General features: G+C 41.5%; 2 pseudogenes; one reads left to right on the top strand and one right to left on the bottom strand.

Annotated features, from left to right (window-relative positions):
* Window positions 1–3,832: 3,832 nt before the first annotated feature.
* On the bottom strand, window positions 3,833–6,738 carry LOC147430484 (uncharacterized; annotated as a pseudogene).
* Window positions 6,739–9,267: 2,529 nt separating this feature from the next.
* Window positions 9,268–10,479, top strand: LOC147430485 (uncharacterized; annotated as a pseudogene).
* The last annotated feature ends 61,610 nt before the right edge of the window (window positions 10,480–72,089 follow it).

Below are 72,089 nucleotides of genomic sequence, written 5' to 3' on the forward strand. Positions count from 1 at the left end.
GGGCGAGCGAGAGAGCACATGCACTGAGGAGGCCACAGCTAGCAGGAGATGGAGGGGGGGCTGCAGCAGGAGCAAGGGGCGGTGGAGGCGCCTGGCATTGGGGCTGGTGGGCAGCTGATTGTTGGCGCACGCCGTGATGCAGGCCAGAGTGGACGCGTACACGGGCGGAAGCAAGGGCCCCTGCACCACCAGGTTGCAATGTTGTCCGCTGGCGGAACACGCCCCTGCAGTGTGTTCCAGTTAGGTCTAATTGCTGAGAGAGTGATATAAGGGGCGTGGGCGAACAAAGCACAAATAAAGGCACTTATAGCCCTGCACTTGCAGGAGGTGAGACCCGTGAAGGGCGAAGGCCACGAGAGCCGCCAGCACCACGTCGCAGCAAGAGGGTCTGTACTTTGAGGCTTGCCATTGATCGAAGGCTGCGAATTGGTTCTGCAGCAGAGTCGTGCACTACGTAGGACGAGGCCAACTGCTGTTCCAGCCGAGTGAGGCTTGCTTCTTTTATACATAGCTCGCGGTCAAAACGGGAGAGACTGCAGCGCAAGAGGGCCTGTACTTCGAGGCTTGCCATTGATCAAAGCGGGACAGACTGCATTTAATGGGACTGGGGCCGGGCCTCCTTATATTATAACAAAGGTTCCTTTGTTCCTCTATGTAACCTCCTCATATGAATTGGAGTATGAGTAGTTTAATTAATCTTCATTTCAAAAGCTATCTCTTCCAGTGCTTTGATTTGAGTTGAAGACCCTATCATTGATTGGCAACTTGAATCGGCTCATGATATTTTTTCGAGCACCTCTTAGAACGTGGCCCAGAGGGTGTTCGCTTCCATCCGGTTTCGGGTATTGCTCCAAAAGCTGTAGCTGCTCCCAACTGACTCTCTATTAACACCTTTACCCCTCCCACTTGAAATTTGTGCCTTGCTACTTCTAAAACTTTTTTGGCCACAATGTTGGAAAATCAAGACTAAGTGGAATCTAAGGAGATGTGCTTCAATAATATCAATCCCTCTCTCTATCACGCAAAAATCTCAATGCATTTGTGGCCTCTCCATGGCTTCGCATAAGGAACAGACACTGCCTCTCTACACTTCTTTTTCTCTTTATACCAACCATTGCCCAACTCTTTTGCTTGCAGCTACGGCATGCGCATCAAAGGGCTAGTATAGAGCTTGTCGGTACTGCTTGCTTGTAGGGAGTGATATAGGCATGGAGCTTGTGAAATGTTGTACACAATGTTTAGGCTTTTTGAAGCTATTTTAAGATGCTGCTTTTGGGTATCCTTTGAGCCATGCGTGAAATAAAAATAGTGCCTACATCAAAAAAGCATTGCCAATAGCAACAACGTAAGGAGACTCAAGCAGAGACGAGCTTGGTAGGAAGAAAGACAAGGTTTGCTGCTAGTTCTCTCTCTCTCTCTCTCTCTCTCTCTCTCTCTCTCTCTCTCCCCATTGGCAAGTTAGTGACAACCTTGTTTACTCTTTTTGCCTCTCTTTCTCTCTTACAAATCTTGTTTGCACTCTCTCTCTCTCTCTCTCTCTATCTCTCTCTCTCTAGTTTGTTGGGTCCTTTCTATCACCACACCTAATCATTAGTTTTTGAAGCATGGTGGGTCACCCATTATTGCAAGAGGTGGTGGCCATGATGAGCTTCATAGACAACAGACAAAGAAAAGCAAGCACGAGCATGAAGGGAATGGGAAGGGAGCCTTGTGGTCTAGATCCAGTTATAGGTACGGTGTTGGGCAGAGTTATGCTGAAGTTCAAGGAAACTTATACATGGAATCCATTATTGTATGTGGGAGCACAGTGGAGGGCTCCTATCAGTGGGGAAGATCAATCCATGTAGGTATCTGCGATTTGCACCACGTAGACATAGGTGAGAGGGAGGAGAGGAAAGCTATGCAAAGGAAATGACGAAGGTGGATGAAAAGAGTGTGTGTGTGTGAGAGAGAGAGAGAGAGAGGGGGGGGGGGGGGGGGATATATTCTAAATGTGTGTGTGTGTGTGTGTGTGTGTGTGAGAGAGAGAGAGAGAGAGAGAGAGAGAGAGAGAGAGAGAGAGAGAGAGAGAGAGAGTGAGAGAGAGAGAGGGGGGGGGGGGGATATATTCTAAATTTGAATTTTTATTGGCACTGTCGTTACGGCAAGGCCTATGGGGAGGAATTTTGCTACCATCACCGTAGGGGCTTTAGCCAATCAAGATTTGTTGTCTAAGAGTGTTCATTTTATGTGGATGACATGCGTGCAATAGCTATTTTTTCTTGGGTGGGCGTGAGAAATTCAAAAGGGACCTACATTCCAAATGTGTTAAAAAGGCTTCTAGCATCATGGTGTGTGCAAAGCAAGGCCACATGCAGAAGCCACAATATTCCCTCTTGTCAGCATATGACAAGTTCTCCGTTCATTGAGCGCCAACATTGACAGGAAGTCTTGTGCCACTGCATTCTGTGCTATAAACTTAAACCTGACATTGTTCGTCACAAGAAGGACGAGATAGCCTGCTCAAGAATTGGACATGTGCTTTTACCTCATTGGATAGCTAGTAGGTTGACTAGGTCCGCATTTAGCCATAGGAGCATTTCTCTTTCCTTTAATGACGAGCGCTCGACTCACCCAATTGGATTTTTCTCTCAATTGCACATCCACCTTAGGTTGCTTTTATACGTCAATAGTAGAGAAAGATGGTGAAGTCCCATATAAGCTGCATCTTGGCGAGCCCCATTCGGCCCTGAGTGAAGAATTTGGACAATGGGCGGGACTACATTTAGCATGTCCTTGAGCATCTTGGCACCTACTGGAAAGTACGTCCACAAGGAAATGAATAGCTCCCGCACGCACAATCCTAACCTTGTTTGGTTTCTTTATTGACAAGGTAAGAGGAAATGCGAGTGCATCCATCTCCACAGTACTGGGTTTCTTTGATCTCAAGAGTGGAAGAAAACCTTGAATAATATCTAGGAAACACAATGAAATGCAGTTTTTTTGCACTCGCAACAGTCATCAAAGCTCAGAAATTGCCCCTTCCTGTTCCTCTTCTTCCTTAGGTCTTAGCCTTTGAACAAGTGTAGATACCGTAGATGGTGGGCATGCAAAAGATTGTGTTGACTCGGGGACGAATATCAAGAGGGCCTGGTTAGCAGATGGGTGGCGATTCTTTGGTGCAAGAAGAGGTCGATATTCTACATGTAAGGTTGTACTCACAACCTATTGGGTTCATGGCCCCATGACAATATCACCCTTCCTCTCTCTCTCTCTCTCTCTCTCTCTCTCTCTCTCTCTCTCTCTCTCTCTCTCTCTCTCTCTCTCTCTCTCTCTCTCTCTCTCTCTCTCTCGTTTCTACTTGCGATCTCCTGCTTGTGTGAAATCGCTACTTGCTATTGGTCTCGGTGCCCATGGTAGTGCGAGAAGAGGACATATGTAGCCTATAAGGATGGTGCGCTGAGAAGGGAAGAGGAAAACACTTTTAATGTAGGCAACCCCAAGTTAACCCTTTAAATATTATATTGGCTGTTCACCATCACACATCGTATGGAAAAGCGAGCAAGACATATATTTGTCTAACATGAGTCCTAAGTAGGCGGCATCACAATTACTCCAAAAGATGCAGTGATGTTTGTCGTAACACAAGCAATATCAGGTGACCTCACCTACCTAGACAAAGAGAAGCATCAAAATGGATGAAATGTCAATCAAGGAGCTCCCTAACGGTTGGCTACAAAAAGGAATCAAAGAACTACACATTGATCAGACACCAGTGCATGATGTGGATGCTATCACTCAAGCTACCAGCACCTTGGGATCAGAGTGAGCACCCTCCAACCATTAGGATCCATTATAAGAAGTATAAAGTGTGCAATTCATGAAAACCAACACAAATCAACCCTGTCAATAGCATAAGAAGATGTAACACGTGGAGACCACCCCTAAATGCCAAAAGGTAAGTCCCAAAGTCGCCTATGTACGCATTGAGATGGGTGTCCATGAGAAGGTTGTTGCATGTAACATCCCAATGAACAAAAGGGGAATAACAATCATGATGAACGTATATCTATTGGGCCGCTCCAAAGCTAATGTTTTACTCTTTGAGACATGGAGAGGACGGTTGTGGTGCATCAAGTCACCTAGGCTACCATTGGACATGTACTCACATACTCAGAGTAACACAGTAGCTTAACAATGTGCTTGTGTCAGATCTTTTCAAGTGTTTCTCAATTCGAATCAAATTCTTTGTTGTCTCTACCTCCCCCATGGTTGGTTACCTTGTTTAGTATCTTTACAAAAACTACCTCGCATTAATTAGCACATGCAATCTTGTCAGTTGTCGCGACGCTTCCATTGCCAAGTATTGGATTGTCATCATCTAGACATCTCACAATGTGAAGGTCTTCAAATTCCACCTTCTAGAAGGTGAAGATCGTCCAAGTGTTTGAGACTGATCAAAAGTCAAACATATGCCTTCTGCCATCTCTCTGAAATTACATCCAATCAGGAATATGAAAGCCACCACAAATCTGTAAGATTCCAAGGCCATCATGATACATTTTGTTGTGGGATTTCTCCTAGTGCCATGGCAAAGCTTAAAATGTCCACAACTAGAGATCCATGTCTCTTGAAAAGCTCCTAAAAAATCATTCGATTGGATGTAATTTTAGAGAGATGTTTTAACTTGCCAATTTGTGGTGGGATGGTGCCTAAAAAGCGGTTGTGGGAGAGGGAGAGAAAAGTATAGTAAGGTTCCCTTAAATTGAAGTCCTCTATGGGTAAGCTACTAGAGAAATTTGGGCCAAGTTCAAACCAATGAGGTAGTTTTCATTTAGCTACAAAAGAAACAGAGTAGGGGAGCCCCAAAGGCCACGAGGCATGGAGCAAGATATCTGATTGTTGTCAAGTAGCACACGCTGAAGAGTGGGGCTTTTTGCAAATGTTGACATGATACCTCCACTGGACCTGTTAGCACTAAGTTACACTTCTTGCAAATCTCCTTCGTCACACAAATTTGTTGGTAGAAAGTCTATTAAAATGTTAGAATACATAATCACCTTTTCTAGCTTAGACACTTTTCCGAAGTTTGGAGGCATGGCTTCACTGAGATTGTTGTTGAAGGCGAATACCTCTGTCAGACTGGTAATGAATACAAGGCAAGAGGGAAAGGGACATGTGAGGTAGTTGTGAGAGATATGGAGGCAAAGGAGGAAGGAGATGTTTGTAGGAATAGGACCTTCAAGCTAATTATGGTAGAAAGCAAGTTGATTCATGCTCTTTAGATTCATAAGGCTCGGATGTAGTTCTCCTCCTAGCAAATTTTGGGATAAGTCCACGTTTGATAGCTTAAAGAGGTTATCGAGTGAGGCAGGGATCGCGCCATGTAGATTGCAGTTGGCAAGCCAGAGGCCCACAAGCTTTGTAAGGTTCTTCAATTTTGATGGGATGTTTGCCATGTTGGAAAGTGGATTGTCGGTAAGAGATAAGGTCTACAAATTATTGAAATTGTTCAAACTAATAGAGAGAGAAGAGCAAAGCACTTTATTGGCACTAAGACAAGGGCTATGGGGATGAACTTTTCATCCACGGTCATAGGGATTTGGCCTATTAAAATTCACCGTGTGAGGGTGTTATTTTTTTATGTAGAGGCTAAGTGTGTATGCTGCTTTTAGATAGGATCTATCATAAATTTTAATGTCTACCTATTCCAAAAATACTTTCTCATATTGAGTAGATCATTTAATATGAGAACCATTCATCCTACGAACAGATCACCAAAGTCTTAAGTACTTCATGACGCAAACCTAACTCTTCGACAAACAAATGAGATGGGTAAAATTTCTTTTGCAATTCAATTTTCATATTGCTCACATTGCTGGCAAGCACAATCAAGTAACGGATTCATTATCTTCAGGGCCAAGGGCGAGCCAAGGGCCACTGCAGTGTCCATAGCAACTCAATTATCTATCTTCCATGATACATGAGTATGCTAGTGACCCAGATTTTAAAGATGTAATTTCAGCCCTTGCCTTATGGAAGAATAAAGAAACATTCACTTTGCAGGATGGTTATCTTCTCCATGGCAATCGGCTATGTGTTACTCACTCTTTTCACGAGAAAGTAAAGTATGAGTCCCATTCTCCTCCCTATCCGGGGCATAGAGGGATTCAACCTAGTCTTTGAGGAGTAGAGATGTATTTCTATTGGACTACCATGAAAGTGTACATACAAGAGTATGTTTCCAAATGTGTGGTATGCCAAAATACCAAGTGTGATAGGGGGAAGCAACCTCAATTACTCCAACCATTGCCAATTCCTAATTCACCATAAGAGAGCATATCCATGGATTTTATCTATGGATTGCCCAAGTCTATCCATGGGAATACGGGAATATGAATGATAGTTGACACGTTTAGCAAACAAGCACATTTTATACTTGTGAAAACGACTATCAAGGCACACCAAATGGCAATCCTCTTCATATCCCAAATTTTTAAACACCATGGCTTGCCAACATCAATAGTGTCGGATAAAGATCCTCAAATGACCAGTAATTTATGGAAGGGTCTCTTTAAGAATCTATGTACACGGCTAGATTTCTCTTCGGCCTATCACCCACAAATGGATGGACAAAATGAAATAGCCAACCTTACGATTCTCGATCTACTCAAGACTTATGTTACAGAAGTAGATCAATGTGCCCAATGGGATAAGTAATTACCTCTTGTAGAGTATGCGTACAATAACACTCTCCATACCACTACAAGGAAGGCTCCTTTTGAAATCATTGAGGGAAGACCTAAAAGTCCCTTGCTACTTAAGGTACATGGGACGATCTTTGTCTCAAGAGGCATAAAAGATTGTCATGCTTAAATGACTAAGGTGCTTGAAGTGTTCAATTCAAACATCTGCTCTCATGATCAAGAGGCATATTGTCATCCTTAAATCACTAAGGTGCTTAAAGTGTTCAATTCAAAGATGATTTCTTAGGGAGCATAAAAGACACATGTCTAGATCCTCCCCACTTTGCCCTCGTATATACTTGAATCCTATTGGATAGGCTTTAAAGGGGTCCAATGAGAATTTAGATGCATTTAAATAAATAATTTAGCTCTTTCTCTCAACGAGGGAAAAGAGGACACTTGTCCAAATGATATAATTAAATAATACGAGAGAGAGAGAGAGAGAGAGAGAGAGAGAGAGAGAGAGAGAGAGGGGGGGGGGGGGGGGGGGGGGGGGGGGGGGGGGGGGGGGGCTGATTTGGGCATCCTTATTCACACACACACTTTGATGGTGTGAAAAAAAGAACTCTATCTCCTTCTCCAAGCTTAAGAAGTTGAGAGCCTACACTAACAACTCTTGGCTATGGAATGGAAATCCAACCAATAGCCAAACTTGGGGACAAGTTAATTCTTTCATCAAGTTGATTAAGGGCATAATTTTGATGCTGAAGCTTTCGATCTTCATTGCATCGATTAGGTCTTAAGGAACACAAATCTCGTACTGTACCGAGTCTCTCATTATGAGAGAATCTATAATACAAAAGCCTTTTGGAGGGGGGTGGAGGGGGACCGGCTCCAAGTAAATATGGTCCTCAACTGTTGTCAACTTCTTTAATTCTCTCTCTTGCAAAGTTTTGTTCATGCCAAGCTAATTAGGTATAATGAATATGTTGCTATCTATCATCGAGTATTCTTTTTATACTCTTGAAGAATTCTCTAAAAAATTATCACTATAGTTACTTAATTTCGTTACTTTCCATGTTACAAGTCCAATTCTGTTTATAGGATACAATAATTCTTGAGAATTTGCTATGGACGTAGACTTTGTTCTTGGGCATCATTGTTAAGAACATTAGGGTGGCGATCGAATGCAATTATTAGGACACTCGTGAAATAAGAGCGATGCTCCTAGAGTCATTTCTTTGAAGTTAATCCACACACACACACACACACACACATATGTATATATAAATATATATAGTAGCTATGGAGTAGCTATGGCTTCTACTGGTTAGCATAGTTAGCATCGCAATTATGTTGATGGTTTAAAAAGTTATTTAATTGCCATTCTACCTAGCTACCTTTTCTTTACTGCAACTAATTTCTTCGTAGGTTTGAGGGCTAATTACCAAATGTGTGAAGAATAATCTATTTTTTAGAATATCTCATAAACATAGTTGTTTTTGTATTGAGTTCATTGTTGAATGCAAGATAGCAAGACATCAATGCCCAAAAATATCAAAACCTTGTTAAAATCAAAGCCTAGCATGTATTAATATGTTTGCATGAATTCTTTACAGTACTATGTTTTTATCTCCACAATCACATTGATGATTAAACAACATGATGTTGCATCTCTATAAGATCTCCGTCTTAGGCAACCGTCACACGATGCATAGTTATTGGTTACTTTTTGAAATAAATGTGCATCATGCATGGTCACACGAGCACCAATTATTTGTCTTATATGGGACTATGCAAGGCATTTTGTAACTATGTCAATTTTGGCATACTTGTTCAATAACGTCTTATGATAACTATGCTCCATGTGACCACATCCTTAATGTTCTCGTGACAAGGCTGTGTGCATTATTTTCAAATTAAATGTGGTGCCCCCTCCATGATTAGAAATATTAGTACTCATTTCTTCAAGAATTGTTTGCGTTAATGTGCCATCATACAAATATAGTGTTTCAAGTTATTCCTCCTACTTTTTATGTGTCGCCTAATGAAAGATGCCACTGTGAGCTATTACTTTGTTTTTGGTCTACCCCAAAGGGGTGAGGCCTTAGTGACACCTCCCCTTTTTGCTAATGAAAAAGGGGAGGTAATTTACAATCCTAACAAAAAATTCCCTTTGTTGAGAAATAAAGTGTTATTGGCTTGATTACACAAGCCCTCTTAAAGAAATCAACGGAGGCTATGAAGTTCCATGATTTCAATCATATAGTATCTCTCACAATGAATACATAGGATTGATGTGATTTCTTTCTCACCCCATGAATAGACAAGATTGATGTGATTTATTAAAGAAGTGGCATTGGCGAGTTGTAAAGATACCCTCTCTCTTCTCTCTCTTCTCTCTCTCTCTCTCACTTGCTCACTAATTGTGTGAGTCATTGGTCATTCCATAATTGCAACTAGCACAAACACTGTAGTAGAGTAATATTGGGCTATGATCTTTTGTTGATGGTGAGCAACTTTACATTTTGAGTGTTCCTTGCCGTAGCCTTATAGGGTGTTGTAGTTGGCTTGCTAGCAGAGGTAGAGCTCGAATTCCACGATGAAGGAGGCATGCTCAAATCTAAGACCATACATGAGCTCGGTGAACTTGAAGACAATGTCATTATGGCTGGTGAAGGCATCATGCTGAGAGAGACGTCCATAGAGAGCCCCATCTCCTGCTCAAAACAGAAGCGCTCGATGATGAGTTGGTGGCCATTGAAGCATGGACAGTCACCACGAAAGGTCTCCAAGAAGAACGCACTAGCTACTACGAGTACAGGAAATGGAAAGACTCCTAGCCTTGGTGGTGTCTTTGATGAGGAGTGTATGCTTGAAATCTTGGGATGATCAAGGATATAGTGTAGAATTAAATAAATAACATGTGATTGTCTCAATGTATGGATTGCCCACATTTAACCAAGCAATTATCTAACTTATCTCTAAATAGACCGTTTGCTTCATGCTCATCTTGGTGTTGTCTAAATAGCTTTGAGAGAGAGAGAGAGAGAGAGAGAGAGAGACTTTTCTAGCTCATCCCTCCTCACATTTGGATTCATGATTTCAATGCGTCTTTCTTAAATATAGAAGGATATCCCCAAAAGAATTTTAAATTTAGATGTATTTGCTATCCAACTGAAGTTGAAGTTAGTACAAAGCACCTAGCCAGCCAGATGGGCCACAGATAGAGTCGTTACACACACACATACACACACACAGAGAGAGAGAGAGAGAGAGAGAGCAACGTGGCCAACACAATCAAGCCATGCATATTAAGATTTGCGAGCGCACTAGCCAGATAGATACAACACTAGTAGGCTCTCGAGCTCATGTAGTTATTAGGAGGGCGAGCGAGAGAGCACATGCACTGAGGAGGCCACAGCTAGCAGGAGATGCATGCAGGGGGGCTGCAGCAGGAGGTCGAAGGGGCGGTGGAGGCGCCTGGCGTCGCCGGTGGGCAGCAGATGGGGACGGCATTGGGGTTGGTGGGCAGATTGATGGCGCACGCCGTGATGCAGGCCAGACTGGGCGTATAACACGGGCGGAAGCAAGGGCCCCTGCACCACCAGGTTGCACTGTTGTCCGCTGGCGGAACACTCCCCTTCAGTGTATTCCAGTTAGGTCTAAGTGCTGAGAGAGTGATATAAGGGGCATGGGCGAACAAAGCACAAATAAAGGCACTTACCCTGCACTTGCAGGAGGTGAGGCCCGTGAAGGGCGAAGGTCACGAGAGCCGCCAGCACCACGCAGCGCGAGAGGGCCTGTACTTTGAGGATTGCCATTGATCTAAGCTGCGAATTGCTTCTGGAGTAGGGTAGTGCACTACGACGTAGCACAAGGCCAAGTGCTGTTCCAGCCGAGTGAGGCTTCCTTCTTTTTTATACATAGCTCGGGGTCAAAGTGGGAGAGATTGCAGCGCAAGAGGGCCTGTACTTTGAGGCTTGCCATTAATCAAAGCGGGACAGACTGCATTTAATGGGACTCGGGCCTGGCCTCCTTATAATATAGCAAGGTCGTCTATAGTAGACGAGGGCACTGCCTTCGATTAAAAATTGTATTTGCTAGTTAGAAATGTTATTAACAACCTATAGTAACAAATAGTTTGAAGAAAAAACACTGAACTTTGACCAATGAAAGTAATTAGAATAAAGAATATTTGTAGTTGTGTACTCTAAGGAAGAATATGTGCTGATTTTTATGTTTTTATCACAAAAGAAAAGCAGTTATGAATCACATAATAAATTGTGATATAGAAAAACAATAAATTGTGACCATGAAAAACAACCAAATTAGATGTAGAGAGTATTGTTGCAAGCTTGTAATTATGGTATGTATAGGGTCATGTTATCAAAAACTTCGTATTACTGTGGGCTTTTTTAATCATCTTTAACTAACTTTCGAGTGCAACTTATTTTCTTGAAATTGGTTCTTGCATGTTGGAACAATAAGAGGATTTGTTTTTTATTGCTGTGTTTTTATTCATTCAAGATAAGGATGAGATAGTGAAGCATGAAATGCAGAAACTTTTTGACAAAATGGAGGCAGATGCTTGCTAATTGGTGACCCTTGTTACCCTCAGCAACGTCATCCTGTGGTATTCGAAGGCGAAGGATGAAAAAGGTATTGCCGCCCATTGGCGAACCGAACATACTCCGTTTTTGTTCTGTATCTCATTGACAATGGAAATTTGGATGCGGTTACCAAGGTTTCGGAAATTTTTGCAGGCCATGCACTTGGTTCCTGATAGAGTTACATACAAGACCGTTATAAATGCATATGCAAAGAGTGGGAATTTGGAAAGGGTATTGGAGCACTTGGAGGAAATGAAGGAGCACTTTCACTGGCCCACAAAGCAGTTCATGCCAGCTTTGCAAACGGCAAGTAAGTACGACGCCGCTGCAATCTTGCTAGAGATTTCATCAGCTTCTTCTTCAAGTGACAATGAGCTAATCAAGTCATTAGATGACAAAGACATGGGCGATTCTGAGTGTAGTTTGTCTGAATGGAGGGCCATTTCATGCATTTGCACAATCTCTTCCTACATGGGACTTTAAAGTCAAAGAGATGCTCGAGCAAGCAAACGTACATTGGCAGCGCCATCTTGTGATGGGGATCTTGAAGCGGGTCAAGAATGTAGATATACTGTGGCCCTTTTTTCATTGGCTTAAGAACAATGTAGGATCCAAGCTTTATGAAGGGTTGCATGTCTATACAAAAGGAGACACAGAAGCGTGTCTGTGTCTCACAAAGCATATATATAAAATCCAGTCCACTGATGACTAGGCGTCACAACTTGCACATAGGACAACTCACAAAATCATATTATTGATATTACTTCACATATACTTACTTAATTAAATCAACTCACACATATTAACGTCTCACCTCAAGCGATCAGCGAGACTGTAAGGCCGCCCAGTCTACCGGCTCTGCTGAAGCATCAAGATCATTCAATACTTCATAGATACCTCTGCGATATCCATCTAACTCCTCTTGACATATCGGGGCTCGATGCATCGCAAGATTCTGCGTTTATACAAAAATCAAAGTAATAAGAATATATGACTCATCGCGTTTTAAGAAACACCATAGTTAAGATTGGATTAGAAACTCACAAACTCATAGCGAAAGGTGTCAAAGCCTCCGCTGTCAAGATGAGATGTCCCCCTGGTCGTTTGTCGTATCTGCGCAGCCTCACGTTGCTGTCTGAACTGTGTGGCCGCTGTCGGCTCATCCTCCCTGATTTGCAGCCACGTCTCGTGTGGGATGTTCGAAGGCTTCGCGGAGCTGGTTCTGAAAGTCTTCGGAGCTACATCTCCTCGATGTGTCATGGTGTCCCGTGCAACACCCTTGATCCACCTCATCGGAACAACGTCAGAACCTGGAGCAGGCTGGTACTCTCTCAGGATGGTCTCCTCTATGTAAGTGACTTTGTCCTTTTCCTGCTGATCCCAAGACATCAGAATGCTTGTCGAAAACTGTAGCCCCGAGAGCTAGCGAATCCGCTGTCTCATCTCAGTCCCGACTCTATCCATGTCAACAGAACTATTTGGCCGTACAGTATAGAGCTTGGAGACACTAGGATCGTGTGCCCCCCAAGGTGTCCGAGGTGTGTCAAGAGGTGTGCCTGGGTAGGACGGGGGTCATGAGCGAGGAGGGGTCGAAGCATCTGTGGACCCTCCTCCACAGCAACCACCACCTCCACCTGACGATTGCCAAGATCGACGAGTGCGCCTGTGCTGCGGAGATGAGGATGTACCTGCCTCTGCCCCACCCCTAGGTGTCGAAACGGCCGTGATGGGAGAAGCAGGCGTCATACCCATAGACGTCGGATCCTCGGGTGTGAAGCCCGAAGGGGTAGTACCCGTGCCTCTAGCTATCCAGTACTGAGAAGCCTCTGCCATCTGAGCAGGCGTCATCCGTGTAACGAAGCCCATGAATGCATCTGCACTCATAGAAGTGGGATCTGGAAACTGGTCTGCCATACTAAAGTCCTGCACAAAGAAAGTAAAATAAAGCATCAGAACACAGTTGTTTAAATTAACTTTAAGCTTAATTTTAAATCAACGTCTTAACACAAACACTTACAGGCCTAGGCCTCGATAAGTGAGGTATCATCGATAAGATCTTGCACCGTTTCATTGTCTATCTCTAATTGCAAACATAACTCTGCCCCAACTCGTTCTGGCAGATTGTCTTCATCCATTGCATCTTCATCTACAAGTGTCAATTCTGGCTCGTCTGCGTCATCCCTCGTATATCTGTCAGCTTCCTCTGCCATACCTTCGTCCATCTCATGTAATGTCACGGCCAAATGGATGTCGTCTGACTGACTTTCCTCCAGGAGATCTTCCCCTTCAAATACTTATTTATTTCTTGGAGCAACCTGAACCACAAACCACCACTGTCGCTCTCGAGGGTCCGGTACAAAGACCACTTGCTCGCAATGTTCGGGGAGAGCAAATGTGTCGCTCGCATTTGTCCAAATCTTTGTAGAATCTATTTGCACAAGTTTGTTTCCATCTCTGCGTACCGTTGCATTGCGACCAGAAGTAATCACCTTGAACCACTTCACATCCAACAAAAACATCTCAAACCGCTTGAAGCTTACTTTCAGGATATCTGACACCAGACCACAGTAATCTAGGTTGCTAGTGCTCTCATTCGTGTCTCTAGCACTAGCCCTACTCTTTTGCATGAAACTAACCATTACCCCACTGTCAAACGTGTTTCTTCTGCTGTCAATTTGTTGTGTTCTGAAATGCTTTCCATGCAACCACAGTGCCATGTATGTATGATACTTCCAGTCACATCCAATAGCCAGCTCTTCCTCTTCTAGAGATATGGGTTCTCCGATCTGTCGAGCTACTCTCACTGTCTTGTCCAACCATGCCATTGTAGGGAATTCAGGTAGAGGAGCGAGATAGTCTGTCAAGGGTAAACCTCTAGTCGTTCGTCTTCGCCTGAAATCCTGTCGCTCCCTATTACGTTTCTCTTTCTCTTCTTCGTCCCTTTCAAGCCATTTTTGCATCGGCGCTGAATTTAGTATACAGAACTTCATGATCTTTTCTCGCATGGCGTCGTTCATTTTCTTCGGCACCCCTTGCCCTTGCAGCTCCTCTCCCACCAGTCTTGCATCCTCCTCATCGCTCCAGAGTCGAGGCATTTCTGGGTCAGAAATGGATAGAAATTCGGTCGTCAATACAACAGACTCTTGCACCAGCCAGCCTTCTGCCATGCTCCCCTCTGGACGCGCTTTTTGGCGAGCAAAACCCTTAAGTGTTTTCATGAACCATTCTAGAAAGAACATCCAATGGCTGTGGACTGTACCTGACACTGCAACCTCATCTACTACATGGACGAGCAAGTGTATTTAGATAGTTAGGAAGCTTGTGGGTAGATACTTCTCAATAATGTAAACTGCCTCAATGGAGTTAGCCTTTGCGACTGCAATAGATTCCTCATGTATCTCCTTGGAAGAGATCCACCGCACTAGCTCTGAAATCTTGTATATGCAGGTCCGCACTTCCTCCATTAAACAACCCTTGATCCCAATTAGAAGAATAAATTGCAAGAACTTATGCCAGTAGTGTGATTTCAGTCCCGACAGTTGATCGTCACAGGTGAATGCTTTCTTGAGACATAGCATATATCCTATTGGCGTCCTGAACTTTGAAATCACCCTTTTAACTTGTCGCTCTTCATTTTTTAGCAATACCTATGGCGCTCTTGGAAGTTTTGTTTGTCCAGCTGCATTGGTGAAAGGCCACAGCTCTGGCATCTTTCCAACTGACTGTAAATCATCTCTTGAAGCTCGATTGTCTTTCATTCCCATGATTGTCTTCCAGAGAAGCTCTCCCACATTCTTGAATATATGCATTGGATCCAGCAAATGGTTAATTAGTAGATCACCCCAGTACGACAACAAATGGAGAATGGACAAACGTTTCATTCCTAGAATAGGTTGCCCCTTATGTTGCTCCCATCGGCGACGCCACTCTTGTACATGCATAGGACGACATTCGATGCGACCAAGCTGACCTTCGCGCAAGTGATGGCCATCTCGAAGATAACGGTGGTGGCCTTGATAAATTGTCTTTCAAAGAGAGGCAGAATAGCGCACATCCAAAGACTGCTCGCAAATTGGACATGCATTGTATCCCGAAGTTGTTAGGCCTGCATATATTAAAGCATGAATCAGGCCAAGGCAAAGTGCTTGTGAATAGCGAGAATTTTGTAAATCAAGAACCATTACCAGAAGCTTCTTTGTATCCTAGCCAATCATGCATAGTCCACATAAGAAGTCCATGGATCCTTGCATGTTGTTTTCCTACTGGTTCAACCGCATCTGCTATGTCGATCCCATGCCATAACTCCTGGAGCTCGTCAACTAGTGGAGCTAGATAAACATCCATGTTTTTGGTCTTGAACTTACCAGGTACAATCAAGATTAATATCAAATGACCCTTCTTGATGGCAAGCCACGGCGGGAGGTTTTAATTGATGAGGCACACATGCGAAGTGCTCCATGACGAGCTTCTCAATCCAAATGGATTGACTCCATCCATTGCCATGCCCAAATGCAAATTGCGTGGTTCACTCTTAAAATGTGGCCAGGTATCTTCAGTGTGCCTCCAGGCCTTTGAATCAGCAAGCATCCTAAATGTTGCGTCAGTGGATCTATTCGTAGAATGCCACCGCATCAACTTTGCAATGGAACCACAACGAAACATGCTTTTTATCTTATGAATAATAGGAAAATTCCGCAACACTTTAGCTGGCACTGTCTCGCCAACTGCATCTTGTTTGTAGCGCATTTCTCCACACTTAGGACACGACAGACAATCTGCGAATTCATTGCGAAAAAGAATGCAATCATTTGGACATGCATGAATCTTGTTGTAGTCCAAGACAACTGAGGTCAATAGTTGCTTTGCGTCTGGCCTGGAGGGGGGAATTTCATTGCCAGCCGGGAGAAGTTGCTCCCGCAACAACCTGTTTAAGCCACATTAAATTAAAAAGCTCTCCAAGCACGTCACCGTTGCAATCGAAAAATCTCTTTTGTAAATTACGTACCTAAACAAAGCAGTGACGCTTGCATCTGACCACCCGTACATTGACTGAAGATTCAAAAACGCCAGACAAGTACGAAGCGTCAATATTTTGGCGCCTTCATAAATTGGTTGACCTGCCAACTTCCTCAACATGTCTTCAGGAGATAGGCATACGGCTTCTGGTGTTGCTTCGTTGGCATTCTTCTCGCTTGTCTGGAAGAAGGCATCCAGCATCTACTCCATGCCGTCCTGTTCTGTCTGTAAGTCCTTTTCTGCTTCCATCCTTGGCTCTATATTGGTCGGACCTTCACGCATAATCCTTTTTCTCTCTCTCTCTCTCAGATATAGGTGCTATGTCACGAAAATCAATGCCCGTTCCGTAGGAGTCGTATCGTAGATTCAGTATGGTTTCTTTAGCAAACTCTCCATACTTGTGCACATGCTCATTACATATCCTACGCTTGTGCAGGATTTGATATTTGTAGAGCGTGCAGGAGCATGCAATCTTTTCCTCCATGTTAGTTGATGACGTTGCCATCTACAATGATTATGAATGTTGTTTTAATATATATACTCCTCACAATGTAAACTACCTCGCATTCTCTAGTCTTGCCCAATCTCCATACACCTCGGTCCAGAGGTGTACGGAGATCAGGACCACCGGGTCAAAATATCCTCTTTATTGGTTAAATCCTATATGGGTAGACACATACGTGCACTCCCAGGTGTATATGGCAATGCATGTACGTAGCGGGAAAAACCCCTTTGCCTCTTTTAGTTCCATAGTTTCTTCAACATCCAACGGCTATCCGTTTGACCTACGGCTTACATACGTGCTCTTGACATTGCTTTAAGACTACCTAATAGACTACGGATGGTTTCGGTAGGCATAGAAGCCATTTTCGAAGTTTGTTTGCGTTTTTTTGTAGAAAAACGCAACCGAATCTGACCTACGGCTTGTGTATTTGGCGTTTTTTTAATCTGTTTGATCTACGGCTTGCCATACGCACTCTTGACATTGCGTAAAGACTACTTAATCTTCTACGGATGGTTTCAGTAGACATAGAAGTCATTTCCGAAGTCCGTTTGCGTTTTTTCGTAGAAAAACGCAACCGGATTTGACCTACGGCTTGTGTATTTGGCGTTTCTTCTATCTGTTTGACCTGCGGCTTTCCATACGTGCTCTTGACATTTCTTTAAGACTACCTAATGGACTACGGATGGTTTCGGTAGGCGTTGAATCAGTTTCCGAAGTCCGTCTGCAGTTTTCCGTAGAAAAACGCAATCGGATTTGACCTACGGCTTGTGTATTTGGCGTTTCTTCTATCCGTTTGACCTACGTCTTGCCATACGTGCTCTTGAAATTTCTTTAAGGCTACCTAATGGACTACGGATGGTTTCGGTAGGCGTAGAATCAGTTTTCGAAGTCCGTCTATGTTTTTCCATAGAAAAACGCAATCGGATTTGACCTACGGCTTGTGTATTTGGCGTTTCTTCTATCCGTTTGACCTACGGCTTGCCATACACGCTCTTGACATTGCTTTAAAACTACCTAATGGACTACGTATGGTTTCAGTAGGCATAGAAGCCATTTCCGAAATCCCTTTGCATTTTTCCATAGAAAAACGCAACCGGATTTGACTTACGACTTGTGTATTTGGCGTTAATTCAAACCCATTGACCTACGGCTTGCCATACATGCTCTTGACATTGCTTTAAGACTACTAAATGAACTACGGATGGTTTCGGTAGGCATAAAAGCCATTACCGAAGTCCGTTTGCGTTTTTCCGTAGAAAAACGCAACCGGATTTGACCTACGGCTTGTGTATTTAGCGTTTCCTCGATCCGTTTGATCTACGGTTTGCCATACGTGCTCTTGACATTGATTTAAGACTACTAAATGAACTACGGATGGTTTCGGTAGGCATAGAAGCCATTTCCGAAGTCCATTTGCGTTTTTCCGTAGGAAAACGAAACCGGATTTGACCTACGGCTTGTGTATTTTGCGTTTCTTCTATCCGTTTGACCTACGGCTTTACATACGCACTCTTGAAATTACTTTAAGACTACTTAATGAACTACGGATGGTTTCGGTAGGCATAGAAGCCATTTTCGAAGTCCGTTTACGTTTTTCCATAGAAAAATGCAACCGGATTTGACCTACGGCTTGTGTATTTGGCGTTTCTTTATCCGTTTGACCTACGGCTTTCTATACGCGCTCTTGACAGTACGTAAAGACTACCTAATCGTCTACGGATGGTTTCAGTAGGCATAGAAGCCATTTTCGAAGTCCGTTTGAGTTTTTTCGTAGAAAAACCCAACCAGATTTGACCTACAGCTTGTGTATTTGACGTTTCTTATGTCCGTTTAACCTACGGCTTTCCATACACGGTCTTTAAATTGCCTTAAGACTACTTAATGGACTACGGATGGTTTCGGTAGGCATAGAATCAGTTTTCGAAGTCCGTCCGTGTTTTTTCGTAGAAAAACGCAACCGGATTTGACTTACGGCTTGTGTATTTGGCGTTTCTTCTATTCGTTTGACCTATGGCTTGCCATATGCGCTCTTGAAATTGCCTATATTGGAGCTATATATGGCTCACTCTACTCAACTTGGTCTCACCTATATATTTGTATCTTGTCCTCAATATGAATCAGTCTTTGGGAGCGTATATGGTGTGTCTCTTGTTTCGTCTCTCTCTCTTTCTCTCTACATCTCAACATGGTATCAGAGCAATAACGATCATGCGCCGATTCAATTCATGGTGACAAAACAGTATGTGTGCGATTTGCATGTAAGATTCAAAAATTGCTACAAATTTTATTTTTGAGCATTGATTCTTGTTAACTGTGGTTGTTTTGTGTTAAGAAGAATATGATTAGTGTTTTGTGTGGCGTTTATTGCTAATCAATCTAATCGTTGATTACGTTTTCTTGTTGATGACACCCTGAACTTCATCTCAATTTTTCTTGCTGTTCTACTCAAAATTTGGAGAAACGGGAAAAGCGCAATGGAGCGTAGCGCAATGATACTTTTCATCCAAAACTTGTTCGTCTCCTCGAGCTCTTCGATTTGAGTTCTAGGTTTGCGTCAATCGGAGTTCACAACAGAAAGTTATGCTATTTTTACTGCAATTGAGCTTAACGCAGCTTTCTTCGTCCTACTTCTTCGCGAAGCGTCCGCGATCGTTTTTCTTATTTTTGCGTTAACTTTTTCGAGAAGATTTAGCTTTTTGCTATTCGTATTGTGGTCGTCAATCTTGCGTCTCACGCCACTCTATTTTGAGGACTCTTTTATTATTAACATCTCCTTTACCCTGCCCTTTTTGGGTGACGTCTCTCACATCTTTGGACGTTCCTTGAGCATCCTTTTTACGTTTATCCTTGACAGAACGCAGTCCTCATATCTCTCTCATTCTCAATTGCGGCCTTCACCATATATGGTGTGCAAATTCTGAAATCTTATCTTATACGTTGTTGGGCGTATTTCTGACACCCCGTTTTTTGTAAATTTGTACATACGGATATGACGCCCGATGTCAAAAGGGTGTGTGGGCTTTCTTTTTGTGGGTTTTTTAGCTTGCTTTAGCAAGCACATGTACATGCACTGCAAGTCGCTAGTCTAGTGACAGTTGTCGGGCTACTGTAAGTGTCCGTGAGTGAGTTTTTTGAAGTGAGCCTTGTATATAACTAAAAATCATGTACAAACTAAAAAAAGTTCAGCCAAATATAAAAAATTTGCAGGTTTTAGCTCGTTCTCTCTCCTTGGTGCTCTTGGATGCAGTTTTTTGCCCCGACTAGCCTTCTCTACATGTAGTCGTGCTGGGACAGCTCTCTGTTCGCGTCAATTTTGCTCATGGGGGCGTATGGAATCAATTTTAGTCATCTTCAGATTTCTCTGCAGTCATTTTTCAAGCTTTCTCTCAAGCTTTAAAGTTCCCCAATTGGAGTTGTGCTCATCAGGTTACGACTAGTTCTCTACAGGGTTATGGCTATGGCAGCATAGTGGCAAATTGTGTGTAGACAGATTCCGAGGGCATGTATCTCTGAATTGTGGAATTGATGTTGAAGTTGTGGGTTTGTGATGTTTGATTGTGAAAGGAGAGGCTCTTGTCTTCATATGCATTGGTCGGCGTGTGCTGTAAATCCGTGCTTTGATAGGGTTTTGCTCCTATGTGACATAGTCTCTTGGGTGGGCGACGGCTAGTAAATTCCCAAGGGTCTACTCCTATTGGACTTGTGGTGTTTCAAAAGGATTTTGCGAAGCTTTTTGTGTCTTGTAGTTCTCTTTCAACGCTCTTGGGTGACATCGCTATAGAGGTGTTCTAGTTTTCTTGTTTCCCAACAGTGTTTTGGAGCCCGCCACCGAGGAATCGCTTCAAGTTACCTTCAGTTTACAGGTTTTGAAGACATGGCATTTAATTTTCCGGAGTTTAGTGGAAAATCAAATGAAAGTTCTAAAGGTTTCATTGAGAGAATGGAGTTTTCTTGCCTTCTTGCTGACAAGCAAGACCCAGCGTTGGTGCTACGAATCTTCTACTTCTGTTTGAAGGGAGATGCCAGGGAATGGTTGGAAGGCTACGAAAAGGAGCTACAATTAGCCCAACCTCCTCAAGTCATGACTTATGAAATGGTAAGGCATGCTTTTCTTACACACTTTCAACAGGTGGAAGACCCACAAAAGGTATGGCAGTCTATTCAAGGCTTAGTACAAGATGAAGGCCAAACCATAGAAGACTTTGTCAAGGCATTCAATGCGTTATGGGCAAAGTCGTGTACATCTTTGGGGGCTGAAATTCCTCCAGCCATGTTGAAGAAGGACAGGTTTCTTGCAAGCTTGAGGAGTAACCTGCGCTTGAAGGTAGAGCTTAAGTAGCCAAGGACCTTTGAGGAGGCAGTTGAAATTGCAAAGAATAAAGAGTGGAAAGCAGAGCGTCTTCATCAACTTGGAATCAATGTGGAGCCAAAGCATGAAGTGAAAGCGGTAGAGCAACTAAGGGTCCTCATCAGGGAGCCAGGTTATGATCAACAAGCTTCTCATGATGTGAATGCCTTTCACAAGGAGATGCAAGAGGTTGTAGGTCTTATGAAGAATCTTAGTGTGCATATGATGGGAGGTGGCAGAGGTCAAAGTTATGGATATGGACGTGGTTATGGAAGTAATGAGGGTTATACAGGTGGTAGAGGAAGAGGCATGGCTGGAAGAGGGGATATGTTTCAATGCTACAATTGTGGTGAATGGGGTCATAAAAGCCCTCAATGTGACAAGCCAAAGAGAATGGGTGGCGACATGTTTCATCTTCCTCCACAAATTCCTTCTCGAGCTCAAGATTATGGTATTGAGATTAAAGGGGAAGCAGGACCAAGTGGATTGACAGCAAAAGAGAAGGGCAAAACAAAAGTGGTAAGCATAATCCTTTTGGAGAAGAAAGAGGATGATTTGGGAGCTATGGTCATGCCTGTAGGTAAGAGGGTTACAAGAGATCATGACATGAGTGATGCAAGTCCCAGCCATAAAAGAGAGAAACAGGTTGAAACAGGTACAGGTAAAGAGAAGAAGAAGAGAAAGCCCATGAAACATTACAATGCATCCGACTTTCCTTTGGGAGAAGGGCAACTAAATTATAGTTTAAGGGCTGATTTGGTGGGTAGAAAGGCTGATGTTACCTTTGGGAAACTCATGGAGATGTGTCCCAAGTTAAAGAGGCAATGGAAGCCCGTAGTCAACCCCATGAAGAAGGAGCTTGCAAGGGGGTCAGTGAGAGTCTTGTCTTTGAATGAGCTACCTGATATATGTCCTACTATGGATGCATGTCATAAGAGGAAGTGCATTGGAGAGGCTTATATTGATTGAGGTGCACAGGTATGTGTTATTACTCAAGCTTGTGTATCAAAGTTGGGACTCAACATGGTGAAGAATTCAGGTTTTCGCATAAAGCTTGCCAACCAATCAAGGGTGAGGTTCTTGGGATTTGTAAAGGACTTGGAGGTGGATGTATTTGATGTTAAAGTGCTGGTCAATTGCCATGTTATGCCCGCGGGTATTGGTGCTTTCCCTCTCATCCTTGGAAGACCATGGTTACAGGCAACCAAAGCTATACAGGATTGGGGACATGGTACCATCACTCTCTACAATAGAAGGGGTGATAAGAAGAGGTTTGACATGGCTAGCAAGCAATATTTGGATGCTGATTTTGATGAGAAAAGTGATGAAGAAGAAGACAATGGGGATGAGGGCAGTGAAGTGGAAGATAGCAGCGATAGTGATCTAGATGTTTCCTCCTTGTTTCTTGAAGAAGAGCATGATGAGAAACAAACATTTCTTGGCCTTATGGATAATGAGGATATCTCTGGTCCTTATGAGCAAATTGACGAGCTGATGCAACCCAAAGTTCAACCTAATGTCAAACAGGAGCTGATACAAGGTATGTTGTCTTCCGACTTGACTAGTCATGAGAAGGGTGAGTACCTACATATGAAACAACAATTTCCCCATTTATTCATCACTTCTTATGAGGAAATTAGAGTCTTTAAGGGAGAGGAAATCCACATTCCAATCAAGGAAGGAGCTCAGCCCGTACGCCAAAAGCTAAGGAGAATGGGACAGGTACAACTTAATGCTTTAAAGGAAGAGGTAGACAAGCTTCTTGAAGCAGGTTTCATATGTCCTGTGAGCACTGCAGAATGGGTGAGTCCTGTTGTTGTCACACCCAAGAAGGATGGAAAGTGTAGGATATGTGTTGATTTTAAGCCTCTAAACGCAGCCATGAAGAGGGATCCATACCCTCTTCCTTTCATAGATGACATACTTGATTCTATTGCAGGGCATGAGAGGAATAGCGTATTTGATGGATTCTCTGGATATTTTCAGCTCACCTTGGCTTTGGAAGATCGAAAGAAGACCACATTTATCACTCCATGGGGATGCTTTTGTTATTGTGTGCTTCCTTTTGGTCTTATGAATGGCTGTGCGTGGTATCAAAAGCGCGTCAACAAGGTGTTCTCTCCCTTTCTTGGCAAGTTTGTGAAGGATCTTATTGATGACTTTTGTGTTTATAGCTCTAGAAAGGATCATTGTGCAAAGCTTGGGATGGCATTGAAGCAATATGATGAAATTGGAGGTCAACAAAACCCAAAGAAATGTCATCTTGCTCAACCAAGAGTGAAGTTTTTGGGGCATATGATCTCAAAGAATGGGATTGAAGCGGATCTTGACAAAGTGAAGGCTTTGGTGCTCCTCCCATCACCTAAAGATACAAAGCAACTTTCTACTTTTATTCAAAAGGTGAAGTATATGGCAAGGTTCATTCCTTTGTCCTCTCAACTTCTTTATCCTCTACAACAAGTAGCAAGGTTGGATCCTCTACAATGGACAAATGAATGTGAAGAGGTTTTTCAAGGTATCAAAGAGGTTCTTGGTTCTCTTCCTACTATGCAAGCTCCTAATTGGGATAAGGAGTTTTATGTGAATCCATCAGTAGGTGAGGATGCTATTGGAGCTATGCTTCTTCAACGAGGTAACAATTCCCACTACATGAAGCCTATCTATTGTGCTAGTGGGGTGAAGCTAGAGGTGGAGAGGCTCTATACTGAGGTGGAGATCATTATGGTGAGTGTGATTTATGCATGTAGAAGGTTTAGGCACTACCTTCTCCCTAAACCATTCACATTCCTCACTAGCTACACTCTTCTACCTCAATTGGTGAATAGCCCTACTTTGTCAAAGAGGCTCATGAAGTGGATTGTGGAGCTACAAGAATTCCAATTCTCTTTTCTTGTTGAGGAGAGTACAAGGGCTACATTTGCTGATTTGCTTACCTATAAGGAAAGCCCTCTTCTTCTTAAGGAGGATGCAATGAAGAAGAAACACACGGAAGCTCCTGACATAGACAATGCCTATCTATTCTTTTTTGATGGCTCTTACAGGAAAGCGCATGGTGAAGCTTCCGGAGGTGTGGTAGTTTATGATCCTCAAGGTGCTTTGGTAACTAAAAGGAGTTTGAAGCTTCCAGCACAAAGCAACAATGAAGCTGAGTATGCTACTTTGGAGAAAGGTCTCAACCTTTGCCTTGAGCTTGGCATCCGTCGTGTGAGGGTAAGAGGTGATGCTCTTTTGGTGGTTAAGCAAGTACTTGGGGTGTGGGAAAGTAAGAATCCAAGGCTGAAAAATATATGTTTTCAAGTGAAGAATCTGCTTAAGCATTTTGAAGCTTGGAGTTTAAGGCATTGGGACAGGTCTCAAAATGAAGAAGCACATGGTGCAACGCAAGTTTCAATTGGGCAATTGTATGTGATAAGGGCTGATTGTCCTCTTTATTTGGGAAGTGAAGCTTTAGAGAAGGAGGAAGAGTTTCTAGAAATAGGTATGCTTCCATCAGAGTTGGATAAGCCAAAAAAGTACGCCTTCCTACGTCGTGCCAAAAGGTATGTGCTACTTGGTGATGCCTTGTATATGAGGGGGGTTGATCTTGTGATGAGAAAAGTGCCTTGAAAAGAGGAAATTTATAAAATTTTAGAGGAGAATCATGAGGGTTCTTGTGGTGGTCACTTTGCTGCAAAGATCACTTTGCATAAAGTCTTGCAGGAGGGTTATGTGTGGCCAAGTGTTCAACGTGATGTTCATCATTGGTGCAAGTCTTGTAAAGAGTGTCAAAGCATGGAAAATAGGGTTCTCAAATCAGAAATTAGAGGCACCATTGTGGCTTATGATATGTTTGAGAAGTGGGGTATTGATGCAATAGGTCCTCTATCTATGACAGCTAGAGGCAAATGTTACATACTTACTGCTGTTGACTATCTATCCAGGTGGGCCGAAGCCAAAGCTGTTAAGCACATCACGAGTAAAGATGTTTCCTTATTTATATATGAAGATATTTGCTGCAAATTTGGCATGCCATTGGAGTTATTTTCTGACAAGGGTCCAGGTTTCAGGGGAGAGTTGGTGGATTATTTATGTGAAAAGCTTCATGTGCATCGCAGGTTTACTACTCCATATTATCCCCAATGCAATGGCATGAATGAAAGGTTTAATGGAGAGCTCATAAGGATGCTTACAAAGATGACAAGAAACAATGTGAAGACTTGGGATTTAGAGCTACCTTGTGCTCTATGGGCTTATAGGACTGCCATCAAATCAGGTACTGGTTTTTCTCCCTTCCATCTAGTTTTTGGCAAAGAGGCTTTACTTCCTATTGAGGTGGAGATACCATCCTTGAAGATGATGCTAAAGCTTGAAGAAGAGCCCAAGGATGCATTCAAGGAAAGACTTTTATATTTGCAATGTGTGCAGTTGGATAGGGTGTTAGCTTTTGAGCATTATGAGCAGGTCTTGAAGAAGAGTCAAGCAAAGGAAAATGAGAAGGTAAAGAACAAGGACATCAAGAAGGGTGACATGGTGCTTCGTTACAATAGTAAGCTTGATAGCACTTTTCAAAAGAAATTTCAAATCAAGTGGCAAGGTCCTTTCTTGGTCTTAAACAGGTTTCCGAATGGCACATATCACCTTGCTTACTTGGATGGTACCCCGCATAAAGCACGTGTGAATGGCTACAGGTTGAAGAAGTATATTGCAAGGTTGATGACTGTGATTGAGGATGAGCCTTATTTTGAAGAATTTTCTGATCATGTGGTTAATGATGAAGATGAGTTGAAGACTCCCTCATGTGGTTTACAGGATCTCTTTTGTGCTGCTGATCATGAATGATCTAGCAGACTGGGGTGTGGCAAACTATGTTGGGCGCATTTCTGACACCCCGTTTTTTGTAAATTTGTACATACGGACATGACGCCCGATGTCAAAAGGGCGTGTGGGATTTATTTTTGTGGGTTTTTTAGCTTACTTTAGCAAGCACATGTACATGCACTGCAAGTTGCTAGTCTAGTGACAGCTGTCGAGCTACTGTAAGTGCCCGTGAGTGAGTTTTTTGAAGTGAGCCTTGTATATAACTAAAACTCATGTACAAACTAAAAAAAGTTCAGCCAAAGATAACATTGTTACTATTCTCTCTAATAAAGATGGTCTTGATTTCGACCAAGCCTACATGCCTTTAATTGAATACTCTCAACGTCAAGAACGTCCTAATGCTAGTCATGATACAACTATGAGTTCACAAGAGGAGACTGAGTCACAACAGATAGAACGGGCTTTTTATGCTCGAAGGCGTCCATTTCAATGAGGAAACCGCACAGGTGACCGTCGCGGTAATATTTTCTCTTGTCTCAAATTTCCTAATAAGCAATGTTCTTACTGCAGCAGAAATGGCCATACTGAAGATGATTGTTGGGCACGTCAATATGATGAAGAACACAATATTACCACAAAACAATCACGTTTATCTAGAGACTCTTCTTCTTCTTCTTGTGAATATTGTGGACGATCTGATTATCCCACTCATATGTGCTATAAGCGTTGATTCGACATAGATCGGAATAGAGAATATGCTACTGAACATCGAAACAACATTGTACCAGAAACAAGCTGCGTCCTATGTTCAGTTGCTCCAGACAGAATACTTCATGTACGCGATGGATCACCTTTTATTCTCAATTCTGGTGCTACAGGAAATATGACATATCAGTCTAAGTGGCTCCATAACTATCATCCACTTCCAGTTCAACGTGTTGTTTATCTTGCAGATGATACTACTTGTCAAGTAAAGGGTATTGGAGACTTATATCTTGGTACCTTATCTTCTTCCACTCGAATTTTGCGAGGAGTATTATATGTACCAGATCTTCAACGTAATCTTCTTTCAGTTGCTAGACTTGTTGATCTTGGTCTGTTTGTTGGATTTGATCATACCAAATTCCGAATTGAGAAAGATGGACAGACTATAGCCATTGCTCCTCGAAATGGTAATTTGTTTGAACTCTCTCTCAACGATGCTGTAGCAAATGTTGTCACTGCTCCAGGTGATCATGATTGCAAAGTATGGCATCACCGTTTTGTTCATGCTGATTTCTCAAAACTCCTTGATCTTCAACGTCGTGATCTTGTTCATGGCATGGATCTTAAAGCCCATCCTCATATGGGAATTTGTGAATTTTGTGCTCTTGGGAAACACAATCGCAAACCCTTTCCTCTTTCAAATACAACTCATTCTCATGACATATTGGATCTTGTTCATACTGATATATGTGGACCTCTACCTTCTTCGAGATCACAATATCGCTACTTCATTACTTTCATTGATGATTTCTCAAGATATACGACTGTATTTCTACTTAGACAAAAATCTGAAGCCTTATCTGTTTTCAAACAATTCCACAAGGCTGCGGAACTTCAAATTGGTCGTCACCTTAAGAAGCTTCGTAGTGACAATGGAGGCGAATATGTTTCTCAAGAGTTTGTGAGTTACTGTGCTGACAGTGGAATTCATCATGAACACACTATTCCATATTCGCCTCAACAGAACGGTGTTGCTGAACGAAAGAATCGCACTATTCTCAATGCTGTAAGATGTATGCTGATTCATTCTGGCTTATCTCGTGTTTTCTGGGTTGAAGCTACTTTGACACCAGTATTTATTCAGAATCATCTTCCTACTACTGCACCCTCTGGTAAGATACCCATCACAGCATGGACAGGTGACATTCCTTCTGTATCTCATTTTCGAACCTTTGGATGTATTGCTTATATTCATGTTCCCAAAGAAACACGAACAAAGCTTGATGCTCCTGGTCTTAGAGTTATTTTTATTGGATATTCTGACACTTCCAAAGGCTACAAATTCTATGACCCTTCCTCCAAGAAAGTAATTGTGAATCATGATGCTACTTTTAATGAACAGCTTATGGGAGGCTCATGGTCCATGGATGATTCTAATGATACTAAATCATTGCTTCAGGCTTTTCCATTTCTTTCAGAAGATGAAACTCTTCCTATAGAGCAACTTTCCTCTTCACAACCATCCATTCCGAATGTTGCCAATGATGATATTGATATTTTTGTTGATCTGCCTATTGATTTTGAACATGGCTCATGTCATGTTTATGATGATGATATTGCTGATAATGCTTTTTCTACTTTCGAAAATCCCATTACTTATGATGAAGCTATCTCTTCATCACAAAAGGATCAATGGCAAGAGGCTATGGAAGCAGAGTACGATTCTGTTATCTCTAAAGGTACATGGATACTAACTGAATTACCTCCTGGTTGTACAACTATTAAATGTAAGTGGGTGTATAAGACAAAAGTAAAAGCAGATGGATCTTTTGACAAGTTCAAGGTGCGTTTAGTTGCAAAAGGTTACTCCCAAGTAGCTGGTGTTGATTATCAAGAGACTTTTTCACCAGTTGTTCGCATTACAAGTGTTCGAGTTTTATTGGCATTTGCTGTTCAATTTGATTTAGAATCTCATCAAATGGATGTGCGAACTGCTTTTCTTAATGGTGAATTGGAAGAGGAAATTTATATAGAACAACCAGAAGGGTTTGTTATTCCAGGTAAAGAAGACCTTGTTGCTGAACTCCATAAGGGACTATATGGTCTCAAACAAGCTTCGCGAGCCTGGTATACAAAATTTGATCTTTTTCTCACCTCTAAAGGATTCATCTCTTGCTCGTCAGACCCCAACTTATACATAAAACTCCAAGGTAGGAGTTTTGTGATTCTTTCTCTTTATGTGTATTATACCATCCTTATTTCCAATGATTTGGGATTTCTTCAGCAAGTGAAAAAGTTATTGTCTTCTGCATTTGATATGGTGGATCTTGGAGAGATTCACTCGTGTCTAGGAATTCAAATCCAACGGAACCGTACAAAAGGTATTTTATTCCTTCGACAGTCAAAGTTTATTGCAGATACTATTCAAAAATTTGGTATGGAATCTGCACATTCAGCCAACACACCTTGTCTTGCGAGATCTACGAAGAACACTTCTGACAATGGCGGTCAACTTGTCACAAACACTACAAGAGGTTGTGTGCTCTTGTGACGCTGTTAGCAACGGAAATACACTAGGTTTTTATAACCCCTGGCGTCGCTAAAACCGTCGCTACGAGCGTCGCTATATGCATCGCTATAGGCGTCGCTATAAGCGTCGCTATATAGCGACGCACATAGCGACGCTCATAGCGACGGTTATAGCGACGTTTACACTGAAAACTATAGCGACGCTAATAGCGACGCTACAGAGCCATAAATAGCGACGCTTATAGCGACGCCCGAGAGAATTTGTTTTTGGTGACAGGACATTGAATGCCCTGCCACCCATCAACCATATTGTACTTGATTCACTTTTTAAAAAAAGTGCAAGGCTAGATAATAGACCCAAAATAGTCACCCACAAGACGCATTGTTTGCAAAATTGACAATTGTACACATCATAGGCAAAATGAATTGATTGGCAAATGTAATAATGACAATTGTACAACATCATAGGCATAAAGAATTGATTGGCAAAAGGAACTGCGGCGACAAATGTAATAATATACATGGTTCAAAAAGACGTATAAAATCCGTCTCATGATACATAAGCTATGAGAAACCCTAAACTAATGCTATCTAGCCACGGCTAAAATGACGTCGTCTAGTCAGACGTCTCATCGCGTCCAAGCGGCGTATCTGTCGGATTCTGCAAAAAAAGACAATAAGACAGCTTTCAGTAAGTATAAACATATAACGACATTTATAAAACAATACAAAAAATAAAAAAGAGTAAACCCTAATACGAACCATGCCGCCGCGAGAACTGAGAATGTCCATCAGGGCGTTTAAGCCCTTCGTGCCTGCGTACTCGCGCTCGTACGGTGTGGGATCACGTCCTGTCATCGACCACTGTCAAAACATACAAAGATTTCATTATGTTAGAATTGAAAAACTCATAAACCCTAAACTATCGAACATAAAGAGCAATGTGAAAACACTTACAAAATCGGCCTCAAATGATGCCCTGCCTCTACCCGCGCTCTGGCTGCATCCTTTTGTTGCTTCCACTTGTCGGGATTCTCGCGCGCTGCTTTGTTCGCATTCTTCCAATCTTCTTTGGCCAGCCAATCTGGCCTGTTCCACCCATTCTTGATTGCTTTTGGCACTTCGAAACGCTTGTGTTTGCAGTATTCGCGCATTCGAATCTTCATCAGGTCTTCATTGAAGCGCTGATCCCGTGTTGGAACGGTAAACTCATCATGAAGTATGCTGATGACTCTGTTTTTTAAATCGCTTGGTACTTCACTCCATTTGTTTAGTATGTAGTGTCCAAACAGCTCAGAGCAAAGACCATGCATGCGCGAGATCACCTTCTTGCCGTCATCATCCATGATGATGCCGCCGCTGATGTCGACGGAGTAAGGCAAGCCCTCTGGCCGGTGACGCGTGAACCTGGGTGTCCCGGCACGGGTCTCTAGCGGCGTGTCGATGGGGGTACGGACGTCAGGTGTCTCCACCGGCGTCTGGGCCCCGAAGCGAGGAGTGTCGAGTGGGGTGTCTCCTGGCGGAGTAGGTAGAGGTGTGTAGCTTCTAGGAACAATCAGCCGTGCAAAACCTGGCGTAGATGGCGATGCTGTGGCAGGTGTGGGGACGGGCAAAGAAGGGGAGGGTAAAGAGCCTCGTCGAACACGAGGCGGTGTGGAGGCATCGGTGGCGGAATCCCCACAACAACCACCACCGCCACCACTAGAGTGCCGGTGTCTAGACGAGTGTGAAGCTCGTCTCGTCGACGCAGAAGCTTCGGAGCGCGCCGAATGCTCTGAAAGAGAGGGAGATGCGGATGGAGTAGGAACGCGCGATGATGCGCCAGAGCGATGACGCTCCACGTACCACTGTCTCTTCTGCGGTGACAAAGAAGAAAGAAACTCCTCATCATTCATACCTGCATTAAACACACGAATATTTAAACTTAATATTGAATGAATAGAGTAGACAATGACGCAAAGACCATTAAATACAATGACGTAATGATGCATATAAATACAATGACGCAATGAATTGAGTGATAGAAGAGGCAAGTCAAAAACTCAGAATTTTCAATCAAAAGATGTGAGCGCGAGTAGAAAAGTGCGTTATACACCATGGAAGGTAGTTAGAGAGACAGAGCTTTTACAACACGGAGCAAAATTGTTCAAATACAATATTTGTGGCTTTAAGAGATCTCTCTCTCATCCTCGCATAACTCAGCATAACTTCCTATATCTATATAGAGCTCTCCGTTTAAACACATATCCTCTGTTTTATTTTGTAGCTCCTCTGCATGCACCCCATATAGAGTAGTAGCATCTTGATGCTCGTCTGGCACCACCGCAGCGGCTTTTGATTGAGCATCTTCTCTGATCTCCTCCATTGATGTCGTTGTGATTGGCACATGGTAGCCTTCATACGTCCTTGCACTACGAGGGGCTACCTCTATGACGTACCACCAGTTTGATGTAGACTTTGTAGGATGAAATATTACCTACCAGAGCCACATAACTTACATGAGAGCTTTCAAGCACATAACTTGTAAACGGGGAATGTTAACTATTTACATACTTACTTTTTCACAATGCTCGGGTAGTACGAAAGTGTCTCTTAGGTCACTCCATTTCTTAGTAGAATCCACCTCAAGAAAACCAGACTCTCCTCTACGCACAGTAGCGTTGCGACCCTCCATGATTATCTTGAACCATTGCATGTCGAACAAGTCGACAAAAAATCCTCTGTAATCGATCCTCAAAATCTCTTGCAGCGTGCCGAAGTAAGTGAGTTCCGCCACCACAGGATCTGCATCAGAGGAACGTCGTCGACTAGACTGTTCAAATTTTGCCATGATTCCACAATCTTGAGTAAAACGCTTTTTGTCGATTTGTTCCACCCTAAAATGTCGACCTTTACACCATGCTGCTGTGTATGACTTATACTACAACGAACAAAGATTATGAGTGGCCGTTGAAACGTTTATAAATAAAGTCACTTGCTAGTCGTACATTGCAAACTTACCTTGGTCGCGCAACCCCGAGAGTACTCCCACTCTTCTTCAGTCACTTCGTCACCGCATTGTTGTGCGCTTTTCAATTGGTTGTGCAACCATCTTAAGCTCATGAAGGTTGGTAGGATCTCCAGAACTGCTGGATAGTGCATCGGTGGTCGTCTCCACTCGATTCGTGCCCTTTGTCGCTCTTGCTTTGCATCCTCATATTGTGAAATCCACTTTTGCATCACTGGATTGTGAAGCATGCAAAATCGGTTGATTTTAGCCTCTAGATCTTCCGTCATCTTCTTCTCAACATCGAGATTGCACATGACAATCCCAGATATGCGCTCATCATCTATGGTTCGCCATAGCGTGTCCTGGGATTTATCAAATCCGTCTAGCCAGTCTCCAATGTACACTAGGGACTCTGATACCAACCAACCTTCTGCCATGCTACCCTCCGGACGTGCCTTTTGACGCACATATCCCTTAAGCGTTTTCATGAAACGCTCTAAGAAGAACATCCATCTGGAATGAACTGTGCCAGCTATTTCCACCTCATCAACTATGTGAAAAAGAAGATGCACCTGAATGGTTAGCATTGTAGTAGGAAAATGTTTCTCAAACATGCACACAAGCTCCGCAGCATTTAGTTTGGCGAATGGTATGGAGTCTACGTTGATCTCCTTTTGTGAGATCCATTGCACCAGCTTTGCAAGTTTGTAGATTGTGTTACGGATGTCGAGAGACAAACATCCCTCAATGGCAACCGGTAAAATAAACTATAAAGTATGTGCAGCAATGATATTAAAGTCCACATTTTATGCAATGATATTAAAGTCCACTATGAACGTACCTGACACATTTTATGCCAATCGTGTGACTTCAAACCGGTAAGCTTTCCTTGTTTAGTAAAACACGTTCGGAGCGAGTGCATTACGCCAGTGGGGGTCCGCAAAGATCGAATGGTCTCTTTTACTTTGCGTTCTTGGGCTCCTATGAAAATCCATGGTGCTTTAGGGAGTTTTATCGATCCATCAGACGCTGTTTGCGGCCAATATTGCTCCATACGATCCACATTTCTAAGGTCAACTCTGGCTCCCAAAGTATCTTTCTTGCCGGTCAGATGGTCCCATAGTAGATTACTCACATTCTTGAATATGTGCATTGGATCGAGGAAGTGATTGATCATGAGTCGGGGCCAGTATGGTAACTCATACCATAGAGATAGTCTCTTCATCCCTGGAGGCAATCCGTCATCGCACATCTCCTTCTGCTCTAACCATGCTTGTGCAGACATCCTTGGTGGCTCTCTTCCCAAAAAGCCATCGTGTAACACATGATTCTCTGGAAGATACGCTTGATGACCTTCGTAGATTTGCTTCTTCAGTGAGGGTGCCCGACGTGCATTCAGTCTAGGTCCACATGTGACACATGCTCTATATCCGCTTGTTTGAAGCCCTGCATGTATACACATGATAATAGATCAACTATGGGGAAAAACAAGATTTACAGTGTCTGAGTGAGGAGTGTCAATAGATCACCTGAGCATTCTGTTAGCCCGGGATAGTCATGCATGGTCCACATTAGAATGCCTCTGATCAAAGCATTCCGTCGTCCTGTGTGTCGGCTCATATCCACCACCTCTATGCCAATCCACAATTGTTGTAGCTCTTCCAATAGTGGACGAAGATACACATCCATATTCCCCACTTTATATCGCCCTGGCACAATCAAGCTTAGCCATAAGTGCCCCTTCTTCGTAGTCAACCACGGGGGAATGTTGTAGTTGACGATGACAACGGGCCATACACTGTAAGATGTTTATCTTTGACCAAATGGATTTACGCCATCCATAGCCAGGCCTAAGCACAAATTTCGAGCTTCCCTGGCAAAATCCGACCATGTTCCATCTATATGTTTCCACGCTACGCAATCTGCAGGAACTCGTAGCACACCATCCGAAGATTTATTCTCCTCATGCCATGATGCTAGGGCGGCCATGGACTTACATTCGAAGAAATGCTTGATGCGAGGAAGCAGAGGGAAATGTCGCAAAACCTTTTGTGGAATTTTTGTCCCGTGGAGATCTACTCGATATCTTTCGGAATCACATTTCAAACACGTCTCCATGTCTATGTATTCCCCTCTGAAAAGAATGCAGTCATTAGGACAAGCGTGGATAGAATTGTAATCCATCCCCAAGTTTCGCAAAATCTTTCTTGCTTCATCTCGGGAATTTGGCATCACATTGTCAGCTGGTAGTATGTGCTCTTTAAGCAATCTACACAACATAAAAATACGATACAGTCGTGTAAAAATCTATCAGATCATTATACATTTAGAGTTTTATTAAAGTAAACTAATTGTAATAGATCACCTGAAAAGCGTTGTGACGCTAGTGTCACTCCATCCAAACTTTGCTTGCATGTTGAGAAGAACCAGGAGTGCTTTCAATCTAGACATACGTGCTCCATTATACAATGGCGTATCGGCTTCACTTTTCATATCATCATAGATAAGCCTTTCTGAATCCATGATCGTCTAATTGATCATTTCATCAATCTCGGGATCAAACATTGCCTCGTTGGGAATGTGCTCTGCATGATCATCCCCCGAGCTGTCAGCTTCTAACCTTGCCTTGATTGAGCTACAAATATTTCACTTAGAGAACTCACTTGTCTTTGTTAAAGTGACATGTGGGTACTCTTTGTTCCAAATTCTACCAAAAGAAGATTGGGATAGCTTCTTCTCATAGCCCATTTGGTCAAGTGTCGTGTTGATTTCACATAAAATATCCACTTGTTTGTATGTTGATGGAATCACCAATTGAGTCTCTCTTGAGCCATCTAGCAGTGTTCTACTTCTATGTGGCATCTTCTCAGAGTTGTTTTCCACAAACTCATTTAGTAGTGCTCTTGCTAAACTAGTATGTTGAAGTCCCCTTCCCAATGTACATGTGTTCCCATGTACATATTGGCGCACACCATTTTCAAAGTTCTCCTTGTATCGATAAAATGATGTCTTTGGTATTCCATGTAGCTCATACCATGCTCTACAACAAACAATACAGCCATTTAGCCTGAATTGGTATCGTGACTTCTCATCTTTCTGATAACATATAGAAAGAACATGATAAACATAATTAGTGCGTGATTTTTGAGACTCTCCCCAAAATTGTTGTTGTAACCTTGTCACCATATCACGATCTGCAAATTGGCAGCATTTTTGTGCACAACAATCAATGCATGATACCCTTTGAATTGATTTGTTTGAAAGGTAAAAAGTCGAAGCTGGTGCTGCTTTTGATTTTTGAGTCCTGTTCATGAAGGTGTATCGTCTCTTCCTTGACAACTGGACAACATTACTCCCATCAAGTTTTTTTCCAACATTGCCATCGTTGGATACATCCTCATATGTAGCATGCATGCCATCAACAGGAACAAAGCATTGTAATGGGCTCCCATTCAACATTGTTGTCTGCTTGATGGGCCACTTTAGCAAAGTGATGCTACCCACTTCAACCACATCATCAATGCTTGCATTTTCTCTTTCAATACCCACACCCACACAATCAGGACCAAGTTCCTGAAAGTTGACATAATCATGTGGAAATACATATAAGATGGTCCCTTCATTCATGGTTTGCATCATTGTGTCATCTTTTAAAAGGACCCTCTGATTTCTCCAAGACTCTCGAATCATTGCTTCAAATTCTGGGCTTGTCATAGGTATTGCATCTGTAACTAGAGGATCAGAATGATCATGTTCTTCATCACCATTGTAGCTTTCGTGTGGATCAATTAAGTTCCCATTTAATACAAAAGATTGCAAAAGAAGCTTTGACCATCGAACAACACTCCATAATGAGCCTTGGAGAGATGAAGTATCCATTGTAGGAAAAGGTAGGACCACATCCTTCAAGCATTCCTCCACTAGTATGGAGACATTTCCCTGCCCTATCTTTGTACCACCACAAGTGGAATCTGGATCTGTTCTACACACACAACCAATACCAACGATTTCATTGTCAAGTATCATATATACTTTCTCCCCAGATTCGAAGTCCATCCTGTAAGTAAAAAGATTACATTGTTAAATCCATAGTTATAGAAAAATACTCTTCAAACAAAAAATCATGCTACAACATGAAAAAGGTTTGCATAGGTTGGACAAGTGGTGAACCTTGAGACCAAATCCTCCTTGCTATATTAATGGAAGCAAGGTTGGACAAGTGGTGGACCTTGAAACCAAAGCCTCTTTGCTATATGAGAGCATAGGTTGGACAAATGGTGGACCTAGTTGTAATACCCACTGCCACCTATCAACTACTATAGGACTATGCTTTCCAATGTCCAAGTATCCCTTGAGTCTTTCAAGGTTGAACACGTGGTAGACCTTGAAACAAAAATCCCCTTTCTATATCAGAGCATAGCTTGGACAAGTGGTGGACCTAGTTATAATGCCCAATATCCAAGGTGAAATACCTTAGGACTTTGCTACCTTGCTTGACAATGTTTACGTAGCCCCTCATTTCTTTAATGGAAGTAAGGTTGGACAAGTGGTGGACCTTGAAACCAAATCCTCTTTGCTATATTAGAGCATAGGTTGGACCTAGTTTTAATACCCACTGCCACCTATCAACTACTATAGGACTATGCTTTCCAATCTCCACGTATCCCTTGAGTCTTTCAAGGTTGAGCACGTGGTGGACCTTGAAACGAAAATCCCCTTTCTATATTAGAAAGGTTGAACACATGGTGGACCTTGAAACGAAAATCCCCTTTCTTTATCATAGCATAGCTTGGACAAGTGGTGGACTTAGTTATAATGCCCAATATCCAAGGTGAAACACCTTAGGACCTTGCTACCTTGCTTGCCAATGTTTACGTAGCCCCTCATTTCTTTAATGGAAGCAAGGTTGGACAAGTGGTGGACCTTGAAAGCAAAGCCTCTTTTCTATATGAGAGCATAGGTTGGACCTAGTTGTAATACCCACTGCCACCTATCAACTACTATAGGACTATGCTTTCCAATGTCCAAGTATCCCTTGAGTCTTGCAAGGTTGAACACGTGGTGGACCTTGAAACCAAAATCCCCTTTCTATATCAGAGCATAGCTTGGACAAGTGGTGGACCTAGTTATAATGCCCCTCCTTTCTTTAATGGAAGAAAGGTTGGAAAAGTGGTGAATCTTGAAACCCAAACCCTTTGGCTATATATAGAGGATATCTTGGACAAGTGGTGGGCTTAGTTGTAGTATCCAATGTCCAAGGTCCAAGGTGAACTATGTAAAGACCTTACTTCCAAAAACAAAGTCGTACAAGTGGTTCTCCTTGAAACCAAAACCTCCTTAGTGTATTAGAACATAGCTTGGAGAAGTGGTGGACTTAGTTGTAATGGTGAATGTCCAAAGCAAACTATTATAGGACCTTTCTTCCCAAATCAAGTTTGGACAAGTGGTGGATCTTGAAACCAAAACCCCCTTACTCTATTAGAGCATAGCTTAGATAAGTGGTGGACCTAGCTGCCATGGAAAATGTTCAATCTGAACTGCTGCAGGACCTTGCTATTAAATGTCTAAGTAGAGCTAGCTTCTTTAATGGAATCAAGGTTGGGAAAGTGGTGCATCTTGAAACCAAAATCCCTTTATTGTATTAGAGCATAGCTTGGACAAGTGAGGGACCTAGTTTTAATGTGTGATGTCCAAAGAAAAGTATTACAAGACCTTGCTTTCCAATATTTGAATTGGTCAAGTGGTTAAAACTAAGTATAAAACTTTGACCATTTTCTTCTCGAATTGCCAAAAAGCTAGTTTTAGACACCCCTAAATGAAAATGGTTTAGGGTGGCCTTAAACAATGTTTTTTCAAAGACTTGAACAAAAGGGTTGCCGAAGAGTAATGACAATTTATTGTGTCTTGAAGTGCCTGAGTATGTGAAAACAAGCCTAGGTTTTCCACGAGGCAAAAGGTGACATAATAAGAACATTGGAAACTTAGGATTGACCATGTGGCCTAAACTTTGGCAAGTGAAGTGGTGGCCAAGTTTTGTGGCACAGTGTGCACTTGGTCCTATATGTGTTGACCACTTGGCTAAATCTAGGACCACAAGGCCAAACCTTTGGCACCTTAAATATAGTATGGGACATAATCTAGAACTGCTATAGTAAATTAGTAGTATAGCTAATATGTTAATATTTGTATTATATTTAAGTATATGCTAATATAATTTATGTTCAAAATTTCACTAATGAAGAATGTTCCCATTTAGCACTCTAGATGCGGGGTCTTAGGGCAATGCCACAATGGGGTGACAAGGCAGCGCTTCCACGTGAGGTTTGGGGGTAGCGCTCTTGATGGGGATGTGGAATATAGCGCTCTCGATGGCGGGGCTTGGGAGGTTGATTTTGGGATATTGTGTTGGGCGGGGTCCGGGGAAGCGCCCCGGGCGGGGTCAAGGGGCGGCTTGAATTCCTAGTATAGAGTTACGCATGTTTTTCATATTTTCAACCATGATTTCTTTAATTTTGGCCGTGTGAATTGGTTAATTTTTTATATTGCTTTTGTTTTTTTTAATCCTATGATAAAACATGGACTTGTAGCATACGTGGCATTCTAATAAATCCTATCAAGATTAGGCACACAGAGAGCGCACGAGCAACACACACAGAGAAAGCAGGCGAGGAGCAAACACACAGAAAGCGCACACGGATCGCACACAGTTGGAGTATACGCGCGCGTAGAGGAGCAAGCTCGGCATCGTACACAACACACAGGTGGAGTGCACAGGATTGAAAGTTCGCGCACAAGATAAAGAAACAGCAGCGTACACAACGCTTTCCAGAAGGGCAGGATCGGGCAGTCTTCTCAGGAGACATTGCACACCTCACGAATAGAGAAAAAACAGGTATTTCTCTCTCTCTCACTCTCTGTCTTTCTCCATATAGAGAAGATGGTTCTCTGTAACTCTTCTTGCACACACACTCTCTCGTCAAAAGACAGAGATACATAGTTTAAAAGTATCCCCGCACACATACACATATTCCCACACATCGTCTTCCTCTCTTTCACATACATAACCACAGTGAAATCTGTTATCTTGCTGTCTCTCTCTTGAAAATACATGCACATATTCCCACACATCGTCTTCCACACTTCCACATACATAACCACAATGAAATCTGTTATCTTGTTGTCTCTCTCTTGAAAATACGTGCACATATTCCCATACATCGTCTTCCTCTCTTCCACATACATAAACACAGTGAAATCTGTTATCTTTCTCTCTCCTCTCTCTAAAAAACAGGTATTTATCTCTCTCTCTCTCTATCTATCTATCTCTGTATCTTGCTATCTCTCTCTTGAAAATACATGCTCATGTATGTGTGCGTCTGTGTTATCTATGTGTATGTATGTATATTTGTGTTATTTCATTGTAATACTCATACATAATGCAGATACACAATTACACTTAATTATGATATGCACACATAGTATATATACATACATAAATATCACAAATAACTAACACATTGTAATACTAGTAAAATTGAATGGAAGACTTACTTGCGTGATCTGTTAAAGTCGATTCTTGTAGCGAGTTCTGGATGTATGCTGAGCTGATTTTCCTCTAATCCATTTGTAGATATGATTGTAACTTCTGTTTCTCAAAAATAATAGTGTTGTTTAGTGATACACCTAATGGACATAAATGGTTTAAACTAGGACATGTAGACCAAAAATACGTGTATTTCTTTGGATGAATATATACACTTTTTGGTGACCCTTACCACAAGTGGTGGACCTTGAGACCAGTGGACTATAAGGACCTCCAAACAATACCTTGTACACTCAATCCTTCTTGGTATCTAGGTTGGACAAGTGGTGGACCTTGTTCAAATTCTCTAACCACTCTCTCTAACATGGTGACATAATTTAGCTGTGATAAATTCATATCTATGCAAACTAATATCAGTTTAGGCTTGTTAATTTGAATTTGTTTGAATTTATGTACAATATAATGATTTGAGGTTTTCATATTTGAATTTAGGTGGTATAATGATATCTTTTTGTGGTAAACTTGAATTTAAAATCAATTTCGCGTGGAATATTTTAAATTTAAGTAGTAAAATTTAAATTTTTATAAAAAAGTTTGAATTTTAAAATTTGGGCGGGATATTTTAAAATTTAGGCGGGATATTTAAGATTTGGGAGGGATATTTTAAATTTAGGCGGGAAGGTTTTGAATTTATAGCGAGATCTCCCTTACATAAGAGAGTATAGGTTGGACAAGTGGTGGACCTTCAAGCTAGAGCATCCATGCTACTGGACATGATAGGTAGGGAATCTAGTTGAATATTGTATGTATAATATATATGTAATAGATCTAGCTTGGACAAGTGGTGGACCTTGGAACAAAACCCCATGTAAAACATATCATGCACATTCCAAGTGGTCAAAAAAAATATCATTTAAGATATAGCCTTATAGGTTGGACAAGTGGTGGACCTTAACACCCAGATATTCTTCATATAATGACATAGAGTGGAAAACTGGTGAATCTTGAGACCAAACCATGCTACTAGCGATAATAGCTTGGACAAGTGGTGGACCTTGAAAGTAAACCCCCCATCTACGAAATATCGTGGGTTTAAGGTATTTCGATGGAGCCTAGCATCTTGGAGACATCGTGCATCTTGCTTCTCTTCATGTTTCAATGGAGCCTATCTTGGACAAATGGTGGAGCATCCTTCTCTCCATGTTTCAATGGACCCTAGCTTGGACAAGTGGTGGACCTTTGCTTCTCTCTATTATTCAATAGAGTTAGCTTGGACAAGTGGTGGACCTTGCTTTTATGTTTCAATGGAGCATATTTTGGACAGGTGGTAGACCTTGTTTCTCTCCATGCTTCAATGGAGAGAAACTTTAGCTTGGACAAGTGGTGGACCTTGTTTTTATGTTTTAAAGGAGCATATTTCGGACAAGTGGTAGACATTGTTTCTCTCCATGGTTCAATGGAACCCACCTTAGACAAGTGAAGTACCTTGAAACCAAACCCCCATAATACAACCTACTAAATAGGTTGGAAAATTGGTGGGATATGAAACCATCCATGATAGAGCATAGTATAGGTGAAAACGTAGTGGTCCTTATATCAATTACCCATGCATAGCTTGGACAAGTGGTGGACCTTGATTCTCTCTATGTTTCAATGGATCCTATCTTGGACTAGAGATATATCTTACTTAGTTCCATGCTTCAATGGAATGTAGCTTGGATAAGGAGTGGAACTTCAAACAAAACTCCACAGCATAGCATATATTAACAATTCATGGGTTTTATAGAGATTGTGTTGCCTATTTTGGAGAGTTGGTACACCTTTATTCTCCATTCTTCAATGGATCTGAGGCTTGACAAGCGGAGCTGGAGAAGTGGTCAACCTTAAAATGAAACCTCCCATGCTGCAACCCATCATAGATCGTATATGTAGTGGACCTTGAAACTCTTTATGTCCCTAGCTTAGAGAAGCATTGCACTCTTGATTATCTCCATACATGAAGGCAAGGTTGGACAAGTGGTGGACCTTCAAACCAGAATCTCTATGCAATAATAGGCAAGTGGTGGAGCTTGTTTTCTCCATGTTCCAATGGAGCCTAGCTTAGACAAACAATGGAGCTTGCTTCTCTCCATGTTTCAATGGATCCTAGCTTAGAAAAGTGGTGGAGCTTTGCTTCTCTCCATGTTCCAATGGACCATAGCTTAGACAAGTGGTAGACCTTGAAAAACACCCCCCGTATACAACATATTATGGGGTTTTCATGTTTCAATGGCTCCTAGCTTGGACAAATGGTAGAGCTTGCTTCTCTTTATGTTTCAATGGATCCAATCTTAGCCAAGGGGTGGACCTTGAAACAAGAATCCCCCCCCCCCCCATGTACACCGTATTAGGGGTTTTGAAAGCACTGGGAGAAAATAATAGCTTTGATAAGTGGTGGACCTTGCTTCTCTCCATGCTTCAATGGAGCCGAGGTTGGACACATGTTGGAGAGAAGATGGTTGCCCATGAAATAAGACCATGCATGCTATAATCAATCATATGTTGTACACATGGTGGACCTTGCAATTGTTTTATATGCCTAACTTGGACAAGTGGAGGACCCTTGATTACCTCTAGATATCAACAACAAGCCAAGTTTGGACAAGTGTAGTACCACCAAACCAGAATCTATATGCTACAATAGAGTATAGGTAGGACACGCGATGAACCTTGATATCAAACCATCCATGCTACTAGAGATGATAGGTTTCACATGTGGTGGAACCTTGTATCAATGTTCTATGTGTAGTTTTTGACTAGTGATAGACCTTGAAACTAATCCCTCTAGGCTACAAGAAAAAAGAGATGGATAAGGAGGCTAGACTACTTTTGTTGCATCAATGCATCCCATGTTACCACATATACTATAGGGTTCTTGGATAAGTGTTGGATCTTGTGTCAATGCTCCATGTCTAGCTTGGACAAGTGGTGGACCTTGGTTCTCTCTATGCTTCAAATGGGCAATAGATTGGAGACACAGTGGCCTTTTTTTTCCAATGATTTTATTTTTTGGAAACCTTGGAGGCACCATGTAAGAGGCACTCTAAGTCTTCCATACAATGGACCTATTGGATTATAAAATAATGATATCTTTCTTTGATATTGTCATTATTTTATGCATAATATTTTCTTCTTTTTGCAGACACAAAGGAGTTAAGTGATATAAAAACTAGATGTATTTCACACTATGATTGGCATGAAGATCCTTTTGGGACACCAACTTTTCCTATTCCCAAAGATGTAATTTTCCATATTAACGGTGTGGATTTTGAAGTGCGACTTTCATGTATTGAAGGAGCTGGTTATGGGCTATTTGTGCATACTACCCTGGAAAGTGGTTTGACTATTCTAAACTATGGAGGGCATAAGTATAGATTTCAAGACTGGAAAAAGATATGCAAAATATTTCCAAGAGCTTATAAATATTCTCTTCTAGAGGATCCAAACATAGAAGAAGAGGAAGATCAATCATACATTATTGGTTGTGTAGAAGAAGGAAACGTGTCCGGCTATATAAATAGTTCTCACAGTACAAATGTCTGTCCCAACATACGCTATACATTTGATCCAAATTTGCCACCTTGGCATAAATGCACCTCTTCACACATCAAGTCAGAAGAATATGGCCATGTATGCATTGAGACTATTTGTCAAGTTGAAGCAGCAGAAGAGTTGTTTGCTGACTATAACTTTACTTGACATTGTAAAGTATTGTACATGGATGGAAATCTCAAGTACATGCATCATTTTCATTTCTCATGGATGAAATCTCAAGTGAATATAACATTTGATTATTGTTTAGTTTATGCTCAACGAGAATCTAGAGTGCTCTTATGCTTTGTGTGTTGTCTAACATATTTGACTACCTTGGCCATAGAATCTTGATTCTACTCTAGATTTGTGATAAATCTTACCAAAATTTAATCAATGTCTAGGTTGGACAAGTGGTGGGGCTTCAAACATTACTGTCTTAAACAAGTGGAGTTATCTTACTTGAATAAGTGGTGGCCTTTGAATCCAAATCTCTAATTATTTTCTTGTAGTCTAGGTTGGACATTTGGTGGACCTTGTATCCATGTTTCCTCAACAAGGGTGGCTTTTAGTTTTCACTTTAAGTACTCATCTTTAATAAAGTGTAGGATGGAAAATGTTGAGTTAGTAGATTGTATTTTAGACAAGTGGTGTTTGGTGTACGAATGCTGAAAATGGTTGCAAGGATTCTAACAACGACTTTACCTTAAATAAATTTCTTACTAGGAGTTTACATATAAATATGGTGAATAAAATTCTAGTGGTTTTGAGATACCATTTGTGTGTGTGTTTTCTTAGATTCACAAACTGGGATGGATAATGCTCCTATGGTTCAGTCAACAACTATAGAATCCATAGATTCTATGGTTTCTAAAGTGCCCAAGATGGATGATATTTCTATACTAGAGTCTAGTGTTGTGCAACTTGAGCAAGCTTCCAATAATGAGAACCAAGAAATCGATGCTTCAAAAATGCAACATACATCAAAAGAGACTGAAAAGTCCACTCACGAGCTATTGCCAATTGGTACTATGTCATGTAGCGTAGATGTTGAGAAATCCATGCTTACAATTATATTGGATTTAAATGGTCTATTGTTGAAACGTTCCCCTCAACCATCCTCACACCACAACTCAGTGCAAATGGATTCAAAAAGATATATTATACTCAGGCCAGGTTGCATCCAATTCTTGAAGACTATTTTACAAAGGTTTAATGTTGCAATTTGGTCGACAGCTACTAGGAATAATGTGTATCAAATCCTTGCAGCACTAAACAACTTAGCTGAGGATACATTGCCTTTCTTTGCAATTTGGTCGCAAGATGTTTGCTACACCGCTCAAACTCAAAAATTGTTTAGACCCGACAATCCAAACGTTGAGGCAATGTTCAAGCCTCTAGCCAAAATTGCCATGGGGTTTGAATGTGATCCACAAAGAACATTGCTTATTGATGACTCTCCTTACAAGGGATGTATTTCACCAGCAAACAATTGCATTTTTCCACCACAATTTGATGCTGAGAAGATGGTTGACAATATGCTCTTGGAGGAGCTACTGCCATACTTGATTCAGCTTGATGAGAGAAGGGATGTGCGTGATTTAATTGCTTCTAATCGTTATGGACAACCTATAGTGACAAATGATAGTGAATACAAACAAATCATGGAGTATTGGAAGCAGAAAAATGATGTTTGGTCAGCTAAGGTGTTCTTTACAAGAAGAATACCACCTGCAAAAGGTGACAGAGATGAAACTATCATTGAAGATGCAAGTGACACAAGCCACCGCAATGAAATGAGAAGAGCCCAAATACAAGAGATCTTGGCAAAGGAGCGTACACCCATTGAAAGCATGAAGGCGTCACAATTGACCACTTTAGCTAGGCAATTGGGTTGTAACACAAAAGGAGTTTTGAAGGCAACCACAGCAAAGGCTTATATAAATAAGGTGAAAGCTGAGAACAATCTTCTAAGGCTGGATAGAAAGCAACCCTAAGGTACTAGTGACATGTCATATATTCTTGATACACATGCTTGAACACTCATGTGCATGGTATCTAACAAATCTTTCTTTTTATTCCTTCTTGCAGGATCTTACAAAGGATACTACTAGATGGAGCTCAATCAATAGAGATTTTGATATTTTTGCTCAAAATAATGAAGCAGTCACCTACATTTTTTGTTTATCAATTTCTTGAGAGACTTTATTTTAGTTTGTAATCATCAAATGAAATGAAAAGTATCCTTCTTATTAAGATTGTTGATCTTTTTCTTGTTCAAACCTTTCAATTGTGATTTATAGTTTTGTTAGCATGAGATTGTGCTTTTTTAGTTTGAAAAAAACTGTCAAAGATCCAAGTCTTTTTGGCTTTACTTAAGTTATTAATTGTGAAAGATCCAAGTCTTTTTGCTTTACTTAAGTTATTGATTGCCTATGTAATAGTCCTTAAAACAATATCGGATGGCTTTCTTGCTCCCATGTCTCACATTGGTCTTTAGGTAAGACAAGTGGTGACCTTGAAAGTATGGTCTCATATCTCGATCAAGTGAAGAGACATGAAGCTTAAATATCACTACTATGTATCTAGTGTTAAACTCCATCGAGACAAAGACTAGATAGCCAAATTGCAGTCTAGTTTAAATGAAAAATCCATTTGAGCTAAGGTAAAACATATAGTGCCTCATTTTTCTAGGATTCTACCCCATCAAGGAAGTTAGAATCTAGCACAAACCAATTAAGACTCTTTTGGAGCCTAGATAGGACAATTCGTGGAACTTATGAAACTTATTATTGAGTTAGAGTCTAGTTTAGATAAGCGAAAGATCTTCAAACCAGCACTTGAATTTCTTACTATTCAATATTCAAAGTCCCTTGAGGCTAACAAATTACATACCCACTTGTAACCTAACTAATGAGTAATTATATAGATCTAAGCAAGTATATATAATGAGTCTTCAAACTAATAATCCAAGGGAAGAGAGTAGCAAGGTCCACTACTTGTCCAAGCTCAGCTCTAGACAACATAGAAAGATGCTAGTTCTACTAATTGTCTAATTATAGGCATGGAGAAATGATAGAAGATTGACCACTTGTCCAACCTATCATCTCTAGTAAGATGGGAGGTTTGGCCTTAAGATTCACCATGTAACCAACCTATACATCATTGTATTATGAAGAGTAAAAAAGCAAAGCTCCACCACTTGTCCAAGCTAGTTCTAAAATCCACATGGAGATAAGCAAGCTCCACCATTTGTCGAATCTCTCTTCCATTAAAACATGAAAAAACTCAGTTATGTTGTACAGGGGGACTTTTTTCCAAGGTCCACCACTTGTCCAAGCTAGGATCCCTAGTAGCACGAGTGGTTTGGTCTCAAGATACACCACTTGTACACTCTATGTCATTATATTAAGAAGAACTATGTATTAAGGTCCACCACTTGTCCACCTATAAGGTTATATCTTAAATGGTATCCTTTCTCACCACTTGAAATGCCCATGATATGTTTTACACGGGGGTTTCATTCCAAGGTCCACCACTTGTCCAAGCTAACTCTATTCAAACATAGAGAGAAGCAAAGGTCCACCACTTGTCCAAGCTAACTCTATTCAAACATAGAGAGAAGCAAAGGTTCACCACTTGTCAAAGCTAGGCTCCGTTGAAGTATGGAGAGAAGTAACCTCCATCATTTTTCCAAGATAGGTGCCATTCAAACATGGAAAGAATCAAGATCTACCATGTCTCCGAGATTCTAGGCTCCATTGAAACACCCTAAAACCATGATATTTTGTACATGGGGTGTTTACATTCAAGGTCTACCACTTCTCTAACGTATTATACCTAGTAGCATGAGTGATTTGGTCTTAAGATTCACCACTTATCCACTCTATGTCATTATATTAAGAATAACTGGGTGTTAAGGTCCACCACTTGTCCAACCTATAAGGGTATATCTTAAATGGTATCCTTCACCACTTGTCAAGGTCCATCACCACTTTTCCAACCTATAAGGTTATATCTTGAATGATATTTTTCCTCATCACTTGTAATGTCCATGCTATGTTTTACAAAGGGGTTTTGTTCCAAGACCCACCACTTGTCCAAGCTAACTCCATTAAAACATAGAGAGAAGCAAAGGTCCACCACTTGTCCAAGATAGGCTCCATTGAAACATGGAGAGAAGGATGATCCACCATTTCTCCAAGATAGGTTCCATTGAAACATTGAGAGAAGCAATCTCCACCATGTCTCCAAGCTAGGCTCCATTGAAATACCCTAAACCCATAATTTTGTACATGAGGGGTTTACATTCAAGGTCCACCACTTGTCCAACCTATTATCCCTAGTAGCAAGAGTGGTTTGGTCTCAAGATTCACCACTTGTACACTCTATGTCATTATATTAAGAAGAAATATGTGTTAAGGTCCACCACTTGTCCAGCCTATAAGGTTATATTTTAAATAGTATCCTTTCTCACCACTTGAAATGCCCATGATATGTTTTACATGGGGGTTTCATTCCAAGGTCCACCACTTGTCCAAGCTAACTCTATTAAAACATATAGAGAAAGAAAGGTCCACCACTTGTCCAAGCTAGGCTCATTGAAACATGGAGAGAAGGAACCTCCACTGTTTCTCCTAGATAGGCTCCATTGAAACATGGAGAGAAATAAGCTCCACCATGTCTCCAAGTTGCTAGGCTCCATTGAAATACCCAATACCCATAATTTTTTGTACATGGGGGGTTTACATTCAAGGTTCACCACTTGTCCAGCCTATTATCCCTAGTAGGTTTGGTCTCATGATTCACCACTTGTCCACTCTATGTCATTATATTAAGAGGAATTAGGTGTTAAGGTCCACCACTTGTCCAACCTATAATGTTATAGCTTGAATGGTATTTTTTCTCACCACTTGTAATGCCCATGACATGATTTACATGGGGGTTTTGTTCCAAGGTACACCACTTGTCCAAGATAAATCTATTGAAACATAGAGAGAAACAAAGGTCCACCACTTTTCCAAGCTAGGCTGCATTGAAACATGGACCTTAATACCAAATTATTTCTAGTAGCATGAGTGATATTTTGTACATGGGGCGTTTACATTCAAAGTCCACCACTTGTCCAACCTATTTCCCTAGTAGGTTTGGTCCCAATTTCACCACTTATCCACTCTATGTCATTATGGTCCACCACTTGTCCAACCTATAAGGTTATATATTGAATGGTATTTTTTCTCACCACTTGTAATGCCCATGATATGTTTTACATGGGGTTTTTGTTCCAAGGTCCACCACTTTTCCAAGATAACTCTATTCAAACATAGAGAGAAACAAAGGTCCACCACTTGTCCAAGCTAGGCTCCATTGAAACATGGAGAGAATGATGCTGCACCATTTATCCAAGATAGGCTGCATTGAAACATGGAGAGAAGCAAGCTTTACTATGTTTCCAAGCTAGGCTCCATTGAAACACTCTAGGGGGTTTTATTTCAAGGCCCACCACTTGTTTAACCTATTATCCCTAGTAGCATGAGTGGTTTGGTTTCAAGATTCACCACTTGTACACTCTATGTCATTATATTGTGTTAAGGTCCACCACTTGTCCAACCTATAAGGTTATATCTTAAATGGTATCCTTTCTCGCCACTTGAAATGCCCATGATATGTTTTACATGGGAGTTTCATTCCAAGATCCACCACTTGTCCAAGCTAACCATATTCAAACATAGAGAGAAACAAAGGTCCACGACTTGTCCAAGCTAGGCTCCATTGAAACATGGAGAGAAGGAACCTCCACCATTTCTCCTAGATAGGCTCCATTAAAACATGGAGAGAAGTAAGTTCCACCATGTCTCCAAGATGCTACGCTCCATTGAAATACGCAAAACCCATGATATTTTGTACATGGGTGATTTACATTCAAGGTCAACCATTTCTCCAACCTATTATTCCTAGTAGGTTTGGTCTCACAATTCACCACTTTTCCACTATATGTCATTATAATAAGAGGAATTGGGTGCTAAGGTCCACCACTTGTCCAGCCTATAAGGTTATACCTTGAATGGTATTTTTTCTCACCACTTGTAATGCCCATGACATGCTTTACATGGGGGTTTTGTTCCAAGGTTCACCACTTGTCCAAGCAAATTCTATTGAAACATAGAGAGAAACAAAGGTCCACCACTTTTCCAAGCTAGGCTCCATTGAAACATGGACCTTAATACCAAATTATTCCTAGTAGCATGAGTAATATTTTGTACATGGGGGGTTTGCATTCAAGGTCCACCACTTGTCCAACGTACGTTTCCTAGTAGGTTTGGTCGCACACTACAAGAGGTTGTGTGCTCTTGTGACGCTGTTAGCGACGGAAATACATTGGGTTTTTATAACCCCCAGCGTCGCTTAAACCGTCGCTAACAGCGTCGCTACGAGAGCGTCGCTATAGGCGTCGCTATATAGCGACGCTCATAGCAACGCCTATAGCGACGCTCTCACAGAAGAGTATAGCGACGCTACAGAGCCATAAATAGCGACGCTTATAGCGACGCCTGAGAGAATATTTTTTTGGTGGCAGGGCATTGAATGCCCTGCCACCCATCAACCATATTGTACTTGATTCACTTTTTAAAAAAAGTGCAAAGGTAGATAATAGACCCAAAATAGTCACCCACAAGACGCATTGTTTGCAAAATTGACAATTGTACACATCATAGGCAAAATGAATTGATTGGAAAATGTAATAATGACAATTGTACAACATCATAGGCATAAAGAATTGATTGGCAAAAGGAACTGCGGCGACAAATGTAATAATATACATGGTTCAAAAAGACGTATAAAATCCGTCTCATGATACATAAGCTATGAGAAACCCTAAACTAATGCTATCTAGCTACGGCTAAAATGACGTCGTCTAGTCAGACGTCTCATCGCGTCCAAGCGGCGTATCTGTCGGATTCTGCAAAAAAAGACAATAAGACAGCTTTCAGTAAGTATAAACATATAACGACATTTATAAAACAATACAAAAAATAAAAAAGAGTAAACCCTAATATGAACCATGCCGCCGCGAGAACTGAGAATGTCCATCAGGGCGTTTAAGCCCTTCCTGCCTGCGTACTCGCGCTCGTACGGTGTGGGATCACGTCCTGTCATCGACCACTGTCAAAACATACAAAGATTTCATTATGTTAGAATTAAAAAACTCATAAACCCTAAACTATCGAACATAAAGAGCAATGTGAAAACACTTACAAAATCGGCCTCAAATGATGCCCATCCACCGCTCCCCAAGTGGTGCGAGCTCCCTGCCTCTACTCGCGCTCTGGCTGCATCCTTTTGTTGCTTCCACTTGTCGGGATTCTCGCGCGCTGCTTTCTTCGCATTCTTCCAATCTTCTTTGGCCAGCCAATCTGGCCTATTCCACCCATTCTTGATTGCTTTTTGCACTTCGGAACGCTTGTGTTTGCAGTATTCGCGCATTCGAATCTTCATCAGGTCTTCATTGAAGCGCTGATCCCGTGTTGGAACGGGAAACTCATCATGAAGTATGCTGATGACTCTGTTTTTTAAATCACTTGGTACTTCACTCCATTTGTTTAGTATATAGTGTCTAAACAGCTGAGAGCAAAGACCACGCATGCGCGAGATCACCTTCTTGCCGTCATCATCCATGATGATGCCGCCGCTGATGTCGACGGAGTAAGGCAAGCCCTCTGGCCGGTGACGCGTGAACCTGGGTGTCCCGGCAGGGGTCTCTAGCGGCGTGTCGATGGGGGTACGGACGTCAGGTGTCTCCACCGGCGTCTGGGCCCGAAGCGAGGAGTGTCGAGTGGGGTGGCTCCTGGCGGAGTAGGTAGAGGTGTGTAGCTTCTAGGAACAGTCAGCCGTGCAAAACCTGGCGTAGATGGCGATGCTGTGGCTGGTGTGGGGGCGGGCAAAGAAGGGGAGGGTAAAGAGCCTCGTCGAACACGAGGCGGTGTGGAGGCATCGGTGGCGGAATCCCCACAACAACCGCCACCGCCACCACTAGAGCGCCGGTGTCTAGACGAGTGTGACGCTCGTCTCGTCGACGCCGAAGCTTCGGAGCGCGCCGAATGCTCCGAAAGAGAGGGAGATGCGGATGGTGTAGGAACGCGCGATGATGCGCCAGAGCGATGACGCTCCACGTACCACTGTCTCTGCTGCGGTGACAAAGAAGAAAGAAACTCCTCATCATCCATACCTGCATTAAACACACGAATATTTAAACTTAATATTGAATGAATAGAGTAGACAATGACGCAAAGACCATTAAATACAATGACGTAATGACGCATATAAATACAATGACGCAATGAATCGAGTGATAGAAGAGGCAAGTCGAAAACTCAGAATTTTCAATCAAAAGATGTGAGCGCGAGTAGAAAAGAGCGTTATACACCATGGAAGGCTACTTAGAGAGCCAGAGCTTTTACAGCACGGAGCAAAATTGTTCAAATACAATATTTGTGGCTTTAAGAGATCTCTCTCTCATCCTCGCATAACTCAGCATAACTTCCTATATCTATATAGAGCTCTCCGTTTAAACACATATCCTCTGTTTCATTTTGTAGCTCCTCTGCATGCACCCCATATAGAGTAGTAGCATCTTGATGCTCGTCTGGCACCACCGCAGCGGCTTCTGATTGAGCATCTTCTCTGATCTCCTCCATTGATGTCGTTGTGATTGGCACATGGTAGCCTTCATACGTCCTTGCACTACGAGGGGCTACCTCTATGACGTACCACCAGTTTGATGTAGACTTTGTAGGATGAAATACTACCTGCCAGAGCCACATAACTTACATGAGAGCTTTCAAGCACATAACTTGTAAAAGGGGGATGTTAACTATTTATATACTTACTTGTTCACAATGCTCGGGTAGTACGAAAGTGTCTCTTAGGTCAGTCCATTTCTTAGTAGAATCCACCTCAAGAAAACCAGACTCTCCTCTACGCACAGTAGCGTTTCGACCCTCCATGATTATCTTGAACCATTGCACGTCGAACAAGTCGACAAAAAATCCTCTGTAATCGATCCTCAAAATCTCTTGCAGCGTGCCGAAGTAAGTGAGTTCCGCCACCACGGGATCTGCATCAGAGGAACGTCGTCGACTAGACTGTTCAAATTTTGCCATGATTCCACAATCTTGAGTAAAACGCTTTTTGTCGATTCGTTCCACCCTAAAATGTCGACCTTTACACCATGCTGCTGTGTATGACTTATACTACAACGAACAAGATTATGAGTGGCCGTTCAAACGTTTATAAATAAAGTCACTTGCTAGTCGTACATTGCAAACTTACCTTGGTCGCGCAACCCCGAGAGTACTCCCACTCTTCTTCAGTCACTTCGTCACCGCATTGTTGTGCGCTTTTCAATTGGTTGTGCAACCATCTTAAGCTCATGAAGGTTGGTAGGCTCTCCAGAACCGCTGGATAGTGCATCGGTGGTCGTCTTCCCCGTCTCCACTCGATTCGTGCCCTTTGTCGCTCTTGCTTTGCATCCTCATATTGTGAAATCCACTTTTGCATCACTGGATTGTGAAGCATGCAAAATCGGTTGATTTTAGCCTCTAGATCTTCCGTCATCTTCTTCTCAACACCGAGATTGCACATGACAATCCCAGATATGCGCTCATCATCTATGGTTCGCCATAGCGTGTCCCGGGATTTATCAAATCCGTCTAGCCACTCTCCAATGTACACTAGGGACTCTGATACCAACCAACCTTCTGCCATGCTACCCTCCGGACGTGCCTTTTGACGCACATATCCCTTAAGCGTTTTCATGAAACGCTCTAAGAAGAACATCCATCTGGAATGAACTGTGCCAGCTATTTCCACCTCATCAACTATGTGAACAAGAAGATGCACCTGAATGGTTAGCATTGTAGTAGGAAAATGTTTCTCAAACATGCACACAAGCTCCGCAGCATTTAGTTTGGCGAATGGTATGGAGTCTACGTCGATCTCCTTTTGTGAGATCCATTGCACCAGCTTTGCAAGTTTGTAGATTGTGTTACGGATGTCGAGAGACAAACATCCCTCAATGGCAACCGGTAAAATAAACTGTAAAGTATGTGCAGCAATGATATTAAAGTCCACATTTTATGCAATGATATTAAAGTCCACTATGAACGTACCTGACACATTTTATGCCAATCGTGTGACTTCAAACCGGTAAGCTTTCCTTCTTTAGTAAAACACGTTCGGAGCGAGTGCATTACGCCAGTGGGGGTCCGCAAAGATCGAATGGCCTCTTTTACTTTGCGTTCTTGGGCTCCTGTGAAAATCCATGGTGCTTTAGGAAGTTTTATCGATCCATCAGACGCTGTTTGCGGCCAATATTGCTCCATACGATCCACATTTCTAAGGTCAACTCTGGCTCCCAAAGTATCTTTCTTGCCGGTCAAATGGTCCCATAGTAGATTACCCACATTCTTGAATATGTGCATTGGATCGAGCAAGTGATTGATCAAGTCGGGGCCAGTATGGTAACTCGTACCATAGAGATAGTCTCTTCATCCCTGGAGGCAATCCGTCATCGCACATCTCCTTCTGCTCTAACCATGCTTGTGCAGACATCCTTGGTGGCTCTCTTCCCAAAAAGCCATCGCGTAACACATGATTCTCCGGAAGATACGCTTGATGACCTTCGTAGATTTGCTTCTTCAGTGAGGGTGCCCTACGTGCATTCAGTCTAGGTCCACATGTGACACATGCTCTGTATCCGCTTGTTTGAAGCCCTGCATGTATACACATGATAATAGATCAACTATGGGAAAAACAAGATTTACAGTGTCTGAGTGAGGAGTGTCAATAGATCACCTGAGCATTCTGTTAGCCCGGGATAGTCATGCATGGTCCACATTAGAATACCTCTGATCAAAGCATTCCGTCGTCCTGTGTGTCGGCTCATATCCACCACCTCTATGCCAATCCACAATTGTTGTAGCTCTTCCAATAGTGGACGAAGATACACATCCATATTCCCCACTTTATATCGCCCTGGCACAATCAAGCTTAGCCATAGGTGCCCCTTCTTCGTAGTCAACCACGGGGGAATGTTGTAGTTGACGATGACAACGGGCCATACACTGTAAGATGTTGATCTTTGACCAAATGGATTTACGCCATCCATAGCCAGGCCTAAGCGCAAATTTCGAGCTTCCCTGGCAAAATCCGACCATGTTCCATCTATATGTTTCCAGGCTGCGCAATCTGCAGGAATTCGTAGCACACCATCCGAAGATTTATTCTCCTCATGCCATGATGCTAGGGCGGCCATGGACTTACATTCGAAGAAATGCTTGATGCGAGGAAGCAAAGGAAAATGTCGCAAAACCTTTTGTGGAATTTTTGTCCCGTGGAGATCTACTCGATATCTTTCGGAATCACATTTCGGACACTTCTCCATGTCTGTGTATTCCCCTCTGAAAAGAATGCAGTCATTAGGACAAGCGTGGATAGAATTGTAATCCATCCCCAAGTTTCGCAAAATCTTTCTTGCTTCATCTCGGGAATCTGGCATCACATTGTCAGCTGGTAGAATGTGCTCTTTCAGCAATCTACACAACATAAAAATATGATACAGTCGTGTAAAAATCTATCAGATCATTATACATTTAGAGTTCTATTAAAGTAAACTAATTGTAATAGATCACCTGAAAAGCGCTGTGACGCTAGTGTCACTCCATCCAAACTTTGCCTGCATGTTGAGAAAACCAGGAGTGCTTTCAATCTAGACATACGTGCTCCATTATACAATGACGTATCGGCTTCACTTTTCATATCATCATAGATAAGCCTTTCTGAATCCATGATCGTCTCGATCATTTCATCAATCTCGGGCTCAAACATTGCCTCGTTGGGAATGTGCTCTGCATGATCATCCCCCGAGCTGTCAGAGGCTACATCTTGTGGCCTCACATATGCTGCTTGACCAAAGCGCCTGCGAATACGTCTATTGGGTTGCAAGATTGCTGCTTGTTGGCCAGCGTCAGAGTCCGACGAGTTATAATTGGCAACAACTCGATCTATAATAGATGGATCGAACTCGCCAAATTCGCGAACGTGCTGCAAAGAAACACGTCTTGTCCGTCGCACAGCATGCTTGCATTGATTACAAGGACATAAGACCCTCGTTGAGAGATAGGTGTTTGGTTGGACGGTCCCACATCCTCGTCGCTACTCATAATGAGGATAAAAAACTTATAACCTGGACAACAAATTTAATATTCTATTGGCATTCTTCGTCTTATCTCTCTCTCTCTCTCTCTCTCTCTCTCTCTCTCTCTCTCTCTCTCTCTCTCTCTCTCTCTCTCTCTCTTTACCTCACATTCTCTAGTCATGTCCAATCCCCGCACACCTCGGTCTAGAGGTGCACGGAGATCAGAACCACCGGGTTATAATCTCGTCTTTATTGGTCAATACCTATATTTGTGGGTACAAGAAATCTACACACCCACGTCTACATGATACTGCATGTAGTGGACAAAATCCCTTTGCCTCTTCTCTAGCTGTAGCACTTCACTTCATCTTAACATCTTTTCACAGTAGATCTTTTCACTGTTCGTCTAACTCTAAACCCTAAACCGTAAGTAATTCTTGCGTGGACTCGATCTAACGTAAATAAGCGTAAATCTAAATAAACGTAAATCTAACTAAAAATAAAGCTAAATCTAATTTAACGTAAGTCTAATGACTAGAGGTTGTCTAGATGGTCATTGTGTCGGGGATGTAGTGACTCTTGCCGCCCTGAAGATCCACCTTCTTCCCTATCTTCTGAAGACATTTCACCAGTACTTTTGGATCGACGGAGCCCACCATGAGTGAAGGCAGCAATACCCTATATTCCATTGAGGGCTTTCTTCACCCGCTTCATGCAGGCATCGCAGTCTATGGAGACCCGCATCTAATCTAATATAACGTAAATCTAAATCTAGCTTAAATAAACGTAAATCTAGTTAAAAATAAACCTAAATCTAATTTAATGTAAGTCTACATATAACCTAATCTTTAACGTCTTTTAAGATAGTTTCCTACGACGTTATAACTCTCTTCTTCATGTGTGTGTGCGCGTGTGTGGATGTGTGTGCCAATAAAAAGAGATAAATGGTATAACCTTTCTATCACCCATGCCAAGTATGATAGATTGATTATGCCATTTCCCTCTTGAATAATAGGTCTTGAGTTCAACTCCTCGTCGGCTAGATCTTTAGGTCTTTTAATTTTAATTAGTTTCCTACGACGCTCCCTTAGTTTCTCTTTCTTTCTCTCTCAATGTGTGTGCGTTTTTTTGGATCGTATGCATGTTTTCTTTCTCTTTTCCTCTCTCAATGTGTGCGTTTTTTGTTTATGCATGTTCTCTCTCTCTTTTCCTCTCTCAATGCGTGCGTTTTTTGTTTATGCATGCTCTCTCTCTCTTTTTCTCTCTCAATGTGTGTGTGCATTCTTTGTTTATGTATGTGTGTGCGTTTTTGTTTTTGTTTGTACTCTCTCTCTCTCTCTCTCTCTCTCTCTCTCTCTCTCTCTCAAAAACACTATGTGTGTGTGTGAGAGAGAGAGAGAGGGAGAGAGAAAGAGGGGAAGGGAACATGAGAATGAGGAGAGGGAAGGAGTATACCTGGCTCTCCTTCCTCTCCTCGTGTGTGTGTGTGTGTGTGTAGAAGAAAAAGAGAGAGAGAGAGAGAGAGAGAGAGAGTGAGGGAGAGCGTTACCTGCTCTTTGCTTGAGGGCGCCGAAAAACTCAGATCTGAGATCTGAGTTTTTGGGCGCGCTCGGTTATTTTTTTACCCCAGCTGGCGTCGCTATGAGCGTCGCTATAAGCGTCGCTATGAGCGTCGCAAATTTATTTGTAAATTTGCGACGCTCATAGCGACGCTTATAGCGACGCTCATAGCGACGCCGGGAATTTTTTTTTTGAGCGTCGCTGTGTGAGCGTCGCTAATATGAAGAGCCTCTTGTAGTGGCAAGATTCACCACTTGTCCACTCTATGTCATTATATTAATAATAATTGGGTGTTAAGGTCCACCACTTTTCCAAACTATAAGGTTATATATTGAATGGTATTTTTTCTCACCACTTGTAATGTCCATGATATGTTTTACATGGGGATTTTGTTCTAAGGTCCACCACTTGTCCAAGCTAAATCTGTTCAAACATAGAGAGAAACAAACGTGCACCACTTGTCCAAGCTAGGCTCCATTGAAACATGGAGAGAATGATGCTCCACCATTTATCCAAGATAGACTCCATTGAAACATGGAGAGAAGTAAGCTCCACCATGTTTCCAAGATGCTAGAGTCCATTGAAATACCCAAAACCCTTGATACTTTGTACATGGGGGGTTTACATTCAAGGTCCACCACTTGTCCAACCTATTATCCCTAGTAGCATGAGTGGCTTGGTCTCAGGATTCACCACTTGTCCACTCTATATCATTATAATAAGTAAAATAGGGTTTCCATATCTAAATGGATCTTTGCTTGGATAAGTGGTAGACCTTGAGACCTAAATACCCATTCTACACTAGAGCATTGGTTAAGCCTTATACACTTCAAGCATACCTTTAACAACAAGTAGTAGTTATTAGTTGACTTAAGTCTAGTTGAACTCCATGGTATTGAGACTTAGAGAGAGTGTAGCATAAAAAAGAGTCAGGATTTTAATTTGACTTTCTTTCTATTAATGAGTAGATCATAGATGGATTTTGGTATCTAATAAAACCTTAGGGTAGACAATGTAAAACTCATGTCTATTGTTGTGTTTGCATTAAGTGTTCTTGTTCTTTAATTTCAGAACCATTACAGAAAAATGGATTGGCTATATGCTGGCATAAATTGAAGAAAACTATTGAATTACCCATCCAACCTCCTCCAAGACCTTGTCCAAGGAATGAATCACCTCCTTATCACCTACCACTTGCTTTCAAGGACATCAAAAGAGTACTTATCTTGGATCTAGAGGGGTTACTTCTCAAGACAATTGAAATGAAACATGGAGATTCTATGCCATCTTGGGCTCAACACATGCGACTTGTGGAGGACAAAGATGAAGTTTATCATGTGGTGCGACCAGACGCACAAAGTTTTTTGGATTTTTGTGCTGAATACTTTGAGCTATGGATATGGAGTTGCTATAACTTAACAAGGGTGCAACGAATCACACAAAAATGTTTTCCTGAGCAGTATACCAAGTTCAAGGTGTTTATGAGTAACAAAAATTACCAAAATCCAAATATCATGTTAGGATTTACAAGGGTTTATCACAAAAATCTGAGTGATATTTGGAAGATATTTGAGGATTTGGATGCAAACAATACCTTAATTTTTGATGACACTCCATATAGGGTGATGTGGAACATGCCAGGGACATATCTTATATTTCCAAAGATGTGGAGGCAAACTTTCGAGCAACTTCAAAACTTCTTGCAGAGAACCATAATTCCATGGTTGGTAGGATGGTTGTATGCAAGAGATAAGAGAGTCTATACATACAACACAATTGTAAATCAGTATAGTGATTCTGAGACAAATTATGTCCTTGGTGTGTACTTGTCAACACGAAAGCATTGAATAAATATGGCTATAAGATGCTTTTTTTATTCTAGTGTGTATCTTTCAACATTTGTATAATTTGATATAGTCTTTTTTTTTTTAAAAAGGTGTGTCAATTTTATGAACACTTGAATGGAGTGCACCCTACTCTAAGGGGACTTCAATGTACTATTGGAGTGCATCCTATTGTAAGGGGACTCTGATGTATTGCTATAGTGCACCCAAATTTTTGGGGACTCATTTTTTATTTGATTGGGGCCTATGTTGGGTCATATAGTAAAAGAAATTCATTTTTTGTCAATTCATATCGAGGTTGCATTTATTTGGAACTATGAAAGAATTGATGTTTGATGTCAAAATAAAACTTGTAAGTGTGGATCAGAGAATTCATGGACTTTAAATATGTGAGAGGGATCTTTTTCTTGGGCACAAATGTTTGCTTCAAGAATTTTGTCATTACATACTTTATGTGAAAGAGTTTTAGAACCTAAAAGACTTTGAAAACAAAACTATGGAATCTAAGTGCATGTATTCTTGAATGGCTTGAAAGTTGATGTATACATGCATGTCGCCTTGATGAAGATTTAGATCTGACAAGATGGAAAGATATAATTCTTGGACGTTACCTTTGTCAATTTGGTAATAACATATTTAACTTTATTTTAATATGGGTGGAAAATATATTATTATGTGCATTTGGAACCTAATTGCTTGACCTTCAAACCAAGATTCCTATGTTATTTTTTCATATACTTTTTTGTACTGAATTAAGATTGTGGATGCAAGGTCCACCACTTGTTCAAGCTAGATCTAAGAAAGTATATATACTGAGTCTTCAAACTAGTAAACCAAGGGAAGAGAGAAGCAGGGTCCATCACTTGTCCAAGCTCATCTCTAGACAACATAGAGAGATGTTATGTCTACTAATTGTCCAATATAGTCATGGAGAAATGATAGAAGGTTGATCCAGTTGTCCAACCTATCATCTCTAGTAAAATGGGAGGTTTGGCCTTAAGATTCACCATGTAACCAACATATACTTCATTGTATTATGAAGAGTAGAAAAGAAAAGCTCCACCACTTGTCTAAGGTAGCTCCAAAATCAACATGGAGAGAAGCAAGCTTCACCATTTGTCCAAGATAGGTTCCATTAAAACATGGAAAACCTCATATATGTTGTACATGAAAGCTTTTTTCCAAGGTCCACCACTTGTCCAAGCTAGGATCCATTAAAACATGGATAGAAACAAGGCTCCACAACTCGTCCAACCTTTATAGCTACGAAGTGTACCGGTTGTCTAAACTAGGCATGGGAAAATAATAGAAGGTCCACCACTTATCCAATATATTATCTCTAATAGCATGGGAGGTTTGGTCTCAAGATTTAGGAATTGGCTGACCTGTATTTCATTGTATTATGATGAATTTGGTTTTAAAGTCAACTACTTATCCAAGCTATAAGTTTATATCTTGAATGGTATTCCTTCCCATCACTTAGAAAACCAATGATATGTTGTACATGGGGGGGTTTGTTACAAGGTCCACCACTTGTCCAAGCTAGTTTCATTGAAACATGGATGAAGACAAGCTCCACCATTTGTTAAAGCTAGACTCCATTGAAATCTAGAAAATCCATTCTATGTTGTACATGGGGTTTTTGTTTTAAGGTCCAACACTTGTCCAAGATAAGATCCATTGAAACATGGAGTAGAGAAACACTCCACCACTTGTCCAAGCTAGGCAACATTGATAGTAGTTAGTTTATTTTGAAGATCCACCACGTGTCTAAGCTAACTCTATTGAAACATAGAGAGAAGCAAAGGTCCACCAACTGTTCAAGCTAAGCTCCATTGAAACATGGACAGAAGCAAGCTCCACCATTTCTCCAAGATAGACTCCATTGAAACATGGACAGAATCAAAGGTCCACCATTTCTCCAAGCCAAGATCTAGTTGTCCAACCTATAAGGTTATATCTTAAATGGTAATCTTTCTAATCACTTGGAATACCCATGATATGTTTTACATGGGGGTTTTGTTCCAAGATCACCACTTGTCCAAGCTAACTCTATTGAAACATAGAGAGAAGCAAAGGTCCACCACTTGTCCAAGCTAGTCTCCATTGAAACAAGGAGAGAAGCAAGCTCCATCATTTCTCCAAGATAGGCTAGCATGGATAAGTGTACCTTGAAACCAACCTTCCTATGAGGCAATAGAGAATATGCTACATATTTTATGTATGCCCCATGCCTCAAATTAAGAAGTTATAGATTAGAAGTGGACCTTGCTTAAATGTCACATGCAATAAATTAAGGAAAAATAGCCAAGTGGATTGTATTCCTCAATGGATCCTTGATTTCACAAGTTGTGAACCTTGAGTCACTTTTACATTAACTTGGACAAGTGGTGGACCTAGAAACCAAGCTCTCCATGTTGAGATAAGTTGTAGGTAGGACAGTAGAACATAGACAACGATAATGGATGCAATATACTCCTCTCCTAATAATCCAATTGATTGAAACCATGATATTTTAGTTGTTTTCATTGTGTATTGCATGTGCATAAAGTGGAATGAGACCTTAAGAAAACTCAAATTTTTGACAAAATCTCTATATTTTATACATGATATATTGAAAGTTGTCCAACCTGGGAATTGGGATTTTCCCACTTTACCTAATATGGTCTTTAATATAATTTAAATTAAATAAACCTAAATCTAATTTAACGTAAGTCTACATCTAACCTAATCTTTAACGTCTTTTAGGATAGTTTCCTACAACGTTATAACTCTCTTCTTCTTGTGTGTGTGCGCGTGTGTGGATGTGTGTGCCAATAAAAAGAGATAAATGGTATAACCTTTCTATCACCCATGCCAAGTATGATAGATTGGTTATGCCATTTCCCTCTTGAATAATAGGTCTTGAGTTCAACTCCTCGTCGGCTAGATCTTTAGGTCTTTTAATTTTAATTAGTTTCCTACGACGTTAAATTAGTTTCTCTCTCTTTCTCTCTCAATGTGTGTGCGTTTTTTTGGATCGTATGCATGTTTTCTCTCTCTTTTTCTCTCTCAATGTGTGCGTTTTTTGTTTATGCATGTTCTCTCTCTCTTTTCCTCTCTCAATGCGTGCATTTTTTGTTTATGCATGCTCTCTCTCTCTTTTCCTCTCTCAATGTGTGTGTGCATTCTTTGTTTATGTATTTGTGTGTGCGTTTTTGTTTATGTTTGTACTCTCTCTCTCTCTCTCTCTCTCTCTCTCTCTCTCTCTCTCAAAAACACTATGTGTGTGTGTGTATGTGTGTGTAAGAGAGACAGAGAGGGAGAGAGAAAGAGGGGAAGGGAACATGAGAGTGAGGAGAGGGAAGGAGCATACCTGGCTCTCCTTCCTCTCCTCGTGTGTGTGTGTGTGTGTGTGTGTGTGTGTGTGTGTGTGGAGAAGAAAAAGAGAGAGAGAGAGAGAGAGGGAGAGCGTTACCTGCTCCTTGCTTGAGGGCGCCGAAAAACTCATATCTGAGATCTGAGTTTTTGGGCGCGCTCTGTTATTTTTTTAGCCCAGTCGGTGTCTCTATGAGCGTCACAAATTTCTTTGTAAATTTGCGACGCTCATAGCGACGCCGGGAATTTTTTTTTTGAGCGTCGGTAATATGAGGTCAAAGTTTGTTAGGCTTAGTGCACAGAGCTCAGTCGGGATGGGTCCACTGAGATTGGTGTGAGACAAGTTGACAGTAGTCATGGTAGAGAGGTTTCCAATTTAGGGAGCGTGGAATCACAACAAAGAATTGATTACGAGCGAGTTGTAGGAAATGTAATTGGGTGTATAAAACAAAACAGATCACCAAAGTCTTAAGTACTTCATGACGCAAACCTAGCTCTGTGGACAAACAAATGACATGGGTAAATTTTCTTTTGCAATTCAATTTTTATATTGCTCACATTGTTGGCAAGCACAATCAAGTAACTGATTCATTATCACGATGACCAAGGGCCAATGCTGTGTCCATAGCAACTCAATTATCTATCTTCCATGATAGATGAGTATGCTACTGACCCAAATTTTAAAGATGTAATTTCAGCCCTTGCCTTAGAAAGAAGAATCAGTCACTTTGTAGGATGGTTATCTTCTCCATGGCAATCGGCTATGTGTTATTCACTCTCTTCGCAAGAAAGTAAAGTATGAGTCCCATGCTCCTCCCTGTGCGGGGCATAGAGGGATTCAACCTAGTCTTTGAGGAGTAGAGATGTATTCCTATTGGCCTACCATGAAAGTGTAGGTACAAGAGTATGTTTCCAAATGTGTGGTATGCCAAAATACCAAGTATGATAGGGGGAAGCAACCTGGATTACTCCAACCATTGCCAATTCCTAATTCACCATGGGAGAGCATATCCAATCTTTGGATTGCCCAAGTCTATCCATGGAAATATGGGAATATGGACGATAGTTGACATGTTTAGCAAATAACCACTTTTTTTACCTGTCAAAAAGACTATCAAGGCACACCAAATGGCAACCCTCTTCATATCCCAAATTTTTAAACACCATGGCTTGCCAACATCAATAGTGTCGGATAGAGATTCTTCAATGACCAGTAATTTTTGGAAGGGTCTCTTTAAGAATCTATGTACATGGCTAAATTTCTCTTCGGCCTATCGCCCACAAATGGATGGCCAAAGTGAAATAGCCAACCTTACGATTCTCGATCTAGTCAAGACTTATGTTACAGAAGTAGATCAATGTGCCCAATGGGAGTAGTACTTACCTCTTGTAGAGTATGTGTACAATAACACTCTCCATAACACTATAGGGAAGGCTCCTTTTGAAATCATTGAGGGAAGACCTAAAAGTCCCTTCTACTTAAGGTACATGGGAAGATCTTTGTCTCAAGAGGAATAAAATATTGTCATGCTTAAATGACTAAGGTGCTTGAAGTGTTCAATTCAAACATGATCTCTCAAGAGGCATAAAAGATTGTCATCCTTAAATCACTAAGGTGCTTGAAGTGTTCAATTCAAACATGGTCTCTTAAAGAGCATAAAAGACACATGTCAAGATCCTCTCCACTTTGCCCTAATGATATGCTTGAATCCTATTGGATAGGTTTTAAAGGGGTCCAATGAGAATTTAGATGCATTTAAATAAATAATTAAGCTCTTTCTCTCAACGAGGGAAAAGAGGACACTTGTCCAAATGATATAATTAAATAATACAAAAGAGAGAGAGAGAGAGATAGAGAGAGGGGGGGGGGGGTGATTTAATTTGGGCATCCTTATTCACACACACACATACTTTGATGGTGTTAAAAAAAGAACTCTATCTCCTTCTTGACCAAGCTTGAGCAGTTGAGAGCCTACACCAAAAAATCTTCTCTATGGAATGCAAATCCAACCAATAGCCAAGATTGAAGACAAGTTAATGCTTTCATTACGTAGATTAAGGGCATAATTTTGATGCTGAAGCTTTCCATCTTCATTGCATCGATTAGGTCTTAAGGAACAGAAAGCTCGTATTGTACCAAGTCTCTCATTATGGGAGAATCTATAATACAAAATCCTTTTGGAGGGGGGACCAGCTCCAAGTAAATCCGGTCCTCAACTATTGTTAACTTCTCTAATTCTCTCACGCAAATTATTCTTCATGCAAAGCTAATTAGGTATAATGAATATGTCGCTATCTATCATCGAGTATTCTCTTTATACTCTTGAAGAATTCTCTTAAAAATTATCACTTATAGATATTTTAATTCCGTTACTTTCCATGTTACAAGTCCAATCCCGTTACATGATAGAATAATTCTTGAGAATTTGCTATGGACGTTGACTTTGTTCTTGGACATCATTGTTAAGAGCATTAGGGAGGCGATCGATTGCAATTATTAGGAAACTCGTGAAACAAGAGCAATCCTCCTAGAGTCATTTCTTTGAAGGTAATCTACACCCACTCACACACACACACACACACACATTTATATATATATATCTATGAATATGAGGTACCTATGGAGTAGCTATGGATTCTACTGGCTAGCATAGTTAGCATGGCAATTATGTTGATGGCACAAAAAGTTATTAATTGCTATTCTACCTAGCTACCTTTTCTTTCGAGTGCAACTAATTGCTTGGTAGGTTTGAGGGCTAATTACCAAATGTGTGAAGGATAATCTAATTTTTAGAATATCTCATAAACATAGTTGTCTTTGTATTGAGTTCATTGTTGAATGCAAGACAGCAAGACATCAATGCCCAGAAATATCAAAACCTTGTTAAAACAAAAGCCTAGCGTGTTCGAATACCTTTGCATGAATTCTTTACAGTACTATGTTTATATCTCCACAATCACATTAATGATTAAACAACATGATGTTGCATCTCAATAAGATCTCCATCTTAGGCAATGGTCACACGATGCATAGTTATTGGTTACTTTTTGAAATAAATGTGCATCATGCATGGTCACACGAGCACCAATTATTTGTCTTATATCGGACTATGCAAGGCATTTTGTAACTATGTCAATTTTGGAATACTTGTTCAATAACATCCGATGATAACTATGCTCCATGTGACCACATCCTTAGAAGCAAGAAATGTTCTCTTGACAAGGCGGTGTGCATGATTTTCAAATTAAATGTGGTGCCTCCTCCATGATGAGAAATCTTATAGTACTAATTTCTTCAAGAATTGTTTGCATTAATTTGCCATCATACAAATATAGTGTTTCAAGTTATTCATCCTATTTTTCATGTGTCGCCTAATGAAAGAGTCCACTGTGAGCTATTACTTTGTTTTTGGTCTAGCCCAAGGGGGTGAGGCCTTAGTGACGCCTCCCGTTTTTGCTGATGAAAAAGGGGAGGTAATTTACAATCCTAACAAAAAAATCCCATTTGTTGAGAAATAAAGTGTTATTGGCTTGATTACACAAGCCCTCTTAAAGAAATCAATGAAGGCTATGAAGTTCCATGATTTCAATCATATAGTATCTCTCACAATGAATACATAGGATTGATGTGATTTCTCTCTCACCCCATGAATAGACAAGATTGATGTGATTTATTAAAGAAGTGGCATTGGCGAGTTGTAAAGATACCCTCTCTCTTCTCTCTCTTCTTTCTCTCTCTCTCTCTCTCTCTCTCTCTCTCTCTCTCTCTCTCTCTCTCTCTCACTTGCTCACTAATTGTGTGAGTCATTGCTCATTCCATCATTGCAACTAACAAAAACACGGTAGTAGAGTAATACGGGGCTATGATCTACTGTCGATGGTGAGCAACTTTACATTTTGAGTGTGCCTTTCAGTAGCCTTAGAGGGTGTTGTAGTTGGCTTGCTAGTAGAGGTAGAGCTCGAATTCCACGATGAAGAAGGAATGCTCAAATCTAAGACCATATATGAGCTTAATGAACTTGAAGACAATGTCATCATGGCTAGTGAAGGCATCCTGCTGAGAGAGACGTCCATAGAGAGGCCCATCTTTAGCTCCAAACAGAAGCGCTCCATGATGAGTTGGTGGCCATTGAAGCAGGGCCAGTCACCACGAAAGGTCTCCAGGAAGAAGGCACTAGCTACTACGAGTACAGGAAATGGCAAGACTCCTAGCCTTGATAGTGTCTTTGATGAGGAGTGTATGCTTGAAAATTTGGAATGATCGGGTATATAGTGCACAATTAAATAAATAACATGTGATTGTCTCAATGTATGGATTGCCCACACTTTGCCCAAGTTTGGAGGCATGGCTCCACTGAGATTGGTGTTGAAGGCGAATACCTCTGTCAGTCTAGTAATGAATACAAGGCTAGAGGGAAACGGACATATGAGGTAGTTGTAAGAGATATGGAGGTAGAGGAGGAAGAAGATGTTTGTAGGAATGGGAACTTCAAGCTAATTATGACAGAGTGCAAGTGGATTCATGCTCTTGAGATTCATAAGGCTCGGATGTAGTTATCCTCCTAGCAAATTTTGGGATAAGTCCAAGTTTGATAGCTTAAAGAGGTTATCGAGTGAGGCAAAGATCACGCCATGTAGATTGCAGTTGGCAAGCCAGAGGCCCACAAGCTTTGTAAGGTTCTTCAGTTCTGATGGGATGTTTTCCATGTTGGAAAGTGGATTGTCGGTAAGAGACAAGGTCTACAAATTGCTCAGATTGTTCAAACTAATAGAGAGAGAATAGCAAAGCACTTTATTGGCACTAAGACAAGGGCTATGAGGATGAAGTTTTCACCCACGGCCAAAGAGGATTTGTCCAGTTAAAATTCACCGTGTGAGGGTGTTTCTTTTTTATGGATAGGCACTACAAGAGGTACTTAATATTAGCGACGCTAACAGTGCGACACTGAAATGTGAAAACCCACAGCGTCACTATAGGCATCGCTAAGTTATAAGCAACTTAGTGACGCTCATAGCGACGCCGTCAAGGGTAAAAAAATAACCGAGAGCGTTCAAAAACTCAGATCTGAGATCTGAGTTTTTGGCGCGCTGAAGCAAGCAAAGGTAACGCACACTCTCCCTCTCTCTCTCTTTCTTCTCCACACACACACACACACACACAAAAACACGAGGAGAGGAAGGAGAGCCAGGTATGCTCCTTCCCTCTCCTCACTCTCGTGTTCCCTTCCTCTCTTTCTCTCTCCCTCTCTCTCTCTCTCACACACACACACACATTGTGTTTTTGAGAGAGAGAGACAGAGAGAGAGAGGGAGAGAGAGAGAGAGAAGAAGAAGAAGAAGAAGAAGAAGAGAGTCTTAATGTTGTAGGAACTATCCAAAGAGACCTTAAAGATCTAGTTGACGAGGAGTTGAACTCAAGACCTGTTATTCATGAGGGAAATGGCATAACCAATCTATCACACTTGGGTGATAGAAAATTTATACCATTTTTCTCCTTTTATTGGCGTGCACACACACCCACACACACACACCCGAGAAGAAGAGAGTTTGATTTAACGTCGTAGGAAAATAATTCGAGAGACCTTCAAGATCTAGCCGACCAGGAGTTGAACGCAAGACCTCTTATTCAAGAGGGAAATGGCATAACCAATCTACCACACTTGGGTGATAGAAAGGTTGTTCATTTTTCTCTTTTTATTGGCACACACACACCCACACACACACACACGAGAAGAAGAGAGTTTTAACGTCGTAGGAAACTATGCCAACAGACATTAAAGATTAGGTTAGATGTAGACTTACGTTAGATTAGATTTAGGTTTATTTTTAGTTAGATTTACGTTTGATTAGATTTAAGTTTATTTACGTTAGATTTAGATTTACGTTATATTAGATTAGATTTAGGTTTATTTACGTTAGGTTTAGATTTACCTTATATCAGATTAGATTTAGGTTTATTTAGGTTATTTACCTGTCATTGAAGAGGGAAATGGCATAACCAATCTACCACACTTGGGTGATAGAAAGGTTATAACATTTTCCTCTTTTTATCGTTTAAGATAAGGTTAGATGTAGATTTACGTTAGATTAGATTTAGGTTTATTTAGGTTATATTAGATTAGATTTAGGTTTATTTTGAGTTAGATTTACGTTAGATTAGTTTAGGTTTATTAACGCGCGTTAGATTTAGATTTACGTAAGATTAGATTAAATTTAGGTTATTATGAGTTTAAGATTAAATTAGATCTAGATTTATGTTTGATGGACGACCATGTGGACCAACAATTCCTTGACAGTCTAGCGGTGGTGGTTGTTATGGCGAGGAGTACGTCGTTTTTGGAGCTCATGTGTTGCAGAGTCCCTCGGACACACCGAGGAGTGTCCCTGCTTGTGAGACTCCTCACACTACACCGAAGGATTATACTACCTACGCGTTTGAGAGTGGTGTCCCGGCCATTGCGTCGGAGATGCTGAGGAGTGACCCGAGCACTGCGTCGGGGTCACCTAGAGGCCTAGATGATGAGCATTCATCAAAAATGGTTGCTATAGTTCACGGAGGGACATGCCAAAGTGATACATCTACCTCATCAATCATATGTCCGATGAGACCATTATGACCCCTGAGGGTGTTGGGTTATAAATCCCAATGTGGTCGCCGAGGTAAGTGGGCGGGCCGCCAGGTATGTACACATATTCTTTTGTAAAAACCTAATAAGAACTCACTATGCTCTACACATTACAGTAGAGCGATTTCACCATATCGTCGTGCTCTTCTTCTCGCACTCTCTCTCGCGTCGCACTTCCGCTCGTACTCCTTCAACTGGTATCAAAGCTCAGATCGAGGCTCGGGGCAGCACTGCAGGAGGCTAGAGTCACCAACTCAGATTGGAGTGAAATTCGACAGGCGAAGACACGGCCCCAAATCTCGTGGGTAAGCCCGAAGGGCTTGGTGTGCTCAGAATTTCATTCGGAGGTCATCTTGGTTATCGTTCGGCTTCGACAAAGTTCTGCGCAAGCCAGTTTCGACTACGTGGTCTCAGCGGGTGCAGATCCGACTCTGCATGTTTGGGATTTTCGGCCTACGACTGCAGGTGCTGAGGATATCGACATTCCCAGAGTGTTGATTTGTGGCTGTCTACACATCGAAGGACGGCTCACAGTTCTTGGAGGCGTGTCACATTCGACACGGACGCATCTACACACAGACTGTAGGCGACATCCACTAGTTCATCAGGTAGCTTGTGTTTGCTGCTTGATATTCCAGATTTCATTCTCACATTGCAGGTACTTCCACATGGGATGTATTGTCAGAGATGATGTATGTTTGTTGAGGGTTTGCTGACTGTGAGTCACGCAGCAAACAACCGCCGTAGCAGTTACAACATACAGTGGGAAATTTATGGATGTATGACTTTGTGGAAGTCTATGTACTGTCAAATTTACTGCAGCCTTTGTTGAGGGTCGAGTGAGGTTTTATTGAGCTAGGGGATTCTCGAATGTTGAGATCCTTTTGGTGATACACGTCTTGGAGCGATCCCTCGAGCACCCTTAGATGGGCAGCTAGGATGTATTGACTATGAGTTAGACAGTTGGGATTGCATCTTTGCTTTACTACCGTTGAGGCATTGTCGCAGTCTATGCTTACAGGACACTGACAGGACAGCCAGAGCAGTACAGGTGCAGGACAGGTTTACCCACAGCTTACAATGTCAGAGAGACAGTGTTTTTTGAGATGTTTTTTGGCCTGTTTTTGAGTACACCAAAGCCATTTTACAAAGGGGACTCTGCTGAAATTTATGCAGAATCTGAAGCTTTCTTGGTTCATTTGACAGGTTGATATTGGTTCAGAGGTCAGTTTACAGTGGAAACTCTGCCGAATTTTTCCGAGGAAAGTAAACCATTGTGAAGCGTAGCTATGGCTGGATCACAGAACACTGCTCTTTACAATATCATTTCCCATTGTGGAAGAAGCAGATTTGGCACGTGTTGGTACAAAAGAAGCAGATAAAACCTATAAAGCTCAAGGGGATAAAACCAGAAGATATGGACGAAGATGAATGGAGCGAAATGGATGAATTGGCACTTTCTACCATTATGCTGACTTTGGTAGAAAGCATTTACTTCAATGTAGCAGACGAGATGTCGGCTTATCAAGCATGGTTAAAGCTGAGTGATCTTTATGAGAAGCAGAGTGCAGCTTCACAGGTATACTGGGTTAAGAAGCTTGTTGACTTAAAGATGAAAGAAGGGACACCTATGTCCAATCATCTGAATGAATTCAACACAATCTATAGTCAGTTGTCAGCTCAAGGTGTCAAGTTTGATGAACCTGTTAGAGCTATGTTCCTGTTGATCACATTGCCGAAAAGTTGGGACACTTTTCACACAGCTTTGAGTAATTCTGCACCTCCAGATGGTTTGAACATAGCAGGTGTAGAAGGAAGTCTGCTTACTGAAGAAACCAATAGAAAGACAATGGACAAAGGCAAAGGAACAGCCTTAGTTGTCAGGGGAAGGACCAAAGAAAAGTACAAAGGTGGAAAGAGGAATCAGTCTCGTAGCAAGTCCCGCAGTGCTAAAGGCAAGAGTGACATAGAATGCTACCATTGTGGCAAGAAGGGTCACATGAAAAGAGACTTCAGAGAATGGAAAGCAGAAAAAGGTAAAGAGAAAGCTGAAGACCATGGTGAGAAGAACAAGTCCTCAGTGAAGATTCAAGAAATAAATGTGACAAACACTGTTGCAGAGGATGACAGTCTAGTGTCAGGAGACATCTACTTCTTGAAAAATACAATGGACTCAGCTCTTCTTACAGCATCTGATGGAAATGCAATGAGTGACTGGATTATAGACTCAGGGGCATCACTTCATGTGTCTCCAAACAAGGAGTGGTTTACCTCTTATGTGACCACTAAAGATCATGTTCGACTAGGCAATGGGCAGACATGTGAGATCTTAGGTGTTGGAGATGTTCAATTGAAGTTTCAGAATGGCTCTTCTTTCACGCTGAAGAATGTGAGACATGTTCCCGTAATTACAAAGAGCTTGATCAGCACAGGTTTACTTGATGATGCTGGCTACGTCACCACTTTTGGATAGAACACGTGGAAGATATCCAAGGGTTCTATGATAGTAGCACATGGAGTAAAGTCTGGAGGACTTTACATGATTTATGTATCAAATGTCTCTAAAAATGTAATCAATGTAACCGAGTAGCCGAACGTTTCTTTGTGGCATAGCCGGTTAGGACATATGTCCAAGAAGGGAATGGAAATCTTGTCTCGTTCTGGTTATTTGCCTGGCTTTTCATTTAATGATTTTGAATTCTGTGAACATTGTTTGTATGGTAAGAAAACACAGCAGCCACATAAGCATAGAAGCAGTAGAATAGATACACAGTTGGCACTTGTTCATAGTGATTTGTGTGGACCTATGCCTAACCTATCTCTAGGGGGAGCTTCTTACTTTATGAAATTTATAGATGATTACTCGAGGAAAGAATGGGTTTACTTTCTCAAGCACAAGGATGAAGCGTTTAGTGTTTTCAAAACGTTTGTGACACTTGTGGAGAATCAGAGTGGCAAGAAGCTTAAATGCTTACGCACTGACAATGGTGGAGAGTATGTTTCAAAGGCCTTTCAGGACTTTTGTGAGTCAAAATGTATAAAACGTGAACTTACTGCTCCTTACAATCCTCCTCAAAATGGTGTTGCTGAGAGGATGAAGAGGACCATACAAGAGAAGGTCAGAAGTATGTTGTCTAATGCATAGCTGCCAAATGGGTTCTGGGCTGAAGCTGTATCAACAGTTGTTCATCTTGTAAATAGATCTCCTGCTAGAGATGGTATGGTCA

Source organism: Adiantum capillus-veneris, chromosome 21 (assembly GCF_014529385.1).
Source record: "Adiantum capillus-veneris isolate H3 chromosome 21, ASM1452938v2, whole genome shotgun sequence".
In the NCBI taxonomy this organism is placed as follows: Eukaryota; Viridiplantae; Streptophyta; class Polypodiopsida; order Polypodiales; family Pteridaceae; genus Adiantum; species Adiantum capillus-veneris.